Here is a 72,089-nt window from a genome sequence, read left to right as displayed (position 1 = left end):
ACACACTTTTGAATGTGTTTATTGAACCTACTGAATTCACATTCGCTCTTATTGTAACTCTAATAAACTGCTTTGTGGCTCCAACGTTTACAATGGGCCGTAAAGAAAGGCAGTTTGCATTATGAAACACCGCAGTATTCTGGAAGGTAAATCACTTTGCCCGTTGAGGAAATATTGCACCGTTGTGAAGTTATAACTGCAGCTAAATTATCCATTCATATTCTGCTCTCTGCATTCGCCTTTCATTGTGCCTGTGAAGTTATTAAAGGTTCACAGGACTTCGCATATTTGCTTAAAGTGAAGATAGAGGAAACATAATTAACTACGGGCCAGATTGGTGTAAACCACTTGCAGGTTGTGAGATGAGAAAAGTTAAAACACAAAAATCTGAATTTCATTGCATTTAAAGTGTAAAATGAGCATTTAGTATTCCATAACTGTGTGTTCATAGTTTGTTGAAGAGGCACAGTTCATTTGAAACAAAATGAGACTGTCGACAAGGTTCCAGTTGGTGTAAACTAAATGGATAAAACACAGACATCAGTTTTAGAAGACTTTATGAATTTAAAAGTGCAGTATGTAACTTGGAACTTGACCTGTCAATCACATACCACCTTTCTAAAGCCTCGCCCTCCAAAGACAAAAGGAGTGTGTGCTTATGGATACAAAGCTTTGTGATTGGCTGATAAAAAAAGCATTAACGGTTGTCACAGTATACAGTAGATTTTTTACAGATATATGAGTGTGATTTATCAGAATGCTTCAGTTTTATCTGTCAGGTAGTTATGAAATACAGGAAGTTATTCTTTAAACAATGGTTAGAACGCAAAATGACGGTTTTAATAAACACTGCGGGTATTTTTAGCTCCTGTGCTGTAGTTCTTCTGTCCAACATTGTGTAAAGTATTAATTAACTGAATAATTATTTCAGACTTAAAAATGAATCAGTGTAATCCATATGGTGCGCAGCTGATTCATGCTAAGAAATAATGAGATCCATTTTTCAGTAGTATGACAGTAGCTCAGCTGTTTCCGAAATAGTGTTGCTTTCAGTCACTAGTTATTTCATTACATAAAATGATATTCTAATGTACAGAAACGCACAAAGCTTTGCGTATATAAAACTTCAGTTCAATTAAAACATAACTTCGAAAGCGCTTTCCATAATTTGACATTGTTAGCTTTAGGGAAAACATATATTAGAATAGATATTAGCGGCATTGGAAGGAAAAAAAACTTTAAGGCAAAGTTATTTATACATAAAACACATAGAATACTGTACATGGCATTATTGCATTTGCTTTACTGCTAGTCTAGTGTTTACAAATATATAAATGTCTTAAAAAGCCTCATTCTTTTACTACTTTTTAACAGGGTTTCTTGTCTGAAGCCTAACTACATCGAATTAGTTTGTACGGTTCATTTCCTCAACCCTGCAGTACACATTACACTTAACAAAACCAAACTTTCTTTCGCACAAGTCTAGATTATAAACGTACACACCTCGTTTCTTTTCTCGTTCTCTCCAAACGTACAGGTTGTAAGCATCAGGATAAATCTGGCACGCATATACAGTAAACAAACTGAGGGATGAGTGAATTACCTCAGCGTTCATTTTTGGCAGACCGCAGATATCAATACACGATAAGTGATCTACCTCAGAACACAGCGCTGCTAATTGTTTTCAGTGCACGTGAAGTTTAGGATCCACTCCAGAGTTTTACTGCCAAGCGCCGGATATAAGCCCAGTCTTGAGTGCAGTTATGATTTCAGACCCTGTTGGGAATTTACTCACCTCTGCGGTTTCTGAGTACATCAGATAAGAAATCAAAATGAATTATTCATTGTTTTTTTACATCAAGGAGTTTGCGATCTGCGCCGATATCTTTCTGGATATTCAATGCCAGTTCTGTGGAGGGTCAATAAGCCTGACGATCGGCGTCTCACGTGCACTCGTGACATTGTGGGTCACAAAGAGAAAATGAGACAACCTAATCCACTTCCGTCCTGTATAATAACTTATTTTATATTGCGCCTTTAAAAGTAACATCTCAAAGCGCTTTATCAGATAATAAATAGAGAAACAAGCAATTTCACGAAACAAATTATACAATGCAAATATAAATAAAAACAAGGCACTCGCATATCTCACATAAAAAGCTACCCTAAAAAAGTCAGGATTTAAAAATATTAAGAGATTCTACATTTCTTATCTCAGAGGGAAGAGAATAACAGGAGCTCTACATCCACGTCCATTGGATGTCAACATTTACTCGGAGCTTCCTACTTCCCTTACCTCTCTTCTATCAGTTCATCACAGATTGTAAGTAGTATTTTCATCATAAGCTGCGACAGGGGAAATAATCGGTTCATTGGCGTCCCAGTGAGTCCCGGTGAATAAACGCGCTGTAATAAAGGAGGAAAAACTCTCAGTCTGGAAATGAAGTTTCTAATCAAAGGACCTCACACACCCATCTATTGCTTGCTTAACTAAGTGAGTGAGGGAGAGAGAAAGAGAGAGAGAGGAGAATCTCCGAAACTCATTTCACATCATTCTTTTTGGTCAAAATAAAAAAAATGTATGTCTTTTGTTGGATACAAATAGAAGGAAGCTATTTTTACAGTCAGGGTAAAAAAAACAAGGTGCGTCATGAAAGTATTAAGAAAACTAATTAAACCAAATAAAACTTTTTTCCTAATTGGCCTGTTTGAATGCAGCTAAAGATATATATTATTAAATTGTAAAATTAGTGCTGTTCAATTATTAACGATTAGGTTTATGTTTACATAATATATCTCTGTGCACTGTGCATATTTATTTAGTATTTATAAACAAATACACGTACACCTACATGTTTAAATTTAGGAAATGTTTGCATGTACTGTGTATATATTCATATATTAGTTGAATTATATATAATTATCTATTAATTTTATAAAGAATATATATATATATTTGTAATAAAATTATATTTTATTTTATATACTTTTTATATTTTTATTATCATCATTTTTATACACCTAGATAAAGAGAGAGAGAGAGAGAGAGAGAGAGAGAGAGAGAGAGAGAGAGAGAGAGAGAGAGAGATCACCATGTCTCTATTGCTGACTTTTTGTTAATCAAAGGATACAGTAAACACACAACCATCAGTCATAACCTTGCCATAAGTGTCAATTATTTTTTAGTGCATTCCTATGATTGCATCCCATTTTAGAGGACAGAGAGAGAGAGAGAGCAAGAGGACAAAATGTAAATTTGACCTTTCTTCATTCTCCAGATCTGATCTGAGGTCAGTGGTTTATCTCTTGTAACATTTATCTGCATCCAGTAATGACCTTCCCATCATGCTCTACGGGAATACTGATGGGACTTAAACTTCACTGGCTGTCAGAGGCCATGAATACTCGCTCTTAACATGATCATGTCCTGCAGAATGTAAAGCTGTGAGAAAATCCTGACTAGCCCCCATTATGTCAGCCGGCATACAGGGCCGCATTAACACTTCTCACTATCTGCTAGGCTAATCTTGCGCAATCTTTTCCACTTCTCTTTATGAACACTAATGCTTCTGTTTCAGTTCATTGCAGAGTTTGTCTTGGGTGTCTCTTGTCATTTCATCCCCTCTCTCTCTCCCCCTCTCCCCGAGTCCACTAGACTGTTTGGACTAGAACTTGAGTAGTGCATGATGAGTCATCATCGGTATTATTGGTCCGTTGGTCGGACTTTTTAAACATGCCATACACTGAGGTTCAAATAATATAACTGAATTTGGGGGTCTTTTGGAAATGCATCAAGGATAACATTATGCACCTTAATAACACATAATCTACACTTCGGTCAAAAATGAAAGTAAATTGGTAGTTAATTGAAACCAAGTGGATGACTGGAACCCATCTAATTCTAACTCATTATTTCACCGTTCTCTTAATTTTCTCCTCATTGGTGCGCAAATTGGAAGATAACGATTCTTTTTAATGGCAGGTATGTTTAAAAAAAGAATCCCAACATGGTTTATGAGACTAACCTATGCAGTCAATCATAAGTTGTGCTAGTTATTTAAAATAATTGCCTCCCAAAGGATAAGGCGATGCAGTGCTGTTACAAATTATCAATCATTGTTTTTATGTCTCAAGGGAACATTCCGGACACATTATTTCCAAAATGTCCCATACGACAATTTCCACGAAAGACATTTCATCACAAAGCCATGTCATTTTCTAGAGGCTGGTTAGACTGTCGTGGATCTTTTCTGTCACAGAAAACTAATAGTGGTTGACAGACTCGATGAAAATAGATTTGTTTTTCTGGCCTTTTTAACCGATGATGGATGTCTGCCCCGTGACACACCTCACTAACCGACATAACCGAGACTTTACATAAATGAGACTTTCACTTAATCAATGCTATATAGAGATATTACATTTTACGTTGTCTCTGCAAATGCATTTAAACAACAGAATCATTCAAATGTTTCCGAGTCATTAAATGAATAGTTCATTGAAAAATAAAAACGTTAATAATTGACTCACCCTCGGGCCATTTCAGATGCATATAAATTCCTTATTTTAGCAAATATTTTTCGTAACATAACATGACATCATCTAATGTCCATATGTGGAACTCATTACGTTGATGTTCCAAATCAAGTGGATTAATAGATGTCTAAATAAATGTGTAAGACAATCTAATTCATATTTTGAGCTCATTGAGGCAAACCGAACCCAGAACAATTCTACAACCTTAAACAGTAGGACTTAAAACAAATATGGCACATCAATAACAAATCAAATAGTTTTTTGCGTTTTTTTTCGTGACAAGTGGTCATACGTTTTGCCTTTAGACATGCAAGAATAAAGGATTGTAGCCCTAACATGGCCTACATATTTCTTAATTTCAGTCATGATATTAGATGTAAAGAAACTATAAGGCTTACTGCTTTAGTTGCACGACCGTGAGATTTCATGAAAAAAAGAGCAGTTTGTCTGCTGTTTATGTAAATAGAAACAGCTCATTCTAAAGTAATAAAAACATAACGCTTCATTACGTAAGGTCTTTATACACCTCTGAAGACATTGTTATGTATATTTTATTGCATTTCCGTCCATAGATCCTCCAAAAAGTAACACACTGGACCTTTGAGATCAAACAAGGCTGACTGGGATTGAGTTTTTAGAGAAATTTCAGGTAAATGTTGTGAAAGAGACCACTCTCACAGTCGCCGTAACAGTCATACCAGCTCTGTCCTCATGTGTGGCAAAATGATGAGAAGCCTCAAACCGGGTTATTTACAGGTAAACATGGCAGTGATGTACGAGCTCCATCTCGCACACTCACGACTCTATTCCACATTATGATAGATCACCTCCTCTAGATTCACATTGTCCTGTCAACTATGACAATAAAAAACGAGGCGGGCCGAAATAAAACAAACAAACCACAAAAATCCACATATTCCAGTCGGCTATAACTGTAACAAATGTGCTGTGCCAGGAACACAGTCTTCATCCACGGTTCAAATAAAAAACTAAAAATACTGCTGATAATACGTGACTCTCTTTCTCTACGTCTCTTTGTCTTTTTCTCTAGCTCGTGGAGAAGCAGACGAGAAGTATTTTGTAATAATGACAGTTCAGAGATGGCTGTTATCAGGAGGGTTGATTTGTGGTTGTAATCATAACTATCCACAACCCAGTGTTTGCTAGAAAGATGTGTATAAGCATTTGGCTCGCTCGTAATCACAGCATTTTACTGAAAACCACTTGGCATCACAGTGACATTTGGACGCGTTAACCTATTAAAACCATGTTTAGATTTTTATATTCATGGTCCTTTAAAGTACCTTACAGAAACAACAAAAATATCCCAGTACCACGGTAATACCTCATCTTAAACCATCGTTGAACCACAATAATTCCATAATACTTTTTAAAAGGGACATTTCACATGACTACTTTTCTTGTCAAGCCCACGGTTGCTCTGCATCAAATCAGTCAATAAATATATAATTATTCTTGAGATCTTTTTAGTAATTGCAGGGTTGAGAAGCTTTTAAGAGACTAAAAAGGCGAATTGGATTTTTCTAAGAGCAATTGTCCACTCCGCCGTCTTCAATTCAAATGTGTTTGATGTCCTCAAATGAGCCTATCAGTGCCGGAGCGACTCATTATACAGTCACAAGTGATTCACAGTTGAGGCAGGTGTGTGGCAGCGCTTCCACGCGTTGGCTTCACGCGAATTGACAGTTCAGGGAAGGTTGAAACAAAACACGCCTCGCTGCGGCTGACGGTGCTGGAGATGAGAGCGAATCAAGAGACACCGATCCAGCATCGCCTGTCCGAAAGCAAAACTTGCAGAGAGAGGCTATTAGTCAGCATAATCAATGAGACCTTTATTATATACCCATAGCTGACAGCCTGAGCGATTAAAGAAGCACAGTGAACATGAGCATAGCAAACAAAAAACTGGTAAGCCTTATCTTTGATTATTGTGGATTTGGAGGATGCTATCAGGTGTTAGAATGATGCGTAACATTTGGAGGATGCTATCAGGTGTTAGAATGATGCGTAAAAGAAAAATGTATGTCTCTGTCTGCCACATTGTTACGAACTGTTCACTGAAATGTGACAGAAATAGGAGGTACAGTAACTTTAACACTTTCTCAGTCAAGTGTGTTCCTGGACTGGTTAGCCACACATATATATATATATATATAACTAGATGCCTCATTCGAGTGCTAGACGTGTCCGCCATCTTGGAACAGTCCACTGATGTCACTCCCTGGGTGCTTCTTCAATTCTTATTTGTGAATCTTGTTTCCTTTCTACGGAGCCCTTTTAGGGAGATGTGGTGGGAAAAGGATATGAGAGGGAAGATAATTTTTTTTAAAGCTTTACCGTTATCTCGCAAAGCTCTTGCATTCCTCCGAGAAACATTGCGATCCCTCGCAAAATTTTCTGCGTTATCTTGTATAACTTTTGCATTCTCTTGCTAACATAATTGCATTATCTCGTAATAAATTATTATTTATATTTTATACGCGAGTCAGGTTTTGTCGATAAAACACTTCTGCAAAGGAAACACCTGCGTATTCTCGCTCATGACTACTCAGAAAGCCTCTTCTTTCCTCGATCCTCACCTCTTCCAGTTGCAATTAGAGAATTGAGATATCCATAAAGATAGCTGAGCTCGATACGTTCCCGGGGCGTAGGATAGAGGAGTGAGTGAGGAAACGACGGGGAATATTGAAAAGCACCCACAGTTTGCTAGAAATCCACAATAAATGCCTCTGAAAACCACTTGGATTTAAATTCCCGAAAAACGGGTTAACATTTTGTTATTGTCCTGTGTTAGTTCAGCAAATATAATGTGTTTACACAACCCTAAATATGTTTTTATAATCATCCACGTTTAACAAGCCTATAGTCAGCTGGCTCTTTAATGTTCATGAACCTGACTGGGTTGCCAGATCTTAGTAACAAAATCAAACATTACTAGCCCCTATTCTAAAAAATACAAATTGTACAGAAACAACTGGAATCCAGAAAGGCAACTGAACCTGGAAGTGCAGTTGCTATTTTGAGTCAGAAATAGGAACAAAAGGGAATAAAACAGAATTGTTTGTTTTCTGCAGACTGACAATATTGATGGCCGGCCTTCAGAAAACAATGAAAGACCAATTAGCAAATAAAAAATAGACACATTTTGGGATAAAATCGAACACAAGGCTTTTCATAGTGGATGCCTTTTGGACAGTATAAAATATCAGATGATTTATATTTCATTGATGAGTAGCAGTCAATACAATTGATCAGATTTCCCCCCAAAATTGCACATACAATACCTTACATAAATTATCACTTTTTGGTGCCTGGATTCTGCAAATTTCAGCAATCCATTTCCTGATGAATTAATGTGTACAGAATCTGACAACAGCTCTTATCATTTTAGATGTGGTTTAGATTTCTTTAAATGAACATTACTATTAAAGTAGTACATACTATTAAAAGTATGTCTGTTCATGATCTAACCTGCAAAAAAGAGTGAGTTTAAAGAAACCAAAATGACTTTTGTTGTTTCCCTTTACCTGTTGTTCGCTCTGTCCAGTGACTCATAGATATATTTCAGATTTCGCTTTCTTGCCAACATAGAAAACATGTATTTCTAGGCACAGGAGGTGCGTGTTGATTGGCTGATACTCTTGAACTTGGAATCACACTGATAAACACAACATTTTTCATTAAGCGTTTCATTTACAACTCTGCAATCAACACGTTAGACAAACACGTTTGTTAAATTAGAACACGATTATGCATCACAATGACAATTCTGCTCATTTAAACTTGGACTCTTGAAAACCACCCTCATACCAAGACAATGTGATACAATCATACATCATAAATAAACTCCTTTGGATGTTTTAACACACAGAGAGAAACACACACACACAAACACATCTTATTTTAAGCCTGAATCATCCAGAACTCATTTTAAGTCCCAAACCCCCCTGGAGCACTTGACAGCCATGGAAGCATCTGGTGATGATGCACCAGAAATATCCCAGTAGCCAACAAAGATAGTGGATGTGCTTTAGGGTCTATCGCCATGCCAACCATGTCTTTCCAGGATTATCTCAGCATCTGGGTTGGTTTACTCACATGGAGGCAATCATCTCCATTAATCCACAGAAGCTGAGCTAACCAAAGGTTAAATGTCTAACTACTAGATTCTCTAACGGACCTACTAATGTATGATTTCCCTTTTCGTTTTATTTTGAAAACTGTTTTGTTTATACTATAACATGTATTATAGTGAACCGAAGATAATAAAACAATACTTACTGTTTGGTTATAAAAGGTTTTCTGTTTAGATCAATGAATTATGCCAACAAAACATTAACATTTATGCATTTAGCAGACACCTTTATCCAAAGCAATTTACAGCTAAGGGGGCTCCGATCAGGATTTTGGGGGCCGATACAATCACCGATTACAGGATCTATATATCATGTAGAATTATTTATTTACCAATTGCAAAGAACAGTGTATATTACCTAATGAATTGAGAGATGAAAAGGAATCATAAAGTGACAACTTTCAATCAACATCCTCTCCCTTTTTGGAAAGTAAACATAAATGCCATAGGAACAGCTTAGCGTATCACATAGCTTTCCTGTTTAATATTACGAAAAACAACATAATAAAACAAACACGTACAAACTGCAAACTTTCTGGAGTGACAACCCCATTAATGCGGGTTATATGTCTGCGTTTGTGATGATTGACACACTAGTAACCATAGCAACGTTCCGGCGTCTCTCAGCTGTAAGAATATAACCGTTTGGTATCTGTTATTTTTCTGCTAAGATTAGCTTAGTCCATCAATGAAACTAAAGTATCTCTGACAGACGTGCTGTGTTGTGTTTAATTTTAACAACTTTTTTTTAGTCTTAGATTATAAAGCTCGACACTTTATGTGTTCAAAATGGTCAGTTGAGGATATAAGAGATTTTGGGGTTTTATGAAATATAAATGATTTGTATTTTTAAGTTTTTTTTGGGCTTGCCTTTGTTTGTTGGTTTTTCCATTAATATCTGGCAACACTGTCACTTTAGTGAAGGCTGCACTGGCAACACTGTCACTTTAGAGCGGATAACCGCTCTAATCTGCAAAAGCAAAAACTTCTTTCACTGCTGTTTTCTAGCACCTCACATACAGACAAAAACACATCTCTGACTTTAGATACGTCATGAACACACAGTTATTGAGATCGATTCCGTACACACTGCATATGGTTTTGGTAAATACTGTTGTTGTCAGTATCTGCATTTTTCGGGGGTTAATTCGATAGTAGAATGCAGTTATCACTCTGGTAAGCCAAATGTATCTGCAGTGTGTATCAGTTTACTTCAGCCTGCTACAAAAAGGAGTGACAGGCAACCGAAAGAAGAGTTAGTGACTGAGCTGAACGGTCCAGACCTCATACGCCGCTCAGTTAAACACATTTGATCGACGACCGATCAATCGGAGCACTTACAGCGAGTTCAATCTAAACATATACATCTTTCTATCAACATGGGTGTTCCCTGGGGCTCGAACCCATGACATTTAAGCTGCAAACACAATTTTCTGCCTGTTAATCTACATAAAGATACCTTAAATACATATATTTAACAACACACTGTTATATAAACAAACTAGTCTCAACCTCTGCACAAGATGTGCTGGTAGTACTGTCACACTTATACCAGATAAACAGACACAGACAAACAAATGAAAAGGCGACGTAAGCTCTAAGCAAGATCAATATGCAGGGTAAGGGTTTAAAAATAGATGGGAAAAAACGAAACAAACAAACAAACATGCATTTATTAAATGCATTTTGCTACTAACTGCGAGATGGAAAATGAAACTAAGAATGAAATACTTGCTTTTGGTGGCTTTGTCCTAAGAGAGGAGAAAGGAAATATCACGTTTTATGTGAACAATTACAAGACATATGAAACCTTTAAAAGTTTGTATTGTCTTTATTCATTCATTTGAGCATGTGAGGCAAAAATCTACCAGATTGTTGTGGATCACCGCTGCGCCTGAAACATAACTGTGTATGAGTTTCAATCGTATCGCATCGCTGTCTTGCGGCTGTGATCGATACCACTCATCCGTGGTTGCCCACTTCAGCATAAATAAATAAATGTATGAAGAAGAGAACATAAAACAGCCAAAGCACCGCAGGATCTGGCCTCCGCTGCGGTGTTTACCGGCCTGATGACTAAAACTAACTTTGACATTTATACTCTAAAACAGGTGAGCTTTATTTGCTTAGAACATGTATATAAGTCAGAAGTTAATAATAGCCTTGCAGTATCCAGCAGTGAGCATACAGGTAAGCAAGGAACCTGAAAAGAAACCTTTTTTATAATGTACCTGGGTTGTGGGAACTACATTTGTCTACCACTTCTAAGATATATGGGTAAATCATCATAAAACCATCAGTCATCTTGCTCCTGTGGGTCTTGCTTGCTGGGTCTTGCTGGTATCCCTTCTATTTATTTACATTCAATCATTTATAAATATTTGATAATTTCTATTAATGTGCAATTATTTAAAATGAGGGAATTAAGGACATTGTTTATAAACCCAATACTGCCCCCAACTGGAGATGTTAGACCTCATAAAGAGAGAGAGAGACAAACAAATTCCCGAGCCCTACGTTTCACAGTTTATACAAACCTGGATCACGGCATGATTCTGAAGATTCACCATGAAACATCAAATGCCCAATGTAGAGATAAAACCACACGAGAGACATGTTATAAATTGCTTTCAGATATGCATACTGTAAAACACCGACCAACACCAGTTTAACTGTATTTTTGCTCTCTGCCAAACTTTAAGATTAAGCATAACAATTCAGCAGCAGTCATGTTAATATATCATATCGGCAATTATGATGAAGATGGCGGTTGGAACAAATAACAATGCCCCTGCTAAGAACTGCACACACAAGCCAAGCTGCGAGAAAGACAAACCGCTACATTAAAAAGAGCCGTATATAAACCGTGAGAGAAATCCAGTTCTGCACAAATAATCTCTGGAGTTGAGCGGGTTTCAAGCCTCTCCCATGGGGTGAATATAAACTTTGTGTTTACAGTATCTCTGTAAGAAAACACATCCAGAATGTTTTATCTTCCTTTTATTGGTGCTCTGGTTTTCCCCACGAACAACAGTGAGTATACCCACACACATAGTCTAAGTCAAAAGTGTGAATTGTGAAGGAAAAGCAATTGGCATCACAACAAAGTGGTGTGTAAAAGCCCACAGACTGTGTTAATTGGACACATACCTGCTCAGAGACAAACATCCATTACAGTCCTTTCTTTTTACTCTTTGGACACACTGATGTTTATGCAATTGGTTTATGTTTTTACATTTTAACATCTTACGGTACAGCCACACATTTAATCCACCTTAAAGGGGGAAAATATTTGTTTTTATTATTTATTAGTACTCACCCTCGTGTCATTCCAAACCTGTATACTTTCTTCTGCAGAACACACAAAAAGATATTCTGAAGAACGTTGGTAACCAAACAACATTGGCCCCCGTTGACTCAAAACCACAGAGACATTCCTCAAAATATTTCCTTTTGTGTTCAACTGAGTAAAGAGATGAGAATGAACAAAGGATGATATAATGAACTATCTCTTTAAGCCGTTTATTTAAAATTCAATCTCTTATTAAAATCGCGAACCAGTGTTTTTTGTTGAATTAATAACCTTTTTTTGTAGTAAAACTATGATAACACAATTGTCAATCAATCTGCCATAGACTTTTCTATAATGTAACATTTTTCCAATGGAAGATTTGATATCTGATGTCTGTCTTGCTCTTGTACTATATGGCATATATTTCTTAAATAGGCCTACTTGATCATCATTTCAAAGTCCCCCAGTGGTGTAAAAAAGTTTGAAACTGCCGTGGTTTACGATATCATAACCCTGTAACCAATGACATGAGATTTGAGCCATAGACATGTAAGGATGCCACAAAGACTCGGCACTGAAATGATCGCTGCAGTTTCAGCTGCAACACTTCTGCAACACGAGCATGAGGTGCTCACATGTCGACTGAGGTATCTATGTCCCTAAAATCAACGGTCCGAGCTCACACGATTTAATGCATGCGGGAACTCATTTGCATATTCATGAATCTAAAAATACTAAATAAAGCAAGGGTGTGAAGTTACACTTAAATCAATTGAAGGCACTCAGAAATGATTACAGAAAAAAAGCTTTTGTAATGCTTAATTATGAATTTTAAGTGATAAAATGATCAAATGCAGTGGGACTTTAACTATTGATCTACCAACAGGTGTTTTAAATGCCAGATGTCAAAATAGCAGGTTGGATTTTGGCAAACTTACTTATGCCAGACATATTTCAAGTGAACATTTCATCAATAACCTTAAATTAACCACACACTTATTTGACATCATATTTACTCCAAAACAGCGAAAAATGTTGCTGCCAAGGCTGTGCATTTTGAAGCGGATACAAAGAGGGACCAACACTTCTTAAAAACCGTCGCATTAAACATTTCAAGTTGATATATCGGTCTATCACTCCCTTAACTTCCTCTAACAGTCAAATCGTCTCCATTTTTCTTCGGCCCATTAGAAAACTCCATAACTTTCCTCCATTGGCATGGTCTACAGTGAGATGATGGACCGATATGAAGTGAAGAAAAGCGCAAGTACTGATAGACTCCTGCAGAGTGCCTGGACATCATCCACCCCACCTCCTACCTCTCTCTCCCGGTGTTGATTTACTTATTATGGGCTCTTTCTCCTTCATTCCACTGTCATTGAACCCTGATTAGATCAAGCTTGGATCACTTTGGACAGTTAGCATCGATGAGTCCATCCATCACGCGACGTCCATTAGCAATGGACCGCTACTGCCATCTATTGCCTGTGGTCTAATGTCTGTTGCCCTCATCTCCTTGACCTCTTCCTTTTTGCTTTCCTTCTCTCTCTCTCTCTCTGTCTCTCTCTCTCTCTCTCTGCTCGGTGGTGTCTCTTTCTAAACTCCCCACCCCAGCAGTCTATGGCAAGCCAAGTCAAAACCGCAGCCCCAGGGGAGTAAAGTCTCTCTTTCTCTCTCTCCCTCTCTTTCTCGTTTTACCCTTCCTTCCCAGCTGTCTTTCATCGGCGACGATGGAGTGGCAGCCAATCATGGGCTCAATCCTTCTGTCACAATCACCCTGACACTCAAAAAAGACATGCGCAAGAGAGAGAGAGATGAAGTGAAAAATACGTAATAGATACTAAAAGCTAGAACAATATAATGAGAATGAGAAATGACGAAGAAAAAATAAATAAGGAGCAAAGAGGACAGAGCAAGCAGGGGGTGAAATGAGATATCAAAAGCAGCAGAGAGCCGTCACTCTTTCGTGCACACCCTTACACACGCGGTAAGCCCGTGGACAATCTTCATTCTGAAACAGAGAGAAGGTGACAAGCGTAGAGCTCACGATCTAAAACTGTACCCAAAAAACACAGCAGAAAACAATGGGATATAGAAAAGGAAGGTAAAACTCTCTCTCTCTCTCACTCGCTCACTCTCACTCCGTCCCTCCCTCTCTGGCTCTGTTGCTCTTGCGCGCCGTCGGTCCTCCACTCTCTTTCAGACGGATGAGGAGAGTCGAGAAAGAGAGCAGTCATGTACGTAATTTTCCCTCTTGCACACCGAATATAAAGGTTATCATTAAAACAGACGTCCCCCAAGGAGCAGTTTCCGTGGAGATTCTTTTACACCGGGGGAAATATTTGATTAAAGTGCGGCTGAGTCGGATTTAAAACAATCGAGATAGACACGTCAAACCGCAGAAGAGGGATGAAAAGAGTGTGAGTAGATGGTTTGTTAGTTTCTTCTTGCAGGTGCCTGAAGGCAGAAGCTCTTAATGCGTCTGGAAACTAAACAGCACATAAAATGGTTCAGTTTCTTCTTGCTTTGTGGTTTTCGCTTTCAGGGACCTTTCGAATAGGCTGTATTGAGAATCGACAAAGTGTTTTAAATAAAGAGATGAATTGAGGGAGCGTCGTGGTTGAAGTTTGACAGTAAGTGTTTCTTGAGCTGTTGTGAATTGAATGGATCTTGGGTTAGTGGTGACATGAAAAGTCACGGTTTCTCCTGTGAGAAGTCAGATTGAGAGGTGCTTCGTTTCTGCTTTCCTGACTATTTTTGCTTTCTGAATGAAAGCAGTTGTTTTCTATCAAATGAAGACTCGTCTTTGTGTTATGAAGATGTCCGACAAAGTTTGTATGTTGAAATGCTTGATGCGAGGCAATCTATAGCACTATAAAGAGTACAGTAAAAACTCAAATTGAAATTTTTAATGTAAGAGTTTACAATATGGTACATATAGATGTTTGCTTACGCTGTAACTGTTGTTTTGGTGAGAGATTAAAAATCCTAGAATCCTTCATTTCTGCAAAAATTAACATTTGAAAGGTAAATTCAACTTCATAAGGGCTGTTGCGACTGCTTTGCTGTAATGTATTAAAAAAATCACTCTGATATGAATTCTCCAATTATACAAATGCTTTGCTTGATTCTGATAAGCAGATTATCGTCTTGACCTGTGTGTTATTTGTTCGATTTTTTACAGGCTAGCAGAGATAAACTGTGTGTGTGTGTGTGTGGGGGGGGGGATTTGGGTTGGAGTAAAGACAGGGAGAGATGCTGAAATCTTTCATAAATATGTATTGAATTGGACACAGCACGAGTCGACACCACATCTCCTTCCCTAATCACTTGCTCGCTCTTTCACAAAGAGAGAGAGAGAGAGAGTCTGATACGGTGAATATCTGTATTGGAGGTCATTAGTGAGCAATCATTATTGTCCGACACAATTTAACCTCTGAAGTGCTTGTTGCATTTCCTCAGCATATAATGGCCTTTTGTAAATTAGCTGAAGTTATAACGTCTCTTTCGATGCCGCTCAAAGCGATTCACTTGGAAACACATGCAGGAGGCTGCGAGCACCGAGCATCCATCACTGACACCACTAACACTTACAGGCACACGCTGAAGACAAATGTCTAGATAAACTAGATTTACAGTCGTATGTTACAGACACCGAGCTTTTATACATCACTGATCCAGTTCTTTAAATCAGGGAGTTTGTACAGAATGCAAAATGACCCACATGTAAGATAAATAACATCATCAGATTTCTTTAAAATAGTGTTTTTTATTTTAAATGGCAGTGAGATTCAATAGAGAGCAAATGGAGACCTTTGCTTACTCCAGAAACCTCACGACTCCCCTGGGGTTTCAGACAAAAGACCAAAAGACATCACTTCAGATCCAATTCCAGATTATCTGAGATAGGCATATCATTTTTATAATGACAACAGATGTCTTGTTTGAGGATATTTGTATTATCCTGAGGAATTTAAGGCGAAATACCTATTGACTGACTTGAATGAAACGTCCATCGATCTCTATGATGGAGAACCCCCTAAGAAACAAAACCTTGCTCTAGACTGGACTTTAGACTGTATTTAATGTTGTCGCATTTCACTTTTTGTTTTATTGTGACATTAACTGTTGATCAAAGACAACTTCCCAGGTCATGTCCTCACACATTATTCATGCTGGTGCACAGCCTTGTTTTCAAGTATAACAACCTACAATTTCTATACTGTATTTATAATTGACTTCAAAAAAACACTTTTGCACGAAAAAACTGGCTTTACATTAAGAAGAAGCAAAAATAAAAGTCACAGATGAGAAAGATCGATCATTAAAGAGAGCGAGAGACTTTGACTGTATTCTTTGAGAGGGAGTTAGCTCCACCAAGTGGCACGAAATTCAATGCCAAGCATCTATGAAGCCGTATGGTCCTGAGCCATTTTAGACCCTGATAAATGTACTTCCACATACACACACATCGACAAATGTACGCACACACATACCACTAACAAGCCCAGGCACATCTCGTGATGAATAGGGTTGTCAAAATACATCTCAAAAACAAACTGTACATCCATCCTTATCTGACTAAACCAGATAATAACTTGCAAAGCAGCTAACCCTTACAATTTGATTTATAAAGCGCTTTTTACCATTTTAATTGTTAAAAAGCAGCTTTACATATATTATAACTACAAATTATAGGAGCAGATAAATACATCTAATAAAGACAATACATGGTATTATTGCACGTATCGTCTATGTAATGTACATTGATGTTTTATTTTCGGTTGCTGGAGGAAAGTTTTTTCTGCGTCTGTTTCATGCGGCCTTGAATAGTTGAGAAATGGGGCATTAAAGCATGGATATTTCATTCGTAAGAGGAGCTCTTCAATGATATGAAACAGATGAGTGTGTATGACTGTCAGGCATCAGACAGTCCAGGGACAATTTTTCAATCTTTCAAATGTACGCAATCGATATATTATGAAGTGTTTTATATACCAGAAGTTTCTAGCATTGAAGATCTCTCCTTAGGAAGTCTCCATCCTTCAATGCCCCATGTCTCCATTTAAGGTCACATAAAACAGAAGCATGAAAAACTTTCCTCCAGCAATAACAGGTAAAACAGATGCACAGACACGAGCTGCTGTACCCCACATATGGCTCCAGACATCCATCAGAACACAGTCAGGTGTGGACAGAAATAACCCAGAATCCCTAAATGATCCGTGTCTGATGTGCTCTTAGGGGAGCGAGCGAGAGAGAGAGCGCCAGAATGTTTGGATCCAGATAGCGCGAGCGAACGAGGCCGAGTTGATCTCTAGCAGATGTATTCCCTAAAGAGAACGCTGCCCCAGACTGCTTTTATAAACCTCGGGAGAAATATTGCTGTACCTTGCAGACAGGACTACAGCAATTACACAGACTGGCTATCACGATCCTCTGTGTGTGGTGTGTGTGTGTACGTGTAACAGTCTCATGCTGCCGACTCAAGCGGTATATCACTGTCCGTCACGACGGCAAATTAGAAAAATCCTCTTGGCTGAACTTTGCCATCCGTCCACTGCCTCCAGCAGAACTCCAAATGTTTTTATGGTGTTGCACAGATCAAGAGGTCACTCGTGGAGAATTGTTCATCCATCCTTTCCGCCAATTAATTCATAATGACACGGCATTACCTCATTACGCCTCAGCTAGCCTGTCCACATACGCCTAAATTCACATATACACACTAATTAGGTGCCCTTAATAGAAAAGCGAGAAGACGCTCCCCTTGACTCCCTCACATTTTGAGATCCTCCCTGTGCAGAATCGCAGATCCTCCCTCTTCCGCGATGCACAAACAACTTCATATCACACTAATCAATGTGGGATAATTAAGTGACAGTCCTAAAACATCTGGCATGATATTTTCTGTTTTGTTGATCGGTAAGGGGTATTTAAAAATAAAGAAACCCCGATTAACAGGCGCGCAGTATCAAAGATTAATATCCCGAATGCTATTAAAACTCAAGGACGGCCTTGAATGATAATTAGAAAGCGCAATCATGAGAATCACCACGCGTAAATGAACGTTCTTCACATGGCTGTGAAAGGGCTAAAGAGAAAACACAACCGCCATCACAAAAATGCACCATTCCGGGCATTCTCACAAGCCTCACAACTTCAGTGTGAACATCTCCTTTGATAAGCTGGATGTACAGAGGCTTGCGCTCCATTATTATGTTGTGTAAACTTGCAAAATCGGTTTACGGCGTGTGATTTTATAATGCGGCTCTCCGTGCCTCATGAAAACAAAAGGACCCTGAGGAACAGAACGTCGAATCTCAAACAGGGCTCAAGAACAATTGAAGACGTTTGAGCAGACTTTTTATGGTTGGGCGCTGAACAGATGCGTGGATAAGAATCGATCTGCTTCTCGGATGTCTCTCTTGAGAACAGCATCCTTGAAATCCCACGTGAGCTAATCTCCAGAGTTGAAAAGAGTTCTCGGCAGTGTCTCAAACTGTGTGCAATCAAAAGTCATAGATTATTTGTCTTTCTTTTACTTAAATTTTCTTACAGTCCATCAACAATTGTCTCATTTGTTGCTATTTTTATTTCTGCTAAGAAACACGAACAGAAGCACAACTTGTAAAGCAAACCTGTAGAACAAGACATTTTGTGTCCATGCAATGAAAGTCAATGGGGGACAATGTTGTTTGGTTGCCAACATTCTACAAAATATCTTCTTTTGTGTTCAGCAGAATAAAAAAATTATAGAATAAATTATTTATAAAGATGAGAATTTGATTTTCGGGTGGACTGTAACTGACTTTAAATGAAACCAAGAACTCCTCAGCAACAACTGGACGTCAACCCCCGGAACCGCCAATCATCTGTGCAAGATTATCAAATCTTTAGATAAAAACACACAAATAAGATCTCATTTTTATTTTTCCTTTGTCCACGCTCGCCCTTGAGCCAAAACTGAAGATGTGCGATGTGTCATAGAAACCAAATCAATCATCTCGGTTGTGGACCATGACACTGGCAGATGGATGTTTATCTGGCTCTGTCCGTCAAGGTCACAGCATCGACTTGAGCAGATTTGTATATGCCAGCTGATGATTGCATGCCTCTGTATGGTCAGAATGGTAGTATGACCGTCGGGCCACGCAAAAATGTGGGCGGAGCTTTTCATACACAAGATCTAAATCTGTGCCAGTGCTCGATTCATACCGGATGCAAAAGCAGGCTCTGCTAAGAAACTCATGTTTCATTCATGAAGACTGGCATATCTTGTGAATGTCAAAGTTCTCCACTACTCGCCATCCCCTAGCTGCGCGGAAACAGACGCCTAAATGGAAGATTGTAGCACAAAAGACCTCCTCAGCTGCAGCTGACAGGATTCATTAGGCGCATTAGCAGAGCCAGCGATTCCACAAATTACAGTAGTCGCCACACTTTCGAACACCGCATAGTGAATAATTCCTAACTTCTTCCATATCTCATTAAGTAAATCATTTGAATCGTATTCACAAGATAATGTTCATTTACATGCAAAGCTTCAGTCACATCAAACAGAAGCAAAGCCCTAATTTGCTCATAGACAAAGAATGGAATCGCTTTGTTCTCTCCGATGGCCCCGCTGACACACTGTGTGTTTTATTTCTTTTCTTTTCGCTTTTCCCCCCGCGCCGTCTTTTCTTTTCTTTGATTTGGATCGTTAAACAAAAACGCCGCAACATTATGAATCTGCTCCTCGTCTGCTCGCGAGGCCCCCGGAGATGAGGGCAGTAATGAATGCCTGTCAGGGAAACCTGACTCTGTGGCCTTTCCTACAGTCGCCCGGAAAATGGGCTCTCGTCAAACGAGCGAGGAAAGATTTATTAGGATTAACTTCCAAAAGCCAATAAATTATGCATACGCCCTCCCAAATTACCTATCAGAAGTAGTCCTGGAGGACGGGCCGCTTCATCGAGCGCTGCTTTTTCCTTATTTCACGTGACTTTTTGCTGGATTGTTGTAATTAGCATTTTGCGCACGTGGAGGTTGCTATTGACTCTTTGACTATCGGCGCGTTCGGGGATCCTCTGGGGTAACCGCAAATCGAGATCTAAGCAAATGTTTAAAGATGTTCAGGCTGATAAAGTTCATCAATTAGAGACCACCCACCATCTGGGGGCTCTTTACAGAGCTCGGGGGTCTGCGCAAATTGCTAGCTACTCTTCATTTGAGTCAACTTTCCGTCACGGTGATCTTCTTGAAATGGTTTAGAATCTGGGCAGACCGATCAGTGCAGAGCTAATAAAACTGGGCAAAAAAAATTGCACGTTACTATGGGAGTGCAGGGTTGCGTCCAGAATAAATGCGTGTGGGTTTACATAATATATGTCTGTGCATAAAACAAGTACATGAAAAGGTTAAGGAAATATTTGCATGTATATATTAATATTTATATAAAAATGAAATTATATATAAACATTTATTCATTTCTCTATTTTTCCTAAATATATACACACGTATATATGTTCATAACACAAAATTAATATGCACAATCGTATATTTTGTAAATACAAACTTTTATTTTGGATGCGATTAATCACGGTTAATCGGTAAACAGCCCGGGTGAGTTTGTGAACAAATGGAATTTGAAGATCGTAACTATAAAGGGAGAGGGTGATGCACACACGTAAGACCTGCGCTGGGCGACACCCTCAGTCTTGCAGCAAGTGCATAGCCTTGATCTTTTCTGTATGTTAATAAATCAATATCATTGATTCTTTTCCTAGTTATCAAAAGTGATTCTTGGCTACCATAAATGTAAAATAATGTTGTTCTAATCTGCACAACTCAGACCCCCCGGGGCAATCTTGTTTCTGAAAGTAGCTTTCAGCTAATATTGCATCTTTCCTCAATGTTTTTTCTCTGTCTTCCACAGGCCTGAAGAAGACAGAATGGAAGCAAATTAAGGATACGATGTCCCATGTTGTCTCTTCCACCATTCAGCAGTATCTTCAGGCCACAGCTCTGTTTCTTAATTGATTCCTTATCGAGGACTCTCCAGGAGTGATCGGATACAATGATAATCAATCAACTTACTTTCCTCTTGCTGTTCTGCTTGCCGGGCTGGAGCGGAGCGCTGATCCGCCCCGTGCCTGGAATTAGCACGTCGGATCGGGATGGACAGGCTCTACATCGCACTAAACGAGGATGGATGTGGAATAGTTTCTTTCTCTTGGAGGAGTGGACAGGAAAAGGGAAGCAGTATGTTGGAAAGGTAAGGGCCATTTCTGTAAAAACAAAAAGAGAGAGAGAGAGAGTAGAGCTGTTTATAAAGGAAGTGAACAAACAAATAAAAATATTGTTAAATTATGCAATTACAGTCATTGCGCACAAAGTTTACAGTACATTAACACATTTGTTAATATATTTATATTATTATAACAATAGAATATCCGTTCACTGCAAATTGAACCCGTGACCTTTGTGTTGCGAGCGACACCACTACCGGTCTGACTAACATTAATGCAAAACGAATATGGTAAAACATGAACCAAGGGTCAGTTATGAATGTGAATCGCAAACATCATATGAACTCATTCCTCTACGATGCTTTTAGCATGATAACAAATGATGTATTAGACCAAAATCAATAAGGATGAAAGCTATTAGTATTAATCGATGCGTGGGATACGAAGTACAATAATAACTCTCTTTATAGAAATGACACTAATGTTCTAAAATTGAAATGGTTGTGTTGGATTAATTCATAAACTCACATTACGTCCACGACCTGACTACTAAAACCATGGTGTGAAAGCTTTCAACATGCACAGAGACACATTTTTAGCTGAAGAACCAACTGAAGAGAGCAACAAAACAAATCTGTTTTGCTCTTTTGGAGTATGAACGGCACTAAACCACACACTACATCCACATGTGGGGTTTAAAATCCATGTTCATTTGGTATAACGTGTCTAGTGTGAACATTAAGATAAGATTCAATTGCTTTTTGTTTTGGTCAGTTGAAATGTGACATATTTGTGATGTCATACAAAGCATTTTCTAGACGGGGCCATGGGCTCAAACTTCCAAGGGGACCTCAAGATAACATACAATTACTTAAATTAGAGTAAGACAAAAAAGTATTAAAATCAGCTAAAACTGGTAAAAATCTTTTTTATCTATATATCTATATTATTTAATCTCCTTGATGATGCTTAAGCGGTTACAACGACAACTGATGAAGATACACAGGAAGTTTAACACACTGTCCTCCACATTGGTAAATAACAGTGGCCAAAGGGACGAGAATGTTTTGCTCAGGGCTTCGGAGCTTATTCTTGTGTTTGCATGGGTTCTCACATTGACAACAACAGTGTCGGAAATCAAAAGTCAGATATTTATGCACAAACTCAGTCATTTCTTATCACATCCTCCCTATGCCATATAATCCAACTATCCACATTCAATTATGTTTCTAAACTATTACTGTGAGTCAGCAGTTATCTCGTTTGTTTCTGTTAACTTCTATAGAATTGGGGCTGATAAAGATACTTAAATGAACAATAGCCGAAAAACTTTAAGAAACACAACTTTCTAATACTCAACCCCTGAAGATCCACAAAAAAGAAAATCCGGATGCGCATGCAGTGCGAACAAAGCCAAACTAACGCTCCTGCCCGTGTCGAGAGTCAAACCTCAACAAGCCGAGTAACGCGCTTTAGAGAAACACGGCCTTTTGAAGGTGGGCCTGCCAGCGAGACAAGATTCAGTTAAAATCGAGACAAGCGAAGCGCTCTTCACAGCTTGCGTCAGATCAGAGGAGAACGCTTGTCAAGTGCACAGACAGCAGTACTTTACGCAGAAGCAACAATTCTGGTGGATGGGGGTGAGGGGGGTCTACAGAGGCTGTCGACGGCCAATTTTATGACAAAGATGCTGGCTTCCGTCACCACCTTATCTTGTGCGAGTAAACAAGTGCCTTGTGACGCATTCGGGGTGGAGAGAGAGGTTGTAGCACTGACATATCGACGTCTCTCTTCTTTTTGTATGTTAAAGGATACCGTTTGTGGTAAATATTGCAGAAAAAAAACATGAAACAATTCTATGTCAATTACGACTGTTCATCACAATTTTTGTTTTTTAACGATTCTGTTGATGATTTTGGACAAAAATGTATTTAGCAGGCCATTTCTTATTGTCTTTTGTATATTGCTCTCAACAGCCTGTTGCCAAATGGTTTACCAAATCAGAAGTACATTCTTGCAATTCTTCTTTATGCATGTTTTTGACTCACTATGACATTTTCATTCATGCATTTGACAGACACTTATCCCACGTGACTTACAGTGCATTTTATGTACACTTATTTATCATTCTGTGGCTCCAAGGGATTCAAACCCACAGCCATTGAGCTGGTGACACAACCAATTGAGCTACAGGAACACGCATTTTTAAATGTCCAAAGTGAAATTTTTGGGAGTATATTTTGACTACAAAATATACATTAGTCCTAAGAGGTGTATACGACCCTATCTAATGAAGCGTTATGTTTTTATTATCTTAGAATCAGCTATTTCTATCTATAGACACGGGTCCCCTTGCATGGAATTCTCCATATTGTTTCTACCATAACCTTAAAACGGACAATCTGCTCGACAAAGCGTGTTCGGTACATACGTTATCTCCTTCGGTAAAGAAGCGAAAACGTGACGACATCTTAGTTCTGTGTCAGCCGCAGCAGTGCTTGGAAAGGGAGGGGTTGAGTGAGCCGTTGGATGAAATTTACAACCTCACCGCTAGATGCCGCTAAATTAACCGGCCTGGCCCTTCATAGACAACGTTACTTTCCATCCTGCAGTGCTACTTGTAAACATGTGCTAGACGGACGGTTTCAACATTTGCGTGCATCTTTCGCATCCGTAGCGCCTCAGACTGCCAGAAGCACTTTGGAACAGCTGAGGACTGTACCACAAATAGTATAGCAACTGCAAGTTCATATTGTTATTTTAAATACATTCACAGGCCAACCTCTTAAAAAACTGATCATCTTTCTCTTACATATATGCAATGTAACCATAAAACATGATGCGTTTATGTAGTTTTAACTCTTTCTCTGAAGGCTGTGAGGGTTCAGTCAGTGGAGGAAGGAGGATTGTCAGTGATTGCCACCTCTACTAACACGAGCACTATGCTAAAGCATATAGAGAAAACAACCACAGCTCTTTACATAATGCTGCACCTGTTAAGAAAACAAAGCGTAATTCATCTCAAGTCATTTGAGTTGGAACAAAACATTTTGCAGTATTTACATATTGTTTATTACTGCATAATATAATTAATTAAAATGGAAGTTTAATTTGTTTCATAAAATACAAGTTGATTCTATAATGCCTGCATTGTTTGTTTTTAAGCTGATTAAGAGACTATCTTATATACACTATATATATATATATATATATATATATATATATATATATATATATATATATATATATATATATATATATATGTGAACAACAAGAACGTCCACAATATATTAGTCAAAACCAAGAATATGATTCCGTCCTCGAAGCAATAAATTTTTTGACAAGGCAACAAAACAGCCCTGACTGCAAAGTGTCAGCTGGTTGAAGAAGTGTCAGAATCAGCAGATATCTGGATCTCTTCCCAGCTTTGATGCTTCTCTCCTTTCTCTGCTTCTCCGTCTCTCTCTCTCCCTCCTTTTTTTGGCTGCTGTGTTCCTCTGGCATGACAGCAATCACATGGTTTTGGCCCTCTTCTCATCCACTGTCCACTCTCCCTCCCAATTAAAGTGCCAGAAAGACACAGGGCTCCCATAAATACTGCAGGAGGGCGAGGGGGTGCAAACGCCCACATGCTGGTTTGGGTAGTGCTTTGTAGAGCGACTTGATCTTTCATTTTATTATTTTCCCCTATTCTTACTTTGGCGTGTGTGTGTGTGTGAGAGAAAGATGTGTGAGAACTTGCGCGACCCAACGGATAGGTACTTACGGCCTCAGTGAGAAGCCATCAAATCCATTGATGGTTCTCCTCATAAAGATAATTCATCAACCTTTACAGAGCCTTGTGGGATGCCATATTTATTTCTATCCAGCCACGGCCTCCACTGGCCCCCTGTCAAAGACAAGCCCTAAAAGAGGATATGTTTTCAAGTGTGGGGCTAGAAATAATCCATAAAATGGGAAGAATATTTTCAATAAAACAACAGTCCTCCAAGGCATTTATAGTGTGTTTACGCTCATACACAAGGTGCTAAAAGTCAAAAGCCTAGACACACTAGAACTGATATTTCTAATGAACCATAATTGTGATTCAAAGCCTTTGAGATTTGCAAAGAAAAACGTATGGAAATATTTCTCTATACAAAAATTTCTTTATACGTTTCAAACTATAGCAATATGGATAATAAATCAAATGAATAATTTGGACAGTGATGGAAAATGGCCATAGGCATGCATACATGGGCATCTCAGCTGGAACCTTGTGACGAGAGAACAACCAGGGAATAAAGAGCTTTAATCTACACTAGATAAATGGTGAACCTTGTGCATTGTGGTCACTTTTATGCATAGTTTTCACATCTCTATTTGTGATATTTCTTAGTCTTGATGACTTTACTAGCTTAATGAACAATATTCACAATCATAATGATTAGATGTGTCCAAAGTTTTTAGTATCAGTACAAGACACATTTATATAGTGTTGCTGAAACAGAAATGAATTTATAATTCAGTTAGTTCACGACCATGTAAGAAACTGCTTTGATTTAATGGGAAGCAGCATTCCGCACAGCTGCAAAACAAGCAGGATTAAAGAAACATATTTCAAAATGAATTTTTTTGATGACTCAAGCTTTAAAATGACTCATATTCCCACTGCGAAACATAGCGTGATATTTATAAAAGAGAAAACCAAAATGCAGTGAAACTTGTGACTGACCATCCATTGGTCATTATGAGTGTCGCGGAGAGACTCAGACGTCCTGAGGGGCCATCATGCGTTTTGTCACAGTCGTGTCAGGAGTTTGATGTGAGGACAGAGGCTCACGTGGCCCTCCATCAGCTCTATTGATGTGAATAAAATCCTATTAACCTTCTCCAGGCCCCCATAATGCACTGGGCACATAAACCCGCTTATACTATCCTGTTTTCTCAGCGTGCTGGCTTCCTCTCTCTACATCGCCCTTTTGACCCCCTTTACGTACATGCTCACGCCTAATGAAAAGAAACAAACAGACTGGCGTGATCTTGATCATTTTGTGAGCATTATTAAAGAAAAAGCGCAAAATGATGGCTCGCATTTGAATGTTTAAATATTTAGCAGAGGTTCATTAGAACGTGTCAGAATTATACAGTCATTTGAGCGAGAGACACATGAATAAGTGAGGAAACGGAAAGTCGACTGTGTGCTAATCTGACAGCTGAAAACTGCGGCGCCATTGCAAATGTCAACTAATTACATGATGTGAAACACCAATTCTAAACGGTAAATTAACTAAAATATTTCTTCTGGTAGGAAGGGGCTGTTTAATATTCTGACCTGTTTCTCCAAGACATCCAAGACATTAAACAGAGAGCTTGTGAGAAGTCTCCGGTTTCCTCTCCGCATGAGCTCAGAAAAGATCTCAAAATGAGGCACCACGATATCAAAGTCATCATTTAAAAAGAGATTTCAATATACGTAAATCAACATAAATCATTTTCCAAGACCAAAAGTCTCAAAATCACAAAGTTAATTTTGACTAGTCCTTAAAGACATAGTTCACCCCAAAATGTATGGTACTTACCCTTATGGTGTTCCCAACCTTTCTTTATTTAGCTGAACACAAAGGAAGATATTTTCAAGAATAGGGAAAACTAATTTTGGGGCACCATTGACTTCAATAGTGATGAAAAATACTGTGGAGGTCAATGGTGCCCCAAAATCACTTCAGTCTCCCCATTTTATTAAAATATCGTCCCGTTTTTAGAAGAACAAAGAAATGTATACGAATTTGTTAAAACCTGATAGTCAGTTAGTGATGACTGAATTTTCATTTCTGCGTGAACTATCCCTTTAAGGGTCATTAAAAAACAAGCTTCAATACAAAATCAATTTATTTGACAACATAAATCGTTTCTGCTCTTAAAAAACTATCCATCTCAATTTATTTCTGAATCAACAGAAACATTTAGTCAAAACCAAAAGCAATGATTATATACAGTAAGCAAAGACAGAAGCGCACCCCGGAGCAACATCCCCACAAACAGACGCACACTTCTATTCTCTAAAGCTCATCTGCAACAGGCTTTGAATGATTGTTTTATAGAACGCGAAAAAATCTGCCGAACGTGCCTGCCAAAAAACGATAGACATCTTGCAGATGTTTCTTTCTTTCCGCCGCAGCAGAGTCAGGCCTCACAGGAACCTCCAGCAATCGAAGCAGTTCCAGTACATGTCCTTATCCACTCAAATGAACCGGCAGAGTCCACAGCCAGCAGAAGAGATTAGAGAGAGAGTGATAGAGAGAGCTCTGCTGAGTCTGGCTTCACGCGCTTTTCAACTCTGTCGTAAACCACTACATGCGATGGGGAAAACGTGCTAAAAAAAGAAAAGCCACCAAGCTAACCGTGCAGGCCTTATGATTACGCAAAACAGCGAGACCACAAAAAGGGTTTGAGACATGGTCTGATTTTGGAGAACGTACGCGTGTGTCGACTTGATTGTGTCTGTTTCATAGTGGGAATGAGCGAGCTCACAAGATATACACAAAGAAATAAAGGAGGGGGGAAGCATAATTATTCTGTATCCATTCTGGGCTTGGGCTCTATTTCCACAATCTCCTCTCTGCAGCAGTAAGCAAGTGTTCGCTACCGACCTGACAAGAATTGTCAATGATTTTTCTCCCGTTTGGCTGACAATCCCACTGTGTGTGTGCAGGGGATTTAATTCCTAAAGCTGCTCTGAGTCAAAGGCTAATTTTGTGCTACGCGAATTAGCGAAGGGAAATGAAAGCAAGGCCTGGATAAATCCACGCTGACTTTACTTTATATTCAACTGTTAGCTCATTATAATCAAGAACATCCTTCAAAAAGAACGGGAGGAAAGTACGCTTTCGCTCACGACGCTGGCACGTGTAACGTTTAGGGACCAGGTCGAATTTTTGACTAAGGCAACCGGAGAGACGCTCCTGCCGATAAACAAAAGGGTGGCTGTTTAGGGTTGCTGATGCCGCCGAGCGTGCCGTGTTGTGCCAAAAAGTGCCCTCGGAGCAAATGAGCGAGCGATTAGTATTCCCCGCCACGGCGCACTTTCCCCGTGGTGCATTTGAAATGAACAGAGGGATTGTGGTGCGGCTAAAATCTGGATCAATGAGGCCGAATAAAATTGTCACTGTAAATGGCCGCCGACAGACATTTTATTTTAAAACGTCTTTTCATTCATCCACAGAGTGGCCGAGGTGCCTTTTTCTCTTTTTTTTAAGCTAGCCGTAATTAGGACACACCGTGTCTTCCAGTGAGCTTCCAGCGAGCAGCCAAATGGAAAACATTGGCCACGCAGTGGAAAAAAACATCTGGTGTATTGTGATATGGACCTGTTGGGAAATAAATAAATAACTGGGGTTTACAATCAATTAGTCAAGTTACTAATGTGTCTGTATAGCTATAATAACCGTGCGTGTGCGGTTTGTTCATGATACACAATGATTTTTGTCTGAAAGAAGCAAAACAACCAACAGAGCAATTACATCACGTAGTCTATGATGCCCGAGTTTTATTTTTTAGATAAAATAAAATTTTGATGTGAACCGCCGGTTTAATTGATCTGTAATGCAAAAACCTCTGTTCTCCAGGGTACATTTAGGCACTTAGAAAAGCGCACAACCCACACGGCAACCTTTGATAATTCTAAAAGGTTTTTTTGTATTTAGAACTGGATCACTGCCTCTAAATAGTGTTAATCTTTATTTCTTCGATTAGATATTAAGCTCTTGTTGTCTAAAAAACTCAGAAGACCTATGAAGACCAGACATACTATAATCAGGTAAAGCAAAGCATCACCTTTGTTCCTGCAAGGATTTTCATCTCAACCACAGTCCACCTCACATTAGTGACCTAATGAATACCATTGTTGTCCCTCGAGCGTGTGCTTACCTAAAAGACTATGCAATGTTTCATTTGCCCCCTTCAAGCGCGAATAGACGCTCGTCTGACAAATACCAATTAGCCCAGAAAAGCCGGGGTTTCTGTTGCCTTTATGCGCCTGTCTGCTTTCAACGCATGTCTCTGTCTCAGATGTCTTTTTATGGATTTCAAACTCTCGTCTGTGTGGGCCACGGCACTGCTGAAGGATTTCTTCACAATAAAGGACATAGAGAGACTAATTATGGTGCTGTCAAGGGACCTTATACATAGCCGGGATGAAAATGGAATCTACATCTTCATAACGGCTTCGTCTGGTCAAAACGAACATGTTTTATTGAAATACCCTTTGTAGGTACAGTACGCTTTGTTCTACAAATGAAAGAAACTTAATTACGCAAGCTTATTCATTATAATGCGTAAAAAGCGTGCGCATTGTTTGTCATAGACACGGTTTGTCGTAGCGCGGACTGACGTACGACTTAAAGGCCTCCAGCTGTTCATTTGTCAGTTCTTTAATACATCAAGGTTACACAAGGGTAGATTTCAGACCGCGGCCAATGTCATCAGTCATGGCTTTCTACTGTTTTAAATGTTAACTCTGCCCTGAAAGTACAGCGCAGTCATGGCAACACATCATTTTCTTCCATTTCTTTTCCGTCCTTCAGTAAAAGTATACTTAAAAACAAGAGACGTTTACTTAAGAAGAAGATATTAATCCTTAAATTAAGCATAATGATCTTAATTTTTAACCAAAGCCTCAGGAATGGAAGATGCATTCTATTACAACAAATTTCTAAATTAAACTTTGCCGTGAATACAAACTAACAAGTTGGAACAGAAAGATTCCAAGGATAAAATAGAAATGCTTATTTCCACTGCAGGTATATCAAAGTGTGATCTCCGCTTTGTATGAAACAACAAACAATTCTCTATAGTGACCTAAAACTCATTTGACATTTTCATCAGCACAAGAGGGATGAAACACAGCTTGGGATGTCATTTATTCCCCAAAAATTGTTTCCCATCATCATGGTCGGGTCTGAAGTCATTGCCTGTAAATATGCGGGAAAATAATTGGATCTTATCTCAAGTTATTTATATCTGCTTTGGCTTTACGGCATGCTGTGTCCCTCACTCGCATTGTCACCCGGGAGGATGTGGACCCGCGAGATAGAGAGCACAAACATTTCATTAACCACATGCTAATGACTCGCATGCTAATGTTTGCATAGATTAGTGGCTTTGAGTTTGACGCAGACACTCCCCCAACCCTTTCCTTTCTGCCGCTGACAAATTCTGGATGTCTTTATTTGGACTTTTCTGTCATTCTTCTAGGTGATGGTAAACACTGTGGCTTTGTCATCATGTTACAGAAGGTCGATTAAAAACACTGCCGGCCTCTATCAAGTCCAGCCCATGAGAGACAAAGACGGTTGTCATAAAGTGTGCCATGGTATTTTCATTCAACGTTTTATATTGCATTGTGGGCTCACAGTAATAACGTTTGAAAATATCATAGTCTTATCTATGGCACAACCGTATACATGCGACACATTCCGTCTTACAATATGAATATATTTACATCATTGGGCAGTCTAGGAAGGTTCCCTAGCAGCCGTGAAGAATTAATATTAAAAGACAGACCACTGCCTTGTCACAAAAAGGCTATTGCACCATCCAACCCACCGAAACTTGTTTGCCGTTTGTGCAGCATGCGGTCAAATATTTTGAATTCTTAGTCACATCATCACATCTTAAAATTTCACATCATATGGCTAGGACCGATTGGTGAAAACAACAAACACTGACACAACTTTGTCATTTTGATACCACAGCCATATGTGTCTTTCAACTATGAAAAAAGCCAAATATTCCCCATGATGTTAATATAAGCACGTCTGACGGTTGTCAAGTACAGACTCTTCAAAATATATTAGATTTCAGCAGGATGTTATGAAAAAGCACAAAGCAAACTGCGCACTGGCTTTTAATAACACTTGAACACAATGTGTGGAATTTTCGTATACACCATCTGGGCGCACACATGTTAAAAGTGCTAAGCTGTTGTTTTGTACATATTAAAAAGCTGTTTCCCCGATATATTTATTTATTTGCAGTCTTCAGTGAAGTGTGTTTAACAAAAACGGAATTCAAACTATGTCCGTAACACTGCAATGTCATACTGCTATTGGTGATGAAACTAGACATTATTCCATCAGTGACTAATAAACAAAAAACAAACACCTGCTGCAACACAATGTGCATACTATCCATCCTCAATATTGTTCGTAATTAGTATTAGTGTCCAAAAGCACACTAGTATGTTCAAGTGCGTATCCTTAAATACTATATCGAGGTACAGATCCATGCACACTCGTACATGTTATATTACAGTACTTGCATACACTATTGCTGCAGTACACACTGAAGTGTACTTTTCCATCACAGCTTTTAGGGAATGGAATAAGCAGGCGAAATGGGACGCTGCATGAAACTAGACTACACAAAACTTAATCAGACAAACAATTCAGAAGTAGCTTTCGTAAGTGAAAAACCCAAAACAAAGGAAATCATTTAGAAAAGATGGTTTGTTTGTGTTTTGATGAAATAGATAAAATACGCAGTAGGTATCGACACGGAAGCGGATATAATTTACTCGTCATGAAAACAGTCACTGCATGCGGCCAGAAAACTTCAAGCACAACACTTTAACTAAAAAGCTTCTGGGTGATTTAAAAAAGAATCAATCTTGTGTTTCTATAATAACATGTGTAGTGGAATATTTCATTCAGTTTCTAGATAGAGATGCAACACTTGGTTTGTAATGTCTCAACCTCCAAAACGGTTTTAATCCGTTACACTTTCAGAATTATCTGACACCCTGATAGAAATGCATTTAAAATAGTTTACAAATATAGCGTGCTTTTAGGAGCAATCGGTCAGATTATGAACTTGCAAATGTGCAATGTTTTCTATCTTCTTTCTTTCGCCAATCATCTTTACCTGGCCCGCCTTCACATTTCAAATAAGTGGAAAGACTTTTAAAGGAGGCCATGAGACGCCACATCTTTGAACTCCAAAACGCTGCTTCATTCAATACAAAAGTAATTCATAACAATACTGACGTCTTATAATGCGATTTGATCGCTCTGTCCTGAAAACGTATCTTATTTGCAACGTTATAATCGGCCATCTATAGCCACGGGCTGCTGGTTTGCGCACGTTCACGATCCTAAACGCGTCTTGTGCCCTTGAAAGTTACTGCAGGAAGGGTGCATCACGTGAACGGTTGCCTTAGATAAAGGAAAATGTTGTTGTTTTTATTGTAGCATTCATTACCTATGTATGATTTAAACGGATACATATACGAAAACAGCTGTTCGTCTCCATCCAGAACACTACAAACATAAAGGATCTGCCCTTTTAAGTGCGTGGGGCTAATGAGTGCGATTGGAATTCACCTAAAGATGCGATAATAGCGTTCAGTTTTTTGCACAGATCAACAAGACGCCAGTTTAACGTCACAAGGGGCAAGGATTACTTTTGTGCTGCACATATTAGCGTTTTTGACTTTCATTGATTTGAGTTTTATAACTTCGAAAAAAAATATTCATAAATATCTTCTTGTAAAAACAATACCACCCACATCTTGGATGAACTGGGGTGGGTGAGTAAATTAACAGCAATTTTATCTTTGGGTAAACTAACATATCAATGAATATACAATACAATTAAAAAGACAATATCCATTTTAATTGAATATCATATAAAGGCACATGCAATATCTGACTGGATGTTTTAATATTTTAACCAAAAGTTACAGCAACGAAAACAGTATAAAAGGAACAAAATGCAATAAATAACAGAAATACAAAATTACAGAAGAAATGAGGATGTGGTAAGAAAACTGGCCTACTTTTAGAATCTGGCCCTCAAGGAAAAGTGGTTGAAGACCCCTGTTCTACAGGTTAGCGAAATGTGGTGTTTTGCTACTTCCTTTTAAAGGTCCAGTGTGTAATTTTTGGGATGATCTTATTGGGCATTGGGGTCGTGAACCGGAGATGGTGCTCTCCTAAAACTAAAATCTAGCAACATACTGAACAAATTAATAACAATACATTTGAAATTGAAAATTGATTTTTTTTTATCTTATTACTGTGAATTGACTTCATGCCTTCAACGCTAAACCAATTGCAGGAGGTGAAGCCACCAGAAGCGATCGGACCGCCATCTTTGTATGCACAATTTACAGAGAGAGCCATTGACTTACAGTCAAAATGACAATCTAAAATAACCAGTTTTACAGCTTATAAGGCGCGCGATACGTTTTTAATTCACATGTGTTTAAATCATTTGTTACCTCTGATGTTTTTTCCAATGTTTATGTTTATTTTGGGCAGAATAGCGACTTAAATAAATCAATGTACAGAAGGTGAGTGTGTATTGCACACTGATGTAACGGCACATGTGTAAATGTTTAGAAATTAATAAAGAAATGCAAAAGCGTTAGGCAGGGTCATTCGGGAAAAGCCCATGGTTCTTTATACTTTCTGAAACAAATCAAGTAATGGTACATATCAAAACAATAATAGCAGTGGAGAATTATCCTCCCAAGATGGCGGCGCCACTGCAACATGGGGCGTGATGTCAGCTTCACATTCTCTATTGATCAAGTCTGAGCAAAAACTGATTAAATGATAAATGTAATTTACATTCAGCATTCACAATAACTTGCTTCCGCCATGACACTTAATGGTCATGCCACTGTTGACAAACCTCGGTAACTCAGTGTAATCTGTAGCACACCATTTTAAGAGGCATGATTCGGCGCTCTTACTTGGATTAAGACTATCCCTTCCGATCCAAATTGGAAGCAAGGATTAAAGTTCTCAGTCGCTACGACGGATTTCCGTCAATTGCAGGGTTCCCTTCTGTCTTAAACGTCTTAAATTCACTTTACATAAATTCAACCCTTTGATGCATACGACCACACCATAAAGATCACACCGGTGTGATTATTTAGCACATTCAGCGTTTGGCTGGCACTGAGGCAGAGACAGACTCGGTCCTGTCACATATCACAACTATGAAGTGCTTTCAAGCACCTAATGATTGTTTTAGGTATGTGACATATACATTTTGTGCCTATAAGCACAAAATACATTTAGAGCTTGTAAAATACACACTGATGTCTATGGAAGCGGCAATAACAATCTCCTCAAATATAATATTAAGTTTGTGTTTTATTAACATCGGATCATGCAATGTAACTATTCTTCTACCAGTTAATCAGGCTTTTACATATGTGTATTGTAAGTGGATGAATTCTCGTGATGTAAATCCACAGCTCAAATGCAGAATAAGTGAAAAGCACTGTAGAGACTTGCACAAGAAGAGCCCTTTTGGTATAGATTTTAAAAATAGCTTTAAAAAACAAACGCAAACTGGCAATATTAAAGTGGCTTTAAACATCAACACTTAAAAAGCTTTTGGTCTCGACTATTTATTTCACTTTTACGACCGTGGTTAGTCTTAGGCTACGTGTTAAAAACAATCTTGGTGCATTGCAACTGCAAACTTTACATTGGTGAGTGCCTGTGAAGAGGTGCCAAATATTTAGTTTAGCATAATCATTAACGATAGAATTGACAAAATAGTAAAATAGTTTTTATTCGCTGTAATTCAAAAACACCATTTGGTTTTCTCTACATGAGGTCACGAGTGACAGGCATGAAATGCTTCCATTGCGTCTTCCACTATTTATCCTTACATTAAACGCTCTTGACTCCTCTAGATTTATTCAGAAATACATTTATTCAATACGTTTATTCAAAGATCTTGTTTACATTCAATAACATGCTTCTCATCCATAGATGAAAAATTTAATAAAACTTAAATGTCTTTTGCCTTCTGTGACGTGGGTTTCAAGAAAATGAGTCCCTGCTTGTGATGTTGATTGATAATTTATTAATATGAAAAACTTCATGGTGTCTGAACTGATTGGATATTTTGTCCAGTGTGGTATAAGCTGTCACAGGTTTGGCCTCTTCATGTTCAATTCTCATCAGACAAAAAGGAAACGCAATCAGATGAAGAGAGTTGCCCAGCTTCCTCCTGTTGCTAAGAGACAGGTGTAAAATGAAAGTTCTGCTCTAAAGGAGCGTTTTGTGTAATTGTAACTGTTCTGAACAAAAACAGGTCATATCTTTCCTTCACAGCCCAAAAGTACAGGATGCTATTGACAGCTTTCCAAGATATCTGAAAACACAGGCCCTTTATGCCTCCTAAAGTCTGTGCTCTGCAGATAATGACTAGATCACCATTTGCTGGTGTGTTTGTCATTCAAAAGTTATAATAATACAAAGAAGAAAATCCATGTAAGAATTTTGAAGTTACTACGGATGCTGATGTGAATGAAGTACTAGTTTTACCCCCAGAGAAAAAAAAAACGCCCGGCCTTTTGAACAAATTCACATTCATACTCAAAACTCATTTAAAACATTGCTCACGACACACATTCTGAAATCCACCAGAAAGGCTTTAACTGTGTTTAGCAAATGGTTTAACTTCTGTTTATATTTGCACAAGGTTTAAGGCCAGTAGCTGAACATTTTGGCTACACAGACTGAGCATATTTGCGAACAATTTGCCAGCCACACGCTAAGAAAACAGTAAATTCAGAAAACTGTTAATCCCAGCGAAACGATTATGTAGATTTTTACATCGTGAAACTCTTTTTAAGCTTCACTCAGACATGGATGGCGAAGATGGAAACGTGAAGTACGTGCTGACCGGAGACGGGGCTGGAACTGTATTTGAGATTGACGAGAATTCAGGTGACATTCATGCGACCAGGAAGCTAGACCGGGAAGAAAAAGCTTCATACACCCTGAGCGCCAAAGCAGTCAACAAAACCTCTGGACAGGATCTTGAAAGGGCCTCTGAGTTCATCATCAAGATTCACGACATTAACGACAATGAGCCAAAGTTTGCCAAGGGCACCTACGTGGCCAGTGTTTCGGAGATGTCTAATGTTGGTGAGTAGAAATTGAGTTTATAGTTTGGTCGATGGCTGTGTGTATTCTTAAACATGTCTTCTTAAAGTGCTTATTGGACTACAAACTAGGGTCAATAAATAATGACAGAATGTTCTTTTGGGACTAAACCAATAACAATGTCTTGGTTTTTAAATGGTGGGACTCATTTAGAGAGTCAAATTAATGACAGTTTGCATCTAATGGAAACTATTACAAAAACATTTTGCTTTTTTATGTTGATTTTCACATCCAGGTGCAAGTTATTTTTGCAAGAAGTACTGCGTCATTGACTCCAATCACACACTTCCTCGCACAAGAACCCAAATTATGCCAAAGTGCTCCACATCCAGTCCAAATCGAAGTTGTTCTGGACAAACCACGCTGAAAAACAAAAGCTCCCATAGAGGATAATTCAAAATGATTGCATGTTGAGTAGAAAAGTTACCCAGCCTCTTCATCACCATCGCTGATTAAAAACTACGCCAAACGCACACTTCACGTGATTCGCAGGAAGGATAAAGATCTTCCGATATCTCATCTGAATTCATTCAATAATCGGTAAATTTATACCCATTAGAAGAAGCGGAGACGAATCAAAGTAAACGAACGGGATGCTGCGGCTAGAAATCAATTACTCTTCACCGAGCAACAAATTAACCCGCAGGTTTATCGCAAATGAATCAAAACTCATTTGCGGGTTGCGACAAAAACAAGGCAGCCGGCTTTGATTAAAGATTTTGTGCTATGATAAGATAATCATTGTGGATCTTAATCATTGTGACCGGCGAATGAATCAAAGACTAATCACAAGGAAATGAGGAAATTATGCTTGAATTGCTTGTATGTCTTGGTGAACCTAGTTGGGTTTGTCGCTTCATGAAGTATTGTTTGAGAACGCTTGACACAAGCAAAATTGGTAAACATGAAATTCATTCTTTTCAAATACTTTCAGAATTTGCTGTGTTTACACTCTCTAAGAAGATCAACCAATCAGACAGGATTCTGATGGATGTTGTATGCACAAATACTGGAAGGAGGGTTTCAACGTTTAAAAAAACTACACTCATTCCCTTTAAAACTATTGGGAATTTATAATTCACTAAGTCTCTCATTGGAGGGTAGAGATTATTGCTGTTGTAAAATAGATCCCTCAGGCTTGAAACAGTCATCTTTTCAGACACATGCAGGACCACTCAAGCTTCAGGGACTCTTTGTTTGGTTCTTACATTACAGCGCCTGATCCTCTCTGTTGAGACACTTGGGTTTCACAGTACCTGTGTTTTGCATGCTTGAGTACATGCCGTGTTGTTTTACAGATTCTTAACACGATAAATGGCAGTTTGGTCCGTGCACTGTCACTTCTAATTCTCATTTCAATTCGAATGTGAAAGCATGCAATGTTACAGCCACTTTGAATCTGGGTGGGGAGTTATTTATTCAACACAATCTGCCAAAAGCAAGCAACAGTATTTTTCCTCCTTTTTCCAGTAAGCTTGTTCATCCTTTCATTTCTTTGTTGCTCCATCGGGTTCAAAGTTTCATCATCCACGGCCCCGGAACGTAAATGGGACACTGTGCTCGTGTGACGCTTCACCTCTTACTTTCTACTGGCTGTGTATGAATTCACGAACAGCTCCGCTTGCCAAGCCGAGGGGTCACGATGGCACTCGCTTTTAAACCGTACAAACCGGCCATGTGTTGCGAACGTGCTTGCCGTTAATCAGATCTGGCCATCCATGAAGACAGAGACTCTGTTTCTCTCCGTGTTATCGGAATGGGATCGGAGGGCGACAGATGTTTCCTCATTCATTAGTATTCTCAGAGTCGTTTGGAGAGCGAACGGCGCTCGTCGGAGGTCTTGTCGATGCCAAGGACGGCGCTGATCCATGGCAGAAACAACACGGGCATTCGGTCCACCTTCAAAAGGTGAGGCTGAGAAAATGTGAAGTCACCTCCAAAGTAATTCTGAAGACGGAACAGTAAGATGTCAGTAGTAGAAATATGAAAAAAAAGAAGCGGAGCAAGCGACTCGAGGGGGCCGTGATTGTAATGGAAAGCGTGGCTGTTAGCAAATAGGAATGTGAGTGATTTTGTCCTTGACGTTTGCTGGACAAAAGTTGTTCAATCTGAAGGCAACACAAGATCAAACTGTTGTTTGTTAATGGTTCACAGCAGTGTTAGGTCATTTTATGAACAACATTTGGCACAATCTGATTGGATACTTTTGGATTGTAAATGTGCTATAATAATAAAATGCCTTTAGTGTCTCTGTGCTTTATCTTAGCATTACATTTAGATGGCAGATTTACAAGAGCTTTTTATGCCATACACATTTGTATTTTTCATCCTTCAGCTGTCCAAAGTGGTGTAGAGCTGAAAACGAAACCCCCCAAAATCATGTTGGCTTTGAATTAATTGCTCTAATTATAATGTTTTTTGAGCAGATTATTAGCCCGACGTTTCTCAGCAACATACGGCAGATTGCATCAGAGCAGAAAATGAATGGAGTGACCTGACGAGAGAGCCAGCAAAAGAAAATCTACAATTAAAGACGTGTCCATCCCACCGTGCTGCCGGAGTAATTATGAGATCAGGATTTAGATAAGAAACACACTAAGATAAGGAAGATGAAAGCGCAGCGAGCTATCGCACATTCCCCTTGACGCCGCTCGTGTTGGGGATTTGGGGGTGTGGTGGCGCTGTGTCTACACACCCACATTTAAGATACATATGGGTCAGGGTGGATTTTTAGGCTTTAATCTAGGTTCAGGTTTTAAGGATGTGTAAATTATGTTTTACAGATTCATTGGGGCTTGTTAGGTCTGAAATTCCAGGAAATGTTTGTGCATAAATCTCTATAATTCTCTCTCTCGCTTGCTTTCTCAAGGTGCATTTGTAATGCAAGTCACCGCCACTGATGCAGATGATGAATCGTATGGAAACAGCGCCAAGCTGGTTTACAGCATACTGCAGGGCCAGCCGTATTTCTCTGTGGAACCTGAAACCGGTAGGTTGAACAGATATTTCAGAGAAAGCACATTTCTCATTATGAAATGATATTGGATATTTACATTTATGGTGCATTTACAGCATGCATTTGGCGGACACTTTCATTCAAAGTCATTTACAATTATACATTATATAATGTATACATTTCTTCAATATGCATGTTCCCTGGGATTCAAACCAACAACCTTTCAAGTTTTCTTCTGCAAAACACAAAAGAAGACATTTTGAAGAATGCTGGTGAGCGAACAATCGTGGTACCCATTGACAAAACCAATGCAAGTCAATGGGTGCCGCCGTTGTTATGTTACCAACCTTCCTCAAAATATCTTCTTTCAAGTTTTACAAAAGAATAAAAGTCATACAGGTTTGAATAAATGATAACCGAGTTTTAATTTGTTGGGTGAACTGTCACTTTAAGCCCAGAACACCCTAGCAACCACAATGGCACTGCAAAACCAGAACCTTAGCAAACAACAAAGCAAATTTCTTTGACATCAACAGTAAAACACAATCTCTCTAGTGAGGTATATTGGTCTGGCCGTTCTCCATCTGTCTTATTAAGTTTTACAATTGAAGCGTACAGCGGTGAAGAATTCAGCTTTCATATACACTAATAACCTTATCACAACATGATTTAAAGATTGACATCCTCCTCAATTAAAACTCTCTCTTTAAAATACCCCAAGGCATGGAATTCATCTCCTTGGTTTCGTCCTATCCGACCGTCTTTTTTGAGCGTGACATTAACATATAAATAAAGAAGACAGAACACTCATTAGGGTGCACCTAATAAAACCTGTACTCATCTTTTTTTCAGGCGTCATAAGGACAGCCCTTCCCAACATGATTCGAGAGAATCGGGAACACTATCAGGTTGTGATTCAAGCTAAGGACATGGCCGGACAGATGGGTGGGCTCTCTGGGACCGCTACAGTCAACATCACCCTTCTGGATGTCAACAACAGCCCCCCTCGATTTCCCCACAGTAAGCAAGCCTTTCGTGTGCATGTTGTGGTATTTCGTTTATATTACATTAACGCAGCTGACAAGCCCATTTATCAAAAGCGTCTGGCTGTCACAAGTTCCCTGGGATTTGAACCCATAACTAACTTTCAAATCCATTTTGAAATAATGTAATTATTAGTTAAAATATTCATATCTGTCCGTCGTCCCAGGGATGAAGGGTAGAATGTGGCTGCTTTAAAGGTCCAGTGTATGAACTTTATCGGCGTCTAGCAGTGAGGTTGCAAATTGCAACCAACGGCTCACTCCACCCCCTCTCTTTCGAAGCACTACGGTGGCTGCACAGAACTAAGATGTTGTCACGTCTTCGCTTCTTTACCGAAGGAGAAAACATATTTACGTCCAGTTTGTCCATTTAGTTCTATTGTAGAAACAACATGGCGAATTCTAGGTAAGGTGTATGTACTGTAGATGGAAATAGCTTATTCTAAGATAACAAAAACGTAACGCTTCATTATGTTAGGTCTTTATATACCTCTAAAGACAGAGTTATATTACATTGCATTTCTGTCAATAGATCCTCCAAACATTACACACTGGACCTTTAAAACAGGCCTTGGGCAGGTCTGACGGATCTAAAGCAAATGTGTTTGCCACTCAACTATTAATAATTTAGGCAGGATTATGAGAATGTTTATAAACTCCACATCACTTGGACTTGCAAATAGACTTCACATAAAAATTATCAGCATACGGAATTAGGCAGTTGAATGAAGTTGTTTGGATGTTTTGCATGTATGTGTCATGTTTCAACGGCCACAGAACAGCACAAACTCATCTGGAATGTACAGCCAATTCTCAGACTGACTAACAGGAACCCAGAAGAAATTTCAACAGAAAAAAGCTTTTAGAACGAGAGTTGAGAAAAATAAAGAGAGAGAGAGAGGGTGCAAGAGCTTTATTTGGGGTGATAATCCCTCTTTTTGCCACAGTCTCAAATCCAATACAAGAGGCACATATGAAACAGTTCGGGTTTAAAAGGAACCTCATCCAATGGCTCATCGGAGCTGAAATTCTATTAAAGAATAACCACAGAGACGCAGCTTTGCTTCTCCCCCGAGAGGAGGATAAATAAATTGACAAATACACACCGAGGCGCCTCGGTTGAGAACAAAGAGTTCGTACAAACACCTGACTGTTTACTCAATTGATTTACTTTTCCTTTTCTCCCTCCTCTAGGCACTTACCATCTCTCCACGCCGGAGTCGGCCAATATCGGCTCGTCGGTGGGCCGGATCAAAGCATACGACGCCGACGTTGGCGAGAACGCAGAGATGTGGTACTCTATCCTGGATGGAGACGACCAAGACGTGTTTAATGTAATCACGGATGGAACCAGTCAGGAAGGAGTAATAACTGTGAAACGGGTAAACAGCACCTATATCTCATGTTTTATACATTACATTTGCAATGCAATCCTGAGTGTTTTCATTCTCCACGCATGTGCGCACCAGTACGTTGGAAACTACTTAGAAATCCTCTTAATCGAAGCCTTCGTGTCCCATCAATTTACAAAGGTGCTTAATACTATTCACAACCAAAACAGTCCCTTTTGCCTTTTGTGTAGTGCTGGGATCCATTTGCCTGCTGAAATCTGCCTATAGCTTTATATCCACTCTATGTTGGGTCAGGCTTTGACGGGACTTTGGCACAATTATGCAAATCTCATTGCTTAAACTAGAATAAAAGATAGCAGGCCTGAATGGATCGAAGGCAAAAGATCGCACCTTGAGTCTTTAATCGTTTCATAATTAAAAGGCAGCACTGAATGGACGATGCTCTGCCTTTATTAGAAAAGACATTCAGCTCGAAAGAAAGGGGCAGCGATAAGGGCTCTGCAATAAAAGTATTGAAAACTGACGGGGCTTCGCTTGACAAAAGTTTTGCCGGACCGCGCCGTTAATCCCTACGGAGCTGAAACAGATCTGAAATGTAAGCCTTCCTTTTATTCAGACTGGACGTGAGGACCTGCCTAACATGTTATCTTTTCCCCCGTGACCTTCTCTCTTTCAGCCACTGGATTACGAGAGTAAAAGGTCATACTCGCTGCGGGTGCAGGTGACCAACACGCACATAGATCGACGCTTTGAGCACCTTGGGCCTTTTAGCGACACGGCGGTGGTCAGGATCACGGTCACCGATGTGGACGAACCGCCGGTCTTCAGTCGGGCCCTGTACATTTTCGAAGTGGACGAGGACACCCCTGCCGGGAGCTTGATTGGCACGGTGATGGCTCGGGACCCTGATATGGTCAATCACCTGGTCAAGTGAGTAAACATCTGTGGATTTCAAGAACATAATTGGGCAGTGTGTGGGCGAAGGTGGTGGGTTTGATTCAGTGTACAGACATAGTGATAAAAGTTTTCGTTGAATGTATTGGACGTAGCCAAGTATGGCAAATGTAATGTACAGTAGATGGGTCACAACATCCATTGTTTCACACCAACCATTAATCTAAAAAGCTTCACCGGTATCTTGGTGAGGACTTCAAGATGTAGTTCACCAAAAATGAAAATTATTTTATCATTTACTTACTCCCGTGTCATTGCAAACATGTATATCTCTTTTGCATAACACAAGATAAGATATTCTGAAGACAGCATTGGCCCCCATTTACTATCATTTTATGGACCAACTGAGACTTTCTCAAAAGGAGAAATACTTATACCAATGTAAGTCGCTTTGGATAAAAGCATCTACCAAATGCATAAATGTAAAATATCTTCTTTTGTGTTCCACAGAAGAAAGAGTCCAATACAGGTTTTGAACACGAGGGTGAAGAAATGATGACAGAATGTTCATTTTTTTATGAACTAACCTTTTCAAAGACTATTCAGTCACATGGTCTTTATGGCTCATATGTTACAGCTCTGTTTCAATAAATCCCCCATTACACTAGGGAAGAAGTTGCGAGTTAAGAAAGTTGCAATATGTTTTTATGGATCAATGAACTGTACGGTCTCAAAAGATAAAGGATGTAACCCTTAACAAAAACTTTTAATGTTTTTGTGTTGTGAAATTGATGTTTATAGAGTTGCAATCGCTCTGAATGTTATTGCGCTCATTATTTTAGTTTCATTACAAACTCCAGGCTGATTTAGCTAATAAGGAAGCTTCCGTCAACAGATAATCGTGGCTATTGTAACAGGCCATTTAACGGCCCAATAGAGATTTGAACACAGCGACACGCTAATTAAATGCTTTGCATATCGAGCTAACAAACAAGTGCTGCTTTTCCATAAGGGCGAATAAAAATGTGCAACAGTCAAACGAAATGAGAAAACTCTGAGTTAAGTTGCAGTCCAAGCTAAATGTATTCATGAGGGAAAATAGGATGCCACAAAATAAGGAGAGAGTTCACCCAAAAATGAAATGCTAACTCCCTAATGTTGTTCAAAACCATTATGACTTTTTGGAACGTAGTCTTAGGAACACAAAATACATTTTGAGAAATGTCTCTGTGGTTTTCTGTATGAGTACACTAGCATATAGATCGACTGAACCCACATACAAAGAGTTCCTCTTCTCATCCCTATTCACCCAGCCTTATGAAAATCTAGCAGAACGCATATCCTCCTTTCACATTTTGGTTGCTGATCAGATGTGTTGTGCTCAGTTAAATCTAATCCATCAACATGTCCCCAAGAGTGTGAGCGTGTGTGTATGCGTGTGTAAAGGCAGGGGGAAGCAAATTATTCATGGGGCCTCAGTTGGTGATTTCCCTGCGGAAGTTTAGCAAGAAGAATACATGCGCTGTTCTACCTCTCCACCCTCCCTTCTAAAGTCTGACTTCTATAAGTCAAATACTTGACGTGAAAGACTCTGCCTTGTCTCTCGTCTCCTGTCCGCATTCGCACTATGAGCGATCGTCTGAAAAGCCTGTCCGTCTGGCTCCCTCAAGCACGCCACACTCAGTTGCATATTTAAATGTCAGCAGAATATGTAAGTTGACATTGATAAATGGCTTTAATAGGAAAGATTTCCTTTTCTTATTTCATGGAAACAAAAGGCAGTGGATGAACAGAGCGATTAGCATTCAGCCTCTCGCAAATCGACCACTTCGGAATTCACAACACGCGTTATGCGGCTATGGATAATTGATAGTTGCGTGAGCTGCGGTTTGTCGCAGCTGCTTAACGCATAATTGATTAGCACTTATTGACATCGCCGGAGATGTTTTGATGTTGGTCCGCCTGCATGTGACGCACACAAAATGTACGACTTGCAGGACAATCTATCCAACGTAGCCTATACATTGCTATACCCACAACCTTTCCATCCATCGCTACTTAACCACTCTGTGCTAATTTATACGGTCGTCTTTTAAGTCTACGTTCTCTACCCTTTATTATTGGATGTGCGATGTACTCTTCAATGGGGCATGTTTACAACGTCTTAAAACATAGAACGTTCTGTCCCTGCATCCGGCCATAATCAGCTCTCTATTGTCTCGCATTCATTACCCTCATTCTTGTTTCAGATACACCATTGATCGCCACACAGACCTGGAAAGGCTGTTTAACATCGATTCCAACAATGGTACCATCAGCACACTGCAGGGTCTGGACAGAGAAACATCCAAATGGCACAACATCTCCGTTCTGGCCACAGAACTCAGTAAGTTTGTATCGCAGATATTATATGAGACAATGTTCACTCTTCATCGGGCGGTAATCTGCACTTCAATGAAGCCAAATTGTTCTCCTTTTGTTCCCTTTGTAGAGACGCTTTCGTTTAGCAATGCCAAGAGATCACTTTCAATGTTTTTTTAATTGAGATTGTGAAATCAGGTTTTAAAGCATTTAAATGTTTTGTACCGAAAGCTGTTAAGTCTCTTCGTTTGTTCAGAGTCCAATATTTATATGCTTAAAAATGTCCTTTTTGAAATAATTGTAATAGTTTCTATTCAACTGGATCATGATTAGACTATAGACTGTTTCATCTATCGCACACGCTAAGCCCGAACATTTAATTTAGTTTGATCAATAATTTAAATTAGCTTAAATTTTTGGATTTTTTGTTTTTGTTGATTTTAGTTAAATTTTTGTTATTTGTTTTTGTCATTTTATTATTTATATATTTATTTGTTGTGTTGCTATTTAAGAATATTTTGTGTATAATAAAAATTTTAACCTATTTCAGTTTATTTTTTAGGCGACGTTTTTCTTAAGTTTTTCACAATCTTTTTGAGGTTAATCATTTCTTAATATAAATAAATGTTTTCAAAGTTTTAATTTGTGTAAGCTTAAATAACCTTGGGTCTGAACGTAACGTCCGATATGATAAGATATAATAATTCATTTATTTTATTTATAGTTTATAGTTTGGGCCACATAATGTTTGTTTATGTTGTTACCGCTAAAGCCGTCAATAGGTAGATAATATTGAAGCTGTTTTATCATATACCATGGACACTTTTCAGAAACACGACGGTCAATTAAATAAGTGTTGCAATTTTATCCAAGCAAAAACAGAAAGTGTAAAAAATGAACAAAAACAAACAAAAAATAAAGTATATTTGTCAGGAGTGTGTCTACACCCGTGGGAGATTTTTGCTTATGGAAATTTGTTGCATTTATTCATGTTTTGTTTAAAAACCCAGGGTCCCTGAAACCCCGTAATTTGTCATTTCTGAAGCATGTTATCAAGTTTCCAGTGTTGCTTATAACGAGGTACAAGATTAGAGAAAATCATGAAGATACATAAACCTGATAATAACCGAGCATTTCAAATAGTCTGCGAGTCTCTCAGACCCCGCACAGGTCATGAGAGTTAAAACAATGCGATAACTTCATCTTGGATCGACAAAAAACTTCTAGAGCCCCGAGACGTTCTCAGCGGCGGCTGAAACTGCAGCACAGCAGTAAATGACTGATGACAAAAATCAAACTGTCATCCATGCTTGTGGTTTAATTCATGTTTTCTGTAGAGGAATACATGCCCGGGGTTAAGAGCTGACAGACAAATTTAGAGACGTGAAATTAGACTATTGAATGCAAACTGAATATCTCCCACGATTGCTGAAACACATTCATCACTGGCGTCTAGGTACTGCCCTGCAAACCAGAGTCCCGGTGTTTATCAAAGTACGAGATGTGAATGACAACGCGCCCGAGTTTGCCATGTACTATGAGACCATTGTGTGCGAGAATGTCAAAGCCGGTCAGGTATGACGTGTTTTATGCAAATGAATGAATGAAATACAAAATCAAAAATACAAAGAAATAGAAATGAAAGTAAATGTGTTATTTGTTTCCAGCTCATTCAGACCATAAGCGCCGTGGACACGGATGAACCTCTCATCGGTCACAAGTTTGTCTTCAGTCTAAGCACCATCAATCCAAACTTCACCATCTTCGACAACGAAGGTACTTAAGCAAAATGCAGAAACAATGCATGCAAACATGACAATTTTTCGTTGTTAAATGACTTACTGGCATACGAATTAAGCTGAGATAGGAGAAAGACATCAATCAATGCTATTTAACTATTGCTCGCTTTGCATCCTAACTAGCTTGGCATAGCAACATTGGCTCAACCAATAGTGTGACTTTGTGGGCGGGCCTGTCTGTTTACACCACCGGAGGGAGGCTTGTACAGAAATGACACACTTTACTTTAAACTCTCGTAGCGTGTTTGTTTTACTCTGGCAGTGTTTGCAGGTCTAGTGGACCCGCATGCGGCTTTAAAAATCACTGCAGCTCAAAACGTTATGTAAAAAACATTTTACAAAGTTTAGTTATTCCAGCAGCATATATGGTGATATTTTCCAGAGACCCAAATATCACACAAAATCTTATATGTTTGTGGCTAAAATGTTCAGAAAGTTTACAATTAAGTCTGGTACAAGAGTATCGCATTGGTTAGACAGATCGTGAGTCTGCGTTGCTTCCTCGAATGAAAATCGTACATTAATATATATACTATTTACAAACTTATCAAAATCACAGCTCCATATTTAAACCTGACAGTCAAAAAACACTTTCAGTATCTTCAGATTCTATCTTTCTAGATAACACAGCGAGGATCCTGACACGCAGAGGCAGCTTCAACAGAAGAGAGATGAGCTCGTACCTGCTGCCTGTGGTCATCTCAGACAACGATTACCCCATCCAGAGCAGCACCAGCACGCTGACGGTCAGAGTGTGCGCCTGCGACAGTCATGGAAACGTGCAGACGTGCAGCACAGAAGCCCTGATGCTCTCGGCCGGTCTGAGCACGGGAGCGCTGGTGGCCATATTACTCTGCATTTTAATACTTCTCAGTAAGTATTGATCGGCCTGTAATGCATAAGCTTTTACTTTAAGTCTTGAATGTTTTCCTTTTTTGTTAATACTGTGCGTTAACTATATGTGCTGTATAAACACACAGGCGTTGCCATAGGCAATTTTTTGAGGAGTCTTTAGACAACATAGGACCTTTGATCACACAACACTGTTTACATGCATTAGCTTGTTTTTACTCTAATGCGTGATGTGAAGCCTCAAATGTAGCAAATGTCCCTTTGTAAACGCTACACACGTTTATGTACTCTCCAAAAAAATCATTACCCTAAGAAGCGCGTTGCATTACAGATGTTTTTTGGTTAGTCAGACTCAGGTAATGCTGTGAGTTTGTGTTGTTTGTTCATGAGCCGGCTTTGATGTGAGGTCACCACGTTCGGGTGGGAGAAATAAAGTTGCTAAAATGGTGTTCCAGCGTGCACGAGGCTTCTGTCAGATGATTGCATGTCCTATCGTGACGCATTAATCGATTCTTGTAGAGACGGCTTTGTTGGTTTTAGGGAGTATGTTGAGCTGCAACCTAGAGTTTTTTAGCGTTAGTGTTGTCGTAAAGAACACCACCCTGTCACCGGCCTCTGACGTTAATGGTTCCTACAGGTTTAGGTAGACAGTTTGTGTCGGCTGTCTGTTACTAAAGGTAAGAAACTAAGAATATGTCAGTAACTCCAACCGTGCCCCCCACTACATCAGGTACTCTTGAGACATCCAGTTTGGAGAGAATTCGGAGGCGCAAGCTGTCAAAGCAAGCGACACGTTTGATAACAATGATTTATTTGCTAAGCAGAAATGGGCTGTTTGCACTCCAAGTTCTCATATTCGGTCGTGATATGATCTCAAAACCACACACAGATACCGAATCTGTTTTTTTTATGTAGGGAACCAAAAATAAACGCTTGTACGTTGCGCAGCGTCTGGCGAACGAAGCGAAACCCCTCTTGACCTCTTGTCCTGGTTTTCTGATGATGCAGCAACACAGTGTGGGCCGTGCATCATCTTTCTGTTGTTTATTCTTGTTATTTATTCATTTTCCTCCCTTAAAATTTCTCCAAATATTTCCTCCAGACAATGAAAAGTAGGCCACTCCATTAAGACATTACTGTAGGTGCTTTCTCTCTTTCCCCCTTCGCTCGGAAAGTGCAGTGGTGGGGAAAAATAGCTTTCATTATTAAATGTATGCAATTGACAAAAAGTCCTTTGTGTTCTTCAGAGGTTTAAGTAGGTCGCTCGCTTCTTCCTGACGTCGTAAAACGCCACTTGTGCCTTTTTGTGAAGTAATGCGGTTTAAAAAGTGGCCGGTCGAGAACAGACCACGTCTGAGGGGAAAAAAGGAAAAATATGTTGTGCTTACGTTAAAACGTTCATCAATAAGTAATTGTTGAAACTGCATGAGTGCATCTTCCGCGTCCCCAATCTAACCCGAGGCAATCCGTCAACATTTCCTGCTGTCTGGCCCCGTACGAATCGCCCAAACGTCATATTATGAGGAACTTTAGGAACATTTAGCTATTCATTTTTCAGGTTGGCCAAAGCGGGTTGTTTGTTTGGTTTGATTGGTGGCCTCCAATTATTCATATTATGGATTTAAATACTTTCTCTGTCTTTCAGTGGTCGTTTAGCTTAGATCAAAGAGCATTATGTTAGTCCAATCATAACATCAGTTATTTATGTACACAGAAGTTCACATTAAATGTAGTTTACAATCCATTTTCAGTAATCAGAGGTATTTCCAAGTGAAACGGTATACATAAAAAAGTGTTGATTTAATCTGAAAGGTATGGTTGAAAAAACTGTATTTAGTGTTTAATGCTAATAGTCATGATTGGTGCAAGAAATCTTGGCCGACATTTTTACAATTTTAAACTATAAAGGTGCTTTTCGATGCCGTAGAAGAACCATTTTTGGCTAAATGGTTCCATACCTTTGTTGCATGAGGGTTAAAGAAAGGTTACTTTACACTATAGACCGATTTGCAAAATGTAAACAACCCTGGTCAAGAAGCATTTTCTGTTTCAGTTTTTTGCTGGCTTTTTTCAGATTTCACATTTGGAAGTGTCATACATCCAAATTCACACTTTTTTCAGGTAATAGAAAAAACACCATAGATTCCAAATGATTAAATACTGTGACCAGCACTTTCTTATACTCTAGATATTTACAAAACCTGTGACACACAAAACAAAAGTCTTTTATTTTATGTCTGACGAGGTTTGAGAATATATGGCAAGTCATCCGAGTCCATTTCTTCATACAGAATCTCTGAAGATCCTTTAAATGTTGGTGCTCTCTTATCTTCAGTAAATCCTTGGGGTATTTTTTTCCCTGTGTGCACCAAACATATTGTGTTATTGCTGCCAAAAAAACAAATTTTCCTTTCATATGGCCATAGAACCCAGTCCAGCTTGAAGTTCCAGTATGGCAGATTTACTGTATATGGTGGAGCTTCTTTTGCGTGAGAGCAGAGGTTTTCTTTTCTTGAACAGTGTCCCAAACAACTTGTGGTTATGGAGGTGCAGTTTTCCTTTATTTTTATTAAATGCTTTCCAAAATTCAACTGATAACTGCAATTTTTCATCTGTGCTCCTTGAAAAGTCTTTGGCCACTCGAATTCTTCTCCTCGCCGTGCATTAAGACAATATATAAACTCATCCTGTTTCAAGCTGTTTTTTAACATCTCCAGTCCATTAAAACTTCTTGATCATTGCCCTGATGTTGGAAATCAGATTTTTTTATTGATTTAACTAATTCCTTAAAGCCATTTTGTATATCGTGTAGCTCAAGAGAAATATATTGGACATCAGACCTATGTGCAATATACAGACCTTTATTTGGTTTTATCCATTGAGATAAATGATTAGGGGGGTTTGGGCTTTGTGTTACTAATATGAATTCTCCTTTGAAACAAGAAGTCATGACCGGACAACACCATGTTTCTAGTCACCTTGGTGTGCTAAGAAAATATACTTGGGAGATAATTTACTCATAAGAATTTCTAAGGGTGCCAATAATTGTGACCAGGGTGTATTAGGTAAAAAAAACCATAATGTGATATTCCCCCACATCAAATTGTTCTACTTTAAAGAAATGTTGGAATATTGTAGATTTCTAAAATAAAAGATCAAAAGTAGAAACAATGCAGATTTATTTTTATAGCCTTATTTGCTCATATTCGGTGGCTCAATAATGGTTTAATTGCTTCTATTTTAGTTTTTATCTATCAGTTTTTACTTTTGAAGTCTTATGGATGCACATGTATATTGGTTCTATGCTATAATTGTTGTTGTACACCACTTTGGTTGGCTTTGACCATGTTTAAATGTGCTTTAAAAATTAACCCGACTTGACTCTGATATTACCAACGGTACCATATAGTGGAGGCACTGCAAGTCTTGAAGATGTTTGTTTCACATTTTGATTTATTAACATTTCGTAGAGGTCAAAAACGGAAACAGAGGGTGCTTCCGCACCTGTGTTGTTTAGATTCAGCAAAATGGTCTACAAAAAAAGGGATAGAATAAAAAATGGTTCTTTTAGGAACCTTTGTGATGAATGATTCTTCGGTGGCATTGCTGCTCTTTTTTATAACACAAAACAAAACGCTACAGAGTATAGAACATGGCTCCTTTAAGATCTTTTCTGTTAATGCCTACAACATGTCAGTTTCTGCCTATTACACAGTGTAGACTATTGTGCGCCGTGTGTCAGACCACTTTAGGTATCTCATATTCTGCTGTTCCCCCCCTCAGGCACCATCTAGTCCAGCGCTGCAACTCTCTTTAGCAAACTGAGACCGGACACCCTACCCCGTCCCCTTCTCCACTTTCAGTTTCTTCCCCTAAATTAATCCGCTAGCGCCGAGTTGACAGCTTGTATTATAAGCCTTTCAGCTACACCTGCTAACCAAAATATCACGCTTTTTCCTTCTCTTTTGTTTTGTGTTCTCCCTTTCTTTGTTTACCATCACTTGTACGTTGTTTCCACCCCGCCCTTTCCTGTAGATTTGGCTAATGGTCCCCCGAACCCCGCCGTACACACCTCTACAAGAGCGTAGGCCCATGTGAGAGATTTCCTCATCCCGACTCCTCCACCAGCCTTTCCCGTCCAGATCACAGGATGAGCCCTGCTCGCACTGCGGGCCCCCAGGCTGGGCAGAACACAGCGTGTTGTCCCCCTACTGTGCCTTCTTCATAATTAACACCTGAGTGGGAGGCTGGGTTGAGCTCTCTGCTCACCTGCTGCGAAGAGACAGCAGCCACTGAACAGGAAAAACAAGCTGCAAACTACAGCACCTGTTCCCTTTTTATGGACATAAGTCTCTTTTCTCGCCTCTTCTGGCTCAAACTATGAACATTGTGAACTTTATGGTCTGCCTGATCTCATTAAACCTCCCCATGTTTTTTCTTTTAAATAGACAAAGGGGACATTCTAATGTTTTAAATTTTAAAGGGATAGTTCACCTAAAATTTAAATTCTTTCATCCTCACGTCATCTCATTTCTTTCTATGGCATAACACAAAAGAAGATATTTTGAAGAATGGTGGTAATATGAAAAAACATTGGCCCTTGTTGACTTACATTGTATGGACACAAACTTACAAAAATAGTTCTCAAAATGTCGTCTTTTGTGTTTCACAGAATACACATAAAATAAAAAATGTTTGCTTTGTAATGCACATACAACTGTAAATCGTCTACCATTGTTTCATTATTTTATGCCAACTGGGACATTAAAATATATTTAGAAATAATGATTGTCATCATCTTGAATTGTAACAGGTGGAATGCAATTGTAACACTGTGAAAAAAAACTATTGTACTGTTTTTATCCGCTGTATCCCACAAAAAGTTATTATAATAAATTATAATATAATTGCTTGAACCTGTTTGTAAGGTTAACTCCGTGTTTAAGCAAATATGTAATTTTAGTGAAACTAGGCGCTAGGGAATAATGTTGTTCAATCATTTTTTCCTATTAAAAGTTAGTTATTCTTCAATCTGTCCTAAATTATATCTGTTTAAAGCAAATGCATGAGTGGAACCTACATTATAATTATTTCAATTGGTTCAAATGGGTTTTTAACTCAAATATAAGCTGTCAAGAACAGTCTTTAACTAAATACGTAATATTTGTTACGTTGAGATTGAAGACATAAGTCTATTCATTTAGTAGGTATCGATCACGACAAGTGCTACAATGGCCTTCCAAATCACAGCTGATCGAATCTTGCATGGCGTCTACCAACAGTGATCGTGTGAGAAAGATACGCTGAAGTTCAACTCAACTGAAACTATGAAAATTGATAAGTGAAGTCTTACGTTGCAGTTAGATATACATGTCCCTTTTGGAACCCTGCACATTTGTACTACGTAAGAGAAGAAAAGAGAAACCTTTTCATTTTCATACCACAAGGTGATGGCTCCAGGCAGCATGAAGTCTTTATCTACATTACACCGCGTCTTTCTTCTCTGTATTCATGAGTATCCTAAGCGCATGACACCTTTTGAAACATTCCTCAGTATCTTGGGCTAAGCTCTCTAGTGCTGTGCAGTTTTTAGTCTTTTTACTGGGTGTCTTATCTGTGTTCTGCTTTAGCCATCCAAGAACAGCCTGTGATTCTGCAGTGGCTCTTTCTTCTCTGCAGTGATTGAGATTATGCATGCTTTCTCTCGCTCTCTCTATCTGCCTCTCTGAGCACCGTGAAAACTAGCACATCCAAAGTGTTTGCACGGCCGCAGTTTTTCAGCTGACTGTGTGCTTCTGTTTTTGTTGATCGAGACGACTTCATTGTCCCTGAGCATCCATTGCCTGGCCACTTCTTGATTGAATTAAGTGAACTTAATCATAAGGTCTCGCGGGTCCGTGGAGTGTGCCTTGCGGGTTGCCACAGCAGTCGTACTCCGTATCTGTCTTTGGCTCTTTGTTAATTATTTCAAATGATATTTATTTGATTTTGATTTATGTCACAGCTTAGAATTTTATGAAAACTTAAAGTGGAGAATGAAATTGTTGATCCATATTGGAGGTTTTGAAAGTTCTTATTTCTTGTAAGTGTACATTTTGACGAAGGCTTGGAACACACTGGTTTATAAAATCATTAAGTATTATATATTAAAAAAGTTTTGATACAGTTAAGAAAAAATTATATCACAATAACCTTATAAAACTTAAACTTATTTTATGCTATCTACAAATATGATGTTGATGTTATAAAAAAGCACCTAACTGCATGTGAATACAATTCTTTTACCATGGTATCTGGTGTCTCACTGGCCTAGAGGATGCATGACTATGACAGAGCTTTGTTCAGTCTTATTTACTATGATGTCATTTTCTTTTGTCTCCGTCTCGGCAGTGATCGTGGTATTGTTTGCGGCCCTCCGGCGACAAAAGAAAAAGGAGCCTTTGATCATCTCAAAGGAGGACGTGAGGGACAACGTGGTCAGCTACAACGACGAGGGTGGCGGCGAGGAAGACACGCAGGCCTTCGACATTGGAACCCTCCGTAACCCCGAGGTCATCGATACCAACAAACTCCGACGGGACATAATTCCCGAAATGCTGTTTCCGTTCCGCCGCACGTCCCCTTTGAAGGACAACACGGATGTAAGAGACTTCATCAACGGACGACTGCAAGAAAACGACTCGGACCCCACGGCGCCCCCTTACGACTCCTTGGCTACCTATGCTTACGAAGGCAGCGGCTCTTTGGCCGAGTCTCTGAGCTCGTTGGAATCGGCCGCCACAGAAGGAGACCAGGACTTCGAGTATCTGAGTCACTGGGGACCACAGTTTAAAAAACTGGCGGATATGTATATAGGGCAAGAGTCCCAGAGAGAGACTTAATCCTGGATATGCAACGCAGCGCACTTGAAGATCTCAGAGCACTAAATGAACACATACGTACTGAAATGTCCCCTGTCTCTGCTGTGTGACGCATATAGAATCGACAAAACTTGAACAACTGGGAACTTTTCACATAGACATGCCCTTTTCTCTTTCTGTCTTTTTTAACTTTGTCCTTTCTCCTCTGGACTATCTCTCCTTCTTTCCCTCTTCAAAAGAATCAGTAAAGATGCCTTTTAAGAGTAGGGATTTGTTGTAATCAATGGTGTGGACAATGTGTTTTATAACCAAGGTGACTGATAGTAGCTTTCTACATGATCGATGTTTATGGCTAAAAAAACCTGAAGAAAACGATTTTAAAAAAGCTTAGCTTTTATCGCAGACCAAGTCTAAAATAGGTGCAGTATGTGTATAATATGTTTTACAAGTATGATCATTGTGTAAACTACTTGATATCTCTGTTAAGAGGCGGTTGTCCTGTGGAAGGTTTATATGGGTTCTGTCAAACTGTGGATTCATTTCAGCTCATAGAGTTAGAACTGTACAATGAATTGTGTATTTGTAGAATATCGGTCATTATGTTCATGTCGTTTGAATGCTGTTGCATTGTTTTATACAGTATTTATATTTTTATACTTATTTTGATAATAAAGTTTGTAAAATATTTTCTCTTCATGGCATGTTTAAAAAGGCTTTTTAAAAGCAGTCGGATTTTCACTTTCGGAGTATCCTTTACATCAATGTATAATTTAAATATGTGATATTTGATTTAAATGGATAAATATATATTTCACAAAGCATTATCTTTTGCATAATTATGTGAAGTGGCTATTAATTTTGAAAGACTCAATTATAGAGAGTAAAAATGGTCTTTATGTTTAATATGTATGTAACTTCTATTGGTAAAAAAAATGCAAGTACATACAAATCTTTGAAGTCTTTACCCCGATTCACAACGGTAAGCACATAATAATGATTTTACTAGAATTGTCAGTTTGACGCCATTTCACAGGATGCATAAAGTATCTTGCGATTCAATGTTCCTAACAGAGATGGTGATATAGAGGCAAAATTTATATTTACATTTAGTCATTTATCCAAAGCGAGTTACAGAGAGTTCAGGCAGCAATAATCGATATGTCATACAAGAGCAATAGTACGATAGGTGCTAATACAAAGTTACTAGTTTCAACAAAAGTTTTTTTTTTTTTTCATTTGTCTGTCAAGTATTCACAGAAGAGATGGGTTTTAAGTAGTTTTTTAAAGGTTGTGAGAGATGTGGTTCACCGGACCGCGTTACGAATTTCAGTTCCTCTTCAATGTTGAAAATAGAAGAAAATAATACAAATTCAGTAACCAACAGAATCTAAACAGCATCCTTAAACACAATCCACTTAAAGCCGTTTAATGCTATAAAGATCAATGTTAATATTGCCAACTGCATTTAATTAATCACTTCACAGATAAAAACATTGTAATTATCAAAAATGTAGTTAAAGTCTGCGTCTTTATCCTCTAGACCAAGTGGGATTTTTTCCAAAACGTTTCTATTAATAAAATCGACAAATGATGTAGTTTAAGGGGTGGAATAAAAGATTAGGTTTGTGATATGATTTTGTCCGCAGGCAGAGCACCAGCATGTCCATTCTCATTGGTGTGTAAAGACCTCTGACTGCAGTCACGGCCGAGCCGAAGTAGAATATAATTGCCATTTTATTTCATTAACTCCAGACCGCTATTACATGGGTGAGGTTAACAGAGAAATAAGCATCTATTAGAACCAGCTCTGCCCTATTCTCAATGCTGACCTTGAATGGCTCAAAAATAAAAATCTTTCTTTTGTCGATGTGACTTTTAATCGTTTTGTAATGCCGAAACAGTTCCTAGTCGAAATATTGAAATGTTTACTTAAAAGTGAAATATTAAAATGCATGATGATGCATTTTGATATTTTTGTTGAATATGACACAAAACTCCCACTTTCTTGACCGTCATTTCCATAGTACGCGTGCGGGTAACTTCTCAACACAACAAAGCAACACAAAACAAACCAAAGAACAAATTTGAAAACATGCTGCCCCACAGTCACGTGTTATAATCTAATTGTGAAAGCAGAAAGAGCTTAAAACTGCTGAGAGAAGCAACGGTAGAAATATAGACATTCTGCTTGCGCTTGCACTTATATAGTGTTACAGACCCGTACGCTTTTATCTTCTCATGCTAAAACATTATTCATAGAGTTCACCTTCCCAAGCTCCTACTGGTGGAACTACTGGTTCTACATTTACCTCAAATACAAGAGGAATTGCTTAAAAGGCAGAAATGTTGCAATTGAGATGCATTACTATAGGTCAGAAGATTTCCGATACATAAAGGATGTTCTATAAAGGTCGAAGATATCATTCAAATTCACAACAATATTTAGAAGCCAGCATGGGGAAAAACATTATTAAAAGACATTAAAGGGCTCAGCATACTACATTCGAATTGAAAAATGAACAAAATCTGTTCGTTTTACTAGTTCGCCGCAGCAAACCAAACAGAACTCTCCGGGAGGGACGTGTTGGCCGGTAAACGTGTTATGTACACCACCCGGTCTGTGGGAAATAACGTAATCATTTTATTTAGCTGAGGTCTACATAAAAAAAGATTATCGTCAAAATCAATTTGATTTTCTTTATCCTTAAGAAAAAACAAAAATCAAACACGCAGTTATGCGCTTGCGTGTGGCCACGTGCACAGAGGCTATTTGCATACGTCATGTAAACCCCGCCTCCAGAAACTAAGGTGTGTTGGAATGTTCGAAAACACTGTCTCTCAACGTTTTCGAGCTTCGTTTTACCCCAAAACGCAGAACGAAAATGCAATCCATCTGGACTATGCCGAGCCCTTAAGAGTGGTTGTATAGTAAAATAATCTGGATCTGGGTCAATTTGAGTAAAACTGAGTTCATATCGAGATCTTCAATAATTTTGACGTTTGATTGCAGACTTGGAAATCTCAGTTTGTGACATTGTTGACATCTCTTCTAGAACATTTGTGAGATATCTGGCTCTATTTCTCAGGAGGAGTATCTGAGACACAAGTTACCATTTGCTCTCCATTTAATCCCAATGAAGCCTAGGAGAAATTTAAGATATCAGTGCTTTTCTTTGTTATGAGTAGGAGACGTATACAAATAAAAGGATTAAACAGGATTATAACCTTGTTCACATAACATGTATCCACTAAAGGGCAAACCGCCTTTTTTCACTAAACTGTAAAAGTTATGAAAATTTTATGTAGAATAGCCTACATATTTTTGCTCCTCCTGGCCACCATTGTATTATTAGATGACATGATGTGCATGGTTTATGCAGGTGCGCAGCAGTACATTTTTACTACTGTCTCACGTGCCGGCTAAAGATTTCAGAGCCACGATAATGCTTTACCTCCAACAATCACCCTACAACTCAATCCGAGCAGGAGATGTAAATCTAGCTTCACTTCACTTACAGTAATGCATCAAAAGTGTGATATCACTAAACAAGATCCACTTTTCATTTGATCAATATCTCCTGACTGGCCATTTGTGAAGTTATTTTCTCTGCAAAAATACCGAGCTGCTCTACCATTTTAGTTCTGAAGTGTTCTAGTGTTTCTGTAGTCTCTTACAAAAAGCATAATCTGCCCTGCAGTCATAACTGAACATTGAGCAGGGTAATGCAGAAATATATCCATTCCACAGAAAAAGCCGTTTATCCATCGTATAGAATAACGTCTGTCTCGGAGAAGGGCATGACTAATACATTCTCCCACACACTCTATGGATACATACGATGAATTTGTTTTAACATAAGTTGTTATTTACAGTCATTATATACAAGTCCCTTCATTTACCTTTCAGCTGTTCACGCAGTCACATGGATAAAATCTAGCAGTATTGTGGCCCAGGTTATATGTTTAAAATAAATTACAGTTATTTATTTCACATGTGTTCAGTGTGAAATCGCCAACTGCTACATTGATAACGAAGACATTGTATACTCGGTATACTTAAGGCGGGCGAACGCGGTGCGATTTTTGCTGTCGTACGAGTTTGTATGCAATTTTTTTCAATCGTGTGGAAATCGTGTATGCTCGTATGGTCGCGGCTCGTATCAAGTGCGAGGAATTACGATCCGAGCAGAGTGCCTTACGAGCACTTCCCGACCTCCCGAACATTTTTCAACATGTCAAAAAAGTTTGTGGGCTATCGGTTTGAATTCGTGACATGTGTGCGGTTGAACGAGCCGATTTGTTGATCTATCTGAAGTTGACCAATCACGAACTAGGAAAACCACAGAAGAAGATAGACAAAGATGGCAGCGCCACAGCGAATGTGGACTATTGAAAAAGAGGATAAACTCGCCGAACTCTGGCAGGAACAGCGAGCGCTGTATGATGTTTCCAGCAGTACCATGACAGGGTCATCCGTGATGATATTTTACAGCGGATTTAACCATATAACAAAAGGCCTGAAGGCAGTTTTCTGCATCATGCTGACTCTGCATCACTTTTCTCCCACAATACAATATGTATTCCATATCAAACATTTGGCCTGTCAAAACAGTACGTATACAATTATAATACCTAGACTATCCAGCAATAACGTTTGTTCAAAAAATATATAAAAACGACGTTACTATATGCACAAACTTGCGTGACACGCTATGGTTATATACTTTGCCATATCTTCCACGACCACATCAAAGCATGCGCACACAGATACACAGCTGTTTTTGAAGAACTGAAAGTCCATGCTTTTCTCTGCTCTTCAGCCAAACTCTTTGCCATGCCCTTCTTTTTCTTTTCTTTTTTATTCTTTCGCAAGCCATTGCTGCCACAAAAAAAGCAAATCTTCCTCTGACTCCATGGTTTTGCCGCGGAACTATGTGCGATTGCTTCGGAAATCGGCAGGTCGTAAAATCGCGTCGTATATCACCTCGTCCGTATGATTTTCAGATAAACTCACTCGTGACGTGTGCGTGGACATACGATCTTCCGATCATCAGAATTCGCACCGTGTACGCCCGCCTTTAGATCAAAATAAACTTGAAGCAGCAGTAGTGTGAAGAGCCGTCCTTCGGATGAGACGTTAAACCGAGATCCTGACTCTCTGTGGTTATTAAAAATCCCAGGATGTCCTTTGAATGAGAGTGGGGTGTTACCCCGGCATCCTGGCTAAATTTGCCCATTCGCCACCTAATCATCCACATATGTACCAATTGGCTCCTCTCCACCAATAAGTTGGTGTGTGGTGGGCGTTCTGTCGCAATATGGCGGCCATCGCATCAGCCAGGTGGATGCTGCACATTGGTGGTGGTTGAGGAGATTCCCCCCTTCATTGTAAGTGCTTAAAGTGCCCAGAAAAGCGCTATATAAATGATTATTATACTTGTATTTGTAAGAGTAGAGTACCCATACATTCACTGATGCAAAAAAGCTTGACAACTTGTTCCGGTGAGAATATCCAATATCCTCACTGAGAACTCATTATTGTAATCTTTAAACACCATCTAACTATTAACCCCACTGGACATCTCTGAAATGAACGTCTGAGTATGATGCTTAACCGGTGAACAGGCAAGACGGCTTAAAAAAACAATCATACTAATGGAGGCCGTTTAATCAAATCACATGATATCACTGCAATTTAATGTTCCATTTAAACGACTTTAATCCACCCGCAAAACATTTATCCATTTGAACGCCGTAAACCGTACGCGATTACAATCAAGCACCATCCGAATTCAAAAACACAGCACGCCCGACCCCTGCACAACATTTGAATGTGACAATGAGTCACAGAAGAGCCGTCACACCTGGAGGGTTTGTAGGTGCATCTGCTCGTGCGCTCGAACTGTATTTTGCGCTCATAAAGGGCGCGCGGCGACCCGACGCGACCATTCCTGTAAATTAAACCTGAGGTCAAGGTGAACGCAGACCAGACAGGCTGTCAGTGAAGATTACCCCCGGCCGATGATCTAAGAGCGCTCTCGAGCCATTGGGCAGTCTGGTGCCAGAAATGTGTCGTTAAAATCCGAAATGACCAAGCGACGTCCTCTCCTCCTTCTCGTGCCCTTATCTTTCAAAGAGGGGCAGCCGTTCTCTGCTGTGCTCCAAGGTAATGTGCTTATAATGGATGTTGGAATGTGACTCTCTGCTCACGCAGACCGTGTCTATTTCTCATGAACCCCTAATCATCAAACAGTCTAGCGCCTGAATAAGACTTGAGACCATTTTACAATAATGACAACAGGGAAAGTTCTGCCGCCGTAAATTTAGTATCTAATTGAGATCATTTGTCTTCGATAACATTTCAAATGAGCCTTAATGATATTGAGCAGCAGACAGTGTCACATTAAAAGCTCTTAAAACACATGTGGAGGAATCATTAATTCTTCAATCAGAAGAGAGAAACGCCGCCATTAGGTTGCCAAAGCACGCAGACGTCTGTCAAAGTCACGACTTTATGATTTCTCCGGATGTTCGCCACCGACGGGGCGAAACTTGACGCGAGGATTGACTTCTCATTGTGTTCGAAACTGTTTAATCGCAGTGTTCATTGCGAGCGGGGAGCGGGGGCCTCACACGGGAGCTATTTGGAGAGTCCAATGACCCATGGACGGCAATGAACTGTGGGAAAACGCCTGCGGTCCGAAGGGACGCCGCATCGTAGCGTGAAAGATCCCCACACGCATCAATCATTTGGAGCGCTTGCTGGTACAAAACTAGTACATTGTTTGCTCTCCAGAGTCACGTCGTATGGAATAAAACATCACTTAAGTTTTTCATTTCTGTTGCGCTGGCAGTCCGAGAGTTAACTGTTGGAGGACGGTCAAACGCGTTCGATAAGATGCCAATTACCACACGGCGTAATCTTATTGGAGGATTAGATTTGATGTAGGTTTCTATTACCGGGGGCCATTTTGGAGCGCTGCTATTACCTGTAAAGTCAGCAAGGACTGAAAAGCGACCACTTTCTCTGCTCTCTTACACGATTCAGTAGCGTCAGCTATCCGAAATGAGCGCGTGTGAACCAGCATGTGTGAGGATATGAAAAGATTGATTGACATGTATCTCTTTGATATCACCCCAGTTTAAAAACAGTGTCATCAGCATTTAGCATCTGTGACTGTTAGACACATCGCTTTTCTTCTTAAGTCTTTCTCTTTGCTGCAGTAAATGGGAGTATTCTGCTGAATAGGAACATTTTAGTAGTAAGCGAGATCCGATTTCCCCCAACTTTCTGCACCTCATTATAAAATCACTATTCAAAAGATGTTCTTGCATAACATAGTTTCGTACTGAAAGAAAAAACCTGTGAGAATATTTTGCGGGTTGGGCGGATTTTTTGCCTGGAGGCAACACTGCTGAGTTTTCCCTTACAAATGTCAGAATACTAAAAATGTTCAATTATGTTAAACTTCACACTAAGATGCTACATTACACAATCTTTTTTGTACTTATAATTTTACTTTAATGTTCGTTTAACTTAAAAAGGTTTATACTTCAATGACGAACAATGCAAAATAGCGATGTTTACAACATTTTCTATGGAAGCTGTCCACTTTGCACAATATTACAAATACGTTTTTTTAAAAGCTCACTGACAATGTACATATTCCTTCCTACAGAAAAGAGAAATCCCAAATCTCTTTGTGTCTCAAATGTTTCTTCTAGACAACAAGGTTACAGAAGTGATCTCAACACTGTGCTTAGATCTGCCCTGATATCAACGTGTGCTATTAAAAGTCACGTTGAGATTTCAGACATCTCGCATCACATATTCAAAGCCTGTATGTGTCTCTTCTCAGAGGTCAATGGGGGCCAATTTTGTTTGCTTCTCAAACATTCGTCAAAATATCTTCTTTTGTGTTGTTCTTAAGAAAGAATGTCATACTGGTTAGGAATGACATGAGGGTGAGTAAATGATGACAGAACTACCACTTTTAGTTCCATTTTCTGACTGCACGTCAACAGCTTTCCCGTGAAAAAAATCTATGAAAAAAGTTGATTCTTCAAACAGACATGCAAACTCCGTTATGTCTCCTGGGCTCCAAAAAGAGCAACATTTGAGAAATCATATTTGTCTAAGGATATTTTTTGTAAAATCAATAACAATGCTTTTCAGGAGGCGGTCCTCAAGAGCAAAAATATGCAGCCTCCACACGCCGCACCATGCCAGAAAATGATTCAAACGATGCCAGGATGCAGCATGCCCAAAAAAGCCTTTTTTCTGCTTTATCATTTATTTCAAAACCATATTCATCCCATTTGTATCTTGTACGGTTCTTGAAAATGAAAATAAGCTACCATACAGTCGAGGGTACAGTGTGCTACGGCAGAACGGGTTTGCCATGGACTTAATAATGGATGTTACCACTTGGGCTAGACAGAGATAGATGCAAAATGACTCAGAAGGCAAAGGGAGGATTAATGATTAATAATGCAAGACTTATCCGATATCCCAAAACAAGTTAGTCACCTGAGACGAAAAGGGTATCTTTAATAGAAATGAAAAACAGAAAAGGGAGAGATTAAAGTAATGATTCTGATGTTTTACAGGCAGTAAACAGGTACTCCAGCGTGAGCTCGAGGGGACGTGATGAGCGGAACAACACCCAGATGTACGATTTATCATTTGAGTCATGCAGGCTGAATGTCCCACAGGATGTTCTCTTTGCTTTTTTAAAATCCATCTTAAAAAGCAGCCCAGCTCTCTAGAGACTGAGAGGCTAATAGTCAGGTAGGGGCTCTCGAGGTGTTACGATATGACGATAGCAGCCTAACAAGCAACACAGGGCACTGCGAGCTGTGTTGATGGCGTTCCGTCCAATTTGGGATAACAGTTTGATGGATTTTGAGAATCTTAAAAAGGTCTAGCCGTTATATATTTATGTCTGGACGTACATTTTTTCCATCTCGCCACCAACTAGTGGTTTTGTTGTGGGTAACACTATGGGTTGTCAACGCTTAAGTTATATGTGTAAAATAAAACTAAATGCAATAGAACTTCTTAAAAGACATAGCGAAACAATATAATAATGTTGTATGGCGGTCATTATTGAATGCCACTTTTAAATGCAATTTACTCCATAAAAGTCTACAAATCTAATATACAGCGAACTTGGCAATTACTCAGTGGGAGCGGGCCAGTACTGAGCACCGGTGAAAATGCATTCAGATAAAGCACTCAGCGTCTCCATAAAACACACGCTTGCCAAAGCGAGAGAGCTTTGTAACTTTATCTGTCTTAGCTCATAAAAAGATTTTAGATTTGGCACTTAGATTTGTGAGGTCTCGTGGACCTTGACTTTCTTACTAAATAGTACATTCTGACCTACTCTAAACGATTATGTCTTAAATATATATATACATATTTCTCTTTGACTTCTTAGGAGCTTAACACATCCTCCAACCTTGACTTGATGTTGGGCCCTGTGAAATGTTTTATTTTTGCCAAATTTTGTTTTATTTTTGTTTTACAATACAATAGTACTGTATATATTTGCCACATGGAAAAAATACTTCCATATATTTACCAATAAACAACTATAGTAAAATTCCTAGATGTTACAGTGTTTTTGAACCTTACAGAAAAAAATCCAAAAAAAACGCATATGAAGAGTTTGGTTCCAAAATGAGATAACTCCGTTTTTAAAAACAGTTGTATTGGTTATCTGTGTTTTATTAGTTATTATGGCTTAAATCAAAACAAACAAACCTTTTTGGAACCAAACTCTTCATATGTTCATATAAACCATATCTTACAAGTAGGCCTACTTTTTCTGTTTGTTTGTTTTTTTCAGAATGAAAAAAATATACTTGTTATATAATATGTATTTTCTATAATGGAAATATTTTGACTACATTATCTGATCACGTGCATGTGTCATAATAAAATGTTGTTCAAGGTAAACAGACTTTTATTTTGACAGGCGCCGAAAAGTCCTTTAAGTGCGTGTTTTACAATATTTTTTAAGTAACCGTTTAAATGCTCCTGAGGTAAACAGCTATAAAGAGTCCACATAAAGTTAAAAAATACGCTGATAAATGCACGAGTCTGACGCGGGAAACCTCGCCGCTGATTCACTCAGAGAAATGGCTGCTGAATAACTACTGGCGTCATTCAAGTGAATTTTATGTTCTGTTCCGCATTACTTTTGGATTAATAAATTAAAATCTCGCCTTTTCTATGGTGGGATCTCATTCATCATCACCAGACGCTGCACGATGACTTGAAGCGTTTAAAATGGAGGCTCACGGCCCACTTTATCATAATGGCCATTTTAGTTTCAGCCATCTTAATGGTTGAACAAATTGTTGTATGTTTTGCCTCCATCTGGGTGAAATTCTTGGGGGGATCTATAATTGCCGTTCTTGAATGCGGGTTTACCTGTCTCTTCTGAGCAGCAGTAATTCACATCCATCAAATCCCTCCCATGATTACCAGAGCCGCAGATGCCCGTCGTGTCATTCCCGGTTTACCGCTGATGGCACGTTCTACTCGATGTGTAATTTGGGAGGTTTAGGAAGGAGAACATCGTGGTAAGGGCTTATTTGGATAATTGCAGTCTCAGTTGCCAAACCGAAGCCTTGCATTAGCGTCTTACACGCTCGACGAGGCTTTGCAAACGGCAGAAGGTAAATAGCTCTGAGATGATGAAGCTTGTTTTTATTTTGACACACGTCTACGGGTTTAAAATGACCGACCGAACATTCTTGTGTTCTTTTAGCTTCATAAATGAAACAACAAGTGCTCAGACTGTCTTCAACGGGTTAAAGGAAACTTGAGCATTTCCGACAAGTTATTTCTGATATAAGATACGGGTGTCTTGTTTGTTATTATGTGCGTGTTAATGTCATGACACAGACACAAAAGTCCTTAACTGTTCTATGTGTCGATTGATGATGTATCTTCAGCCTTTCTGTTTTCCTCTAGAAACAAGACAATTGATGTATGGTTGTGTATCGCCATCTAGTGGTGCAGATTTTCTGTTTTGTCTTTGACGGACAGCATCAGAAGTTAGCAAAAGACCACAAGCTTTCAAATCATCTGTCTGTCTATCTATCTTTTGCATTGCAGTAGGTGTGTTAACATTACAACATTATAACTGTACTATTAATGCTTCTAACATAACAATATTTACATTACAAACACTCAAATTATGTAATTGCTTTAATCCATCACATTTACACGCTGCTTTGACCCTCTAAAAGCATGTATACATTTCCCTGGGATTTATAGTCATCTGGCCACAACAAATATTGCATTGGAATACGCGATCTGCATTTCAAGCCACAACTGTTTTGGTTGTCCTTGAATTCTTATGCTGAGTTCAGCGCTGGCCTTTAAGGTGAACGCAATGTTGAGAAGTGTTGGTGTGCAAACACAAGCACGCTTTAGCAAGGTCACCGCAACATCTGGCACCACCAGAGAATGCAACGCGCATGATGAAACATCTTGGAAACATGGCTACAGCATCCTGGGTGGTGGTAAGACTCCTCGGTCATCTCGGTAAATTGGTCGTTAGCGAGTAAGGACTAAAAATCCATATTTAAGCTTTTATCAGAAGAAAGCAGAGTTCTTGAATCGATTAACGTCTGGTGAGATTATCACAGATGGACTGCTGCTGTGAAAGGATGATGTACAACGCTGCTGACATATGACTAAATGTTTAGATGCTTTCAGATTAATGACAACGCTAGAAAAAGACATAAATCCGCAGGAGAAAGCGTTGGCTGTGCTCAGCATTTCACCTCAGATCTGAACGTTTTATTAATACCGCACACAAAATGGACAGTCGTAGTGGAATTTACAGTAAGATAAAAATGTATTTTGTTAAATATTTGTCGTATTACACATTCAACAATGTAATGTACATTTTAAATGACATTTAAAATATACATGCATGAGTTGAACGCGTAATTAATATTGAATTAATATAATAAAATAACATCACTATCTTTCCTTGCAGAACCCACTTACTCCATGGAGATAAATCTATATTCCTAAAAAATTGAAACAGAACTAAATCATTTAGTTTGATTTACACACCTACGGATCTCTAGTTTTTCATCCCAGAAAGGCTACCACGTGGCTGTCTTCATCGCTTAGATGTTGAAGTAAGCCAAATCATTTGCAGAATTTACACTTTACATAGAATACGGCCAATTGTTTATTTATTTTTCTGGACAAAAATACCTGCGTGTCAGTGATAGCACATAAACCTGTCCGAAAACAGCCCAACGTTTCTTCAATCTCGTGTCTGAATATTCTCAGTTTTAGCGAAATATATTAATAATCTGTCACTATGAAACCCACACAGCCGCCTGGCAAAATTAACGGCTAATGGCAAAAAATAGATCAATTAAATCTTTATAAAGCAGCCGTTTATAAGTCCTCCTGATGGCTTTCTAGTATCACAGCCTTGATGAGAATGAATTTAGGTTTCTCCTTGACCTAGAAAGCGGGTCTCTCATTTCACGAAGTGCCTCAATAGATTTGTGGCCAGCCATTCATGAATATTGCTCTGCAATCTTTCAACTTGAAAGGTTCAGGGGGCCATGGCCATGGGTTATGACAGTCTTTTATCTTGACGGATCGAGGCTGAAAGGAAATTATGGTTTCTGCGAGGTGCCAACAGCTGGTTCTTCTGCGGTAACTAGCCAGGTTTGGCGGTTTGTTCTCTCGGTAGAAATTTGCGTAATTTAAATGAACAAGGTTTGGAAGTGATATGCTTAATTCCCCTCACAGGGAGGGTTAAAAGGAGATTTCTGATTAGTAGTAATTTGTCATTTACCTGACACTCTTATCCAAAGCAATTTGTGGGTAGCGACAGGCGACCAGGCTAAGTATCTTGTTCAAGGACACGATGGCCATAGTTCAGAAAACCTACAACCAATTGGACATCATCCCAGATCTGTAACCTTCGGTGTACTCCATCCCTTGATATGTCCTTTAATAAACTGTAAAACGCACAATGTGTGTTTGGCTGATGTAATGTTTTTAAAGTAGGTTTTGTGCCAGAAAAAAAGTAAAAAAATCTGTCGTCATTGTAAACGTTTTTCTTCTGTGAAATGCAAAAGAAGATATTTTGATAGATGTTTCCGGTTACAATGGATGGGGTTGTCTGGTTACCAACATTCTTCAAAAGTCATAGGTTTGGAACGACATGACAGTAAATGATGAAATAATTAATAATTTTCTTTGAACTATCCCTTTAAGCTACAATAAATAACTAAATAATACACAATCAAATACCACAAACCGTGCATTAGACGTTTTATTGTCCTTAGGAAATATCAATTTAATTTCCAAATGAAATAATTGAATACAGACAGACTTTAAGCCCCTCACGGAGATCATATTTGATAAATGAGCTCGTTTTAAAACATATCACACACAGTTGAATTGATAATGAATGCCATTAAAGTCAACTGAACACAAAACAATCAAAGCCAATATGAGATCAATACAATCTCTTACTGTAATCGCATGTAAGTCATCAAAAGACGAATCCTTCTATTGAAATTAAAGCCCATCACTGAAATCCTTGCAAGGCTGCAGGAAAAAACACCCTGCGTTTCAACTAAGTTTTCATCCCTCTGTCATTTCAAAGGAAATACGAGAGCACCATTCCCCAGGAGCCTCAAAGCATCCTTGCTTGAAGTAAATCTCTAGAGGGGCATCGGGGTCACAACAACACAAGCGGATCTGTATTCCATATATGTGCTTTAGGATCATGTCTTTCCAACACAAACCTGCAGACAGACGTGTCCCAAAGGTGACCCGAGAACTTTGCCCAAGGTCACGCGAGTGAGACCGTCACTTTTAGCCCAGAGATGTTGCATTCATTGTTATGATTAAAAATGTGTCTTGCTTGAAATGAGTTCCCTAATACTTCATACAAATACTTGCATTTACTCAGTTAAATGAGTTTGTTTGCGAAAACAGAAAAATGTTCAAAAATCATGTTTTTTACTGTGCGTTCCAAGTAATGTCAATCAATTATTGCTAAATAATATTAAATACAAAATACAGCTAACTAACACAATAAAAACACGACTAACAGTTATTAACAGAGTTATCCATTTTTGCAAAAGGAATCTTCATATAATATAGGCCAATACTAGAAGGTGAGGCTACAAGGTTATATTTGTTAACATGTATTTATACATTAGGAACATAATAATATTATTATTATTTATACATAAAATATGTTTTATAATAAGCATTTACTAATCTTTGTTAGTTAATTCAAATAAATGCGTTCATTACGTTCATTGTGCATTAAGTAATATTAACAAATACAGATTTTGATTTCGAAAAATGTGTTATTATTATTTGATGTATAAAAATAACAATATGTTTATAAAAGTTTCTGCAAAGCAACAGGTCAGTTTTCGTCAGGAAGTTTCGGCCCTCGGCTCCGCGCCCAGCTTCCACTTCACCCCAGCTCACCTCTGTATCGTGCATCCAAATGAGCCTGTTCCATGTTCAATAACCAGCACAGACACAGCGGGAAGCACACAATGCAATATGGCCTTTTACGGCCCCCGCTGGGTATCCATTTAAGAGACTGCATAGGGGAATGTCTGATAAACTGTTGTGTGTACCACCTTATCTCCTCCGACCAAGACCACAGAACAGATTGTATTACAGCAGAGATGGTCCCCTTATACTACAAGCAGCCAAGTGCACAAACACACATCCACAAACATCACACTAGGGGTGTTACTCGTCCCTCCGGATTCTCTCATTTACACACAAACACTCAGCATTGTTCTCTTCCACATCAATTTGACACATTGAATTTGGAGAACTGGAGGTGAGGCGGCAGGTAAGAAAACAGGACGATTGTGTGTGCGTAGCCCCAGGGTGGGATTCTGGACTGTGGCCATGGGCTCTGGTCGCCACGCTTAAACAATATGCCAATCAATTGAGTCCGCTACAGGTTTCAATACAGCATTTGGAGAAAGCTAAAGGCCAACCGTCCTCTGAATGTGTGTGTGCACGCATGTAGAGCTGTCCATTGGGAAAGAGTTTTTAAAAGCCCATTCGACATAGAAGGACGTCTACCTGGAGATCGAACTTGTGCTTTCTGGCGATATGTATCACCCCAGACACACATTGTCATCAATTAACCCACCATTGTTTTGTACATTAGAACTTTTTAGATTCATTATTAATGAGAGAGAGAGAGAGAGAGAGAGGGAGGGAAGGAAGGAAGGAGAGAGAGGAGAGAGATAGAGAGAGAGAGAGGGAGGGAGGGAGGGAAGGAAGGAGAGAGAGATAGAGAGAGATATAGAGAGATAGAGAGATAGCGAGATAGAGAGAGTTGTTGGTTTATCTCAAAATTATAATTCTGCGAAATTCATTTTTTTTATAATCTCAATATTGGATCTAACGTTGCATCAACAGCTACTTCTAGTTGTATAAAGAATTAAAGGTCATGATTGAGTTTAATGTCAAACTTATGTCAAATATCATTTTCAATTTAGAATTTCAAACATATCTTTAAAAGACATATATTTTACAATCTTTGCGATTTAATCTTTACAACTTCACGAACAATTGAAATCCCTTTTATGGAAACTGGAAACACTGTAAGATATGAAAAAGCTATAAAAATGTATATATTTAATGTAAATATATTACATGAAATAACATTGACTTTAGTATATTCTTCTTTTTATAATATATCATTACGAATGTATATTGACAGCAATTATGTAAAATTTGTTTAGTTTATGAATTTAAAACTTCACAAAAAATTACACATTCTGTGCAGGCTGATGATTCGGTTTAAATACTATTTTCCTCCCAACAGCTACACAGACTTTATGGCAATAATAATTACAAGTAATAAAAAATCCATTAATATTGTTTATTCTTTTGTCCCTTGTCCGTGATAAACTGGGCAAGAAAAGAGAAAACCCATTTGAGGCTTTCATTAATTGACAAACATTATGTACGCTAGTTCAATAACAATGCTCTTGGGACACGTACCGTAGAGATTATATACAGTTTATGTTCTACTAGGGCTTTAATGGACGAACGCTTAAGAAAAAGAAACCTCGAATCCAGATCACTGCAACAAAATATGTTCATCCTCTCAAATGTAGTTTACAAAACTTTCAGGATGCCAGTAAAACCTTAAACGCATGGAAAAATGATGAACGTGAACATCAATAAATGAACATCTAAAAATACGAAAGCTTTCTGTCAGAGTTTGTTTTGTGGACGGAAAACTATTAGCTCAGTATATAACAACAGACGTGAATAGAAACTCCTCACATACAAACAAAAAAGTGGTTGTTTGTGTGTTTTCAGATGCTGTCCTTGTTTTAGAATGAGTCAACGAGAAAAACAAATTCTAGTACTTTCACTACTCCTGATGAAAGGCAGATGGCAGTATATGTCAGGATATGAGTAAGTTGTGGACACTGTTTGTGTTTTAGAAACGTGCATGTATAGAAAAACATGTCAACGGCACAAATACTGTAATGTTTTATTCATGAAATACTGTAAATGTCAAAAGGAGACTTTACATTCAGTTGAAGAAATTCCCTTCTGCTATTTCGATGTTAAAAAGTGACATTTTCATTGCAAGTGACTTGACCTTTTTATACTTTTCACAGACAAACTTTTCTCGGGCCGTTCAGTTTAACCTTGTTGAAAGACGCCTCTGTCCTGTCAGACGTGTGAAAGCCCATATGTTCAGTCGTCGGTCTCCGTGTGATAATGTGATTGTCTTCGGCTAATAATAGCAATGTGTGTCTCTGCTCATCAAAATGAACATAGAAGGTTTTCTCATCAGGGAACGAGACTACTTAGGACGTTTTCTGAGGTTGAAAATGAACAGAAAACTATATCACATAAAAAAGAATAAATCCCAGAGGCACTTACCATGATATGGAAGCAATATTTCAAAGCGAATCACAGAGCATTCTCATTTTTGGTAATGTCTGTAGTATCAGTCCAGAAGAGTAATGGGACCTTAAAGAGTCAGACGGAACGAGAACGTCGATTATGTTTAGAAAATGGAAGAGCTGAATGCTTGAGAAGTATAGGGAATGACATTTTCAACACGCTGACGTTTTGATCAAATCTATTCTGTTCTCAGCTCTTTGTAGAAATGGTCTTTCAATGGGAGCATCCGAAATAACCACAGATTCTGAAAAGCGTACAAGACATCATAGCCAATGATATTCATGTTTCATTTAATTACAAATGTAACTTCAATTCTTTTAAACCCGTTTAGATGTGGTTACGTATAGTATATAATCATAATGTAACATTTTGTGAGAATACGACTTTGGTATTTTTAATATTGACCGAGTAAGGCCACATCAATGATTGAAATCAATGTTTAGTAAGCTAACTTCCTGTATTGTTTTGGTGCGAAATAATACAAAATCTCATGAAATCCACAATTTAAAATGAACAATTCCAGTATCAAGTATAAATACAGTATATATTTATATAAACTAAGAACGGTAAAATGCTCCTTTAACCTTACTGCCATTTCTGATAACGTGTAGCCAACTTTAAGAGAATGTGATATTACTATATCAATATTACTGTTGCAAAAATCTCCAATGAACCTAAAAATGAACTTGAACGTTAATGATTGCAGCAGTGCATGTTGGGAAAACAACTGACACCGTATACAGAATGGAAAAGCAAACCAAGCTTGCGCGTTTTCCATCTGTAAAGAACATCAAACGACACCGGCCACAGAAAAAAGGAG

At 38.8% G+C, this 72,089-nt stretch overlaps 1 protein-coding gene across 4 annotated transcripts; it reads left to right on the top strand.

The window, feature by feature from the left end:
* Nucleotides 1–14,185: 14,185 nt before the first annotated feature.
* cdh10b (cadherin 10, type 2b (T2-cadherin)) lies at nt 14,186–54,967 on the top strand. Of its 4 annotated transcripts, none has more exons than XM_079476354.1 (12): nt 14,186–14,404; nt 20,905–21,243; nt 35,859–36,153; nt 39,041–39,160; nt 39,980–40,147; nt 41,365–41,552; nt 42,199–42,452; nt 44,666–44,802; nt 46,234–46,352; nt 46,445–46,553; nt 47,198–47,449; nt 53,819–54,967. In XM_079476354.1, exons 2-12 carry the CDS (start codon nt 21,046–21,048, stop codon nt 54,307–54,309), a joined length of 2,331 nt encoding a protein of 776 aa, XP_079332480.1. In that variant the 5' UTR covers nt 14,186–14,404; nt 20,905–21,045; the 3' UTR covers nt 54,310–54,967. The 4 variants fall into 4 exon arrangements, with proteins under 4 accessions (XP_079332480.1, XP_079332482.1, XP_079332479.1 ...); XM_079476356.1 differs by lacking the exon at nt 53,819–54,967 and adding an exon at nt 51,464–52,456; XM_079476353.1 differs by lacking the exon at nt 14,186–14,404 and adding an exon at nt 20,659–20,717.
* The last annotated feature ends 17,122 nt before the right edge of the window (nt 54,968–72,089 follow it).

Source organism: Barbatula barbatula (assembly GCF_947034865.1).
Source record: "Barbatula barbatula genome assembly, chromosome: 16".
Taxonomy (NCBI): Eukaryota; Metazoa; Chordata; class Actinopteri; order Cypriniformes; family Nemacheilidae; genus Barbatula; species Barbatula barbatula.
This window is presented reverse-complemented; position numbering and strand designations above follow the sequence as displayed.

Bases quoted from the DNA above. Each gene is read 5' to 3' on its own strand.
- cdh10b (XM_079476354.1), top strand. From the start codon at position 21,046: ATGATAATCAATCAACTTACTTTCCTCTTGCTGTTCTGCTTGCCGGGC. The intron at 41,553-42,198 runs GTAAACAGCACC...TCTCTCTTTCAG, and splicing joins GAGTAATAACTGTGAAACGG to CCACTGGATTACGAGAGTAA. The intron at 42,453-44,665 runs GTGAGTAAACAT...TTCTTGTTTCAG, and splicing joins ATGGTCAATCACCTGGTCAA to ATACACCATTGATCGCCACA.